The sequence below is a fragment of the Phyllostomus discolor genome, chromosome 7, assembly GCF_004126475.2.
Source record: "Phyllostomus discolor isolate MPI-MPIP mPhyDis1 chromosome 7, mPhyDis1.pri.v3, whole genome shotgun sequence".
In the NCBI taxonomy this organism is placed as follows: Eukaryota; Metazoa; Chordata; class Mammalia; order Chiroptera; family Phyllostomidae; genus Phyllostomus; species Phyllostomus discolor.
The window spans coordinates 76,400,237-76,472,325 of record NC_040909.2 but is presented as its reverse complement, the minus strand read 5'-3'; the positions used below and the strand labels follow the sequence as shown (position 1 = coordinate 76,472,325).

Here is a 72,089-nt window from a genome sequence, read left to right as displayed (position 1 = left end):
ATTCCAAGACAAAGAGAATCTTAAAGGCAGCAAGGCAGAAGCAGGAAGTAGCATACAAGGCAACCCCAATAAGGTTAGCAGCTGACTTCTCAGTGGAAACACTCCAAGCCAGAAGAGAATGGAAAGAAATATTACAAGTAATGAGAACCAGAGGCCTGAAACCAAGGCTACTTTACCCAGCAAGGCTCTCAATCAAGATAGAAGGCCAAATAAGGAGCTTCCCAGACAAAAGAAGTCTAAAAGAATACCCCTCCACCAAACCAGCTCTGCAAGAGATGCTAAAGGGGCTGCTTTAAGGAAAGGAAGGAAAAGAGAGACAGAGAGAGAGAGAGAGAGAGAGAGAGAGAGAGAGAGAGAGAGAGAAACACAGGTATGAAAATGGCAATGAATAAGTACCTATCAATAATAACCTTAAATGTAAATGGATTAAATGCCCCAATCAAAACACGTGGAATACCTGAACGGATATGAAAGCATGACCACACATATGCTGCCTACAAGAGACCCACCTCAGAACAAAAGACCTACACAGACTGAAAGTGAAGGGCTGGAAACAAATTTTCCAAGCAAATCAACAGGGAAAAAAAGCTGGGGTACTAATACTCACATCAGACAAAATAGGCTTCAGAAAAGGACCGAGAAGGTCACTTCATAACACTCAAGGGAAGAATCCACCAAGAAGACATAAACATTGTAAATATATATGCAACCAACATGGGAGCACCCAAATACATAAAGAAAATCTTAGAGGACTTCAAGAAATATATCAACAGCAACACAATTATAGTAGGGGATTTTAACACCCCACTGTCAAAAATGGACAGATCTTCCAAACAAAATATCAACAAACATTGTGGCATTGAACAATGCACTAGATGAAATGGACTAAATGATATATACAGAGCCCTTCCTCCCAAAGAAGCTAAATATACATTCTCTCCAATGCACATGGAACATATTCAAAGATAGACCACATGATAGGACACAAAACAAGTCTCAACAAATTCAAGAAAACTGAAATCATAAAAAGCATTTTCTCTGACCACAAGGGACTGAAACTAGAGACCAACCCAAAGGGGAAAACCCCAAAACACTCAAAATCATGGAGATTGAATAGTGTGCTAATATGTGTCAAGAATGAAATTATGGGTAAACAACGAATGAAATTAGGAAAGAAATCAAAAATCTTTTGGGGAAAAATGAGAATGAGCTCACAACAACCTAAAAGTTATGGGACACAATGAAAGCAGTCCTGAGAGGGAAGTTCATAGCAATACAGGCCTACCTGAAAAAGAGAGAAACATTTCAAAAAAACAACCTAACCTTACACATACAAGAACTTGAGGAATGCCCTGGCTGGCGTAGCTCAGTGGATTGAGCTCGGGCTGTGAACCAAAGCATTGCAGGTTTGATTCCCAGTCAGGGCAGATACCTGGGTTGCAGGCCATGGCCCCCAGCAACACAACATTGATGTTTCTCTCTCTCTTTCTCCCTCCCTTCCCCCTCTAAAAATAAATAAATAAAATCTTTTAAAAAAAAAACCTCGAGGAAGAACAACAAAGCCTAGAGCAAGCAGAAGGAAGGAAATAATCAAGATCAGAGCAGAATTCAATGACATAGAGGCTAAAAACACAATTCTAAGGATCAATGAACCCAGGAGCTGGTTCTTTGAAAAGATAAACAAAATCACAAAGCCTTTAAGCAGGCTGATCAGAGAGAGAGAGAGAGAGAGAGAGAGGATCCAAATAAACATAATCAGAAATGAAAGAGGAGAGATTACAACTGATGCCACAGAAATACAAAGGATTGTAAGAAATTACTATGAAGAACTGTATGCCAAGAAATTTGAAAACCTGAGTGAAATGGACAAATTTCTACAAAAAGATAATCTTCCAAAACTCAGTGAAGAAGAAGCAGAAAGCCTGAACAGATGAATAACAGCAGATGAAACTGAAGCAGTAATCAAAAAATTGCTGACACACAAAAGCCCTGGACCTGATGGTTTCACAGGAGAATTCTGCAAAGCATTTAAGGAAGAGCTAACCCCTATTCTTTACAAACTATTTCAAAACATCCCAAATGATGGAAGACTCCCAAAGTCTTTTTATGAAGCCAGTATCATCCTAATCCCAAAACCAGATAAAGGCACTACAAAGAAAGAAAACTTCAGGCCAGTATCACTGATAAACATAGACGCTAAAATCCTCAACAAAATATTGTCAAACCACATCCAACAATACATTAAAAAGATCATATACCATCACAAAGTGGGATTCATCTCAGGGATGCAAGGATGGTTCAATATTCACAAATCAGTAAATGTAATATACCACATAAACAACAGCAAAGACAAAAATCACATGATCACATCAATAGATGCAGAAAAAGCATTTGATAATGTACAGCACCTGTTTGTGTTAAAAACACTCAGCAAAGTGGAAACAGAGTTTGCATTCCTCAACATAATAAAGGCCATATATGAAAGACCTACAGTCAACATCATACTCAATGGGAAAAAACTAAAATCTTTTCCACTAAGATCATTCTAATCCCAAACAAGAGAAGGTTGTCCACTTTCACCACTTATATTCAACATAGTATTGGAAGTTTTAGCCACAGCAATCAGACAAGAAAAGGAAATAAAAGACATCCAAATTGGAAAGGAGGAAACAAAACTGTCATTGTTTGCAGATGACACGATAGTGTACATAGAAAATACTATAGACTTGGCCAAAAAACTGTTCAACCTATTAAATGAATCTGCAAAACAGCACAATACAAAGTCAATATCCAGAAATCAAAGGCATATTTATATACCAACAATGAAACAGCAGAAGCAGAAATCAAGAAAAAAATCCCATTTCATATAGCAAAAAGAAAAATAAAATACCCAGGAATAAACCCAACCAAGGAGGTAAAAGACCTGTATTCAGAAAAGTACAAAACACTGAAGAAAGAAATCAAGGAAGACACAAACAAATGGAAACATACACGGTGTTCATGGATTGGAAGAATTAATATCATCAAAGTGTCCATATTACCCAAAGCAATTTACACATTCAATGCAATACCTATTAAAGTACCAATGGCATATTTCACAGATATAGGACAAACACTTAAAAATTTTATATGGAACCATAAATGACCCCGAATAGCTGCTGCAATTTTGAGAAAGAAGAACAAAGAAGGAGGGATCTTAATACCTGATACTAAACTATATTACAAGACCACTGTAATCAAAACAGCCTGGTACTAGCATAAAAACAGGCACATAGACCGATGGAACAGAACAGAGAGCTCAGAAATAAACCCAGTTCTCTACAGTCAATTGATATTTGACAAAGGGGATAGCAACATAAAATGGAGTAACAATAGCCTCTTTAACAAATGGTGTTGGGAGAACCAGACAGCTACATGCAAAAAAATGAAATTCGAGCACCAACTTACACCATACACAAAAATAAATTCAAGGTGGATAAAAGATTTAAATATAAGTTGTGACACCATTAAAGTCCTAGAGGTGATCATAGGCAGGAAATCTCAGATATTTCACATAGCAACGTTTTTACTGATATGTCCCCTGGAGCAAGGGACATAAAGGAAAGAATAAATGGGATCAAAATAAAAAGCTTCTGCATGGCTAAAGAAAACAGTATTAAAATAAAAAGAGAATTAACTGTATGGAAAAACATATTTGCCAATGATACCTCAGACAGGAGTTTAGTCTCCAAAATATATAAAGAACTTATATGACTCCACTCTGAGAAGACAAGCAACCCAATTCAAAAATAGGCAAAAGTCCTGAACAGGCACTTCTCCAAGGAGGACATGCAGAAGATCCAGAGACTCATGAAAACATGCTCCGTGTCGCTAGCTCTCGGAGAGGTGCAAATTAAAACTACAATGAGATATCACTTCACACCAGTCAGAATGGCCATCATAAACAAAGCAACAAATAACAAGCATTGGAGAGATTGTGAAGAAAAGTGGACTCTGGTGCACTGTTGGGGGGACTGCAGACTGGTACAACCACTATGGAAAACAGTATGGAATTTCCTCAGAAACTAAAAGTGGATCTGCCTTTTGACCCAGCAATTCCACTGCTGGGATTATATACTAAGAACCCTGAAATACCAATCCAAAAGAACCCATGCACCCCAATGTTCATAACAGCACAATTTACAATAGCCAAGTGTTGGAAGCAACCTAGGTGCCCATCAGTAAATGAATGGATCAAAAAACTATGTTACATTTACACAATGGAATTCTATGCAGCAGAAGAAAGAAGGAGCTCCTACCCTTTGTGACAGTATGGCTGGAACTGGAAAGCATTATGCTAAGTGAAATAAGCCAGGCAGTGAAATACAAATACCATATGATCTCACCTTTAACAGTAACCTAAAACAAAACAAACAAACAAGCAAACAATAACCAAAGACACTGAAATTGAGAACAGACTGACAGTGACCACAGGGGAGAGGGGAGTAAATTCCAAGGGAATTTCAGGGGGAATGGGAAGGGTTTACAGGAACAAATATAAAGGACAGATGGACAAAAACTAGCGGGGGTGGAAATGGGAGAGAGGTGGGGAGGGATGGCAGTAAAGGACAGAAAAACTGTACTTGAACAATTATTAAAATAATATTAATAAAAAATCCATGGTACATTTACACAATGGAATTCTATGCAGCAGAAAAAAGGAGCTCCTACCCTTTGCAACAGCATGGATGGAAGTGGAAAGCATTATGCTAAGTGAAATAAGCCAGGCAGTGAAATACAAATACCATATGATCTCACCTTTAACAGAACCTAAACAACAAAACAAACAAACAAGCAAAATATAACCAAAGACACTGAAATAGAGAACAGGCTCACAATCGCCAGAGGGGAGAGGGGAGGAAATTTCAGGGGATTACAGGAACAAGTATAAAGGACACGTGGACAAAAATTAGGGAGGGGGTGGAAATGGGAGGGAGTGGGGAGGGCTGGGGGTGGGCTGGGATGGGAGTTAAAGACAGAAAACTGTACTTGAACAACAATTAAAATAAAATTTTTTGAAAAGGAGGAATAAAGGAATAAAAGACAGATGGGCAAATGAAAACCATATACCAAGTGCAGGGGCCTCAAAGAGTTTCGGAGATCAAGGAAAAATATACACAAGATGGTAGGAACATACTTAGCTTCATTGGACATTGCTTGGGCAGGCTTGCATGAGGGATGCCCCTCACAACCGAGACCAGTGAGAAGCTATGATGTGGGAAAGAAAGACAAGGAAATATAATCAAGACGGCAGGATATTTTGCAGGGGACTTACACTTTCCAGATGATGTCTCTTAGCAGCTTGGTGGGGAGCTTATCTGCCTGGTTATTGGAAGCTCCTCTGCATAGGTGACTTCCTCTGGGCATTTGCTGCTGACAAAAATATCTGCACACTTTACACCAATTGTGAAAAATATATTCCCATAGAGAGATTAGACTCCCTATATACCAAATGAAATAATGCTGGCTGTGGGAAGGGAAATTATAAAAGCACAGAAACTGAAGGGATAATTTAAGAATTCAAATCTTGGCTCCTGTATTTATTTTCTGGGTGATTCTGAGGAAGTTACTGAACTCCTCTGATCATCTATAAAATGAACATAATAGTAAAAGTACTCTCCTCACTGAATTATAGTGTGGATTGTGTGAGTTTGTGTATAAACTGCTTAGACAGTGCCTGGTACAAAATAAGCATGATCTGATAATGACTATTATTAGTGCTTTAGAAAGCATTCAATTGGCTTCTGAGTATTTCACACAGAAATGCCAGTTGTCTAGTACCTTTTAAATGTTTTAGAGTATATATGTCATAAAGATGTTTTTTACTTTTTAAAAAATTTTTCAATTCAACAAATATGCTTCTAAATTCACATATTACTTTAAACTACTTAATTGGGTTTACTTCTATTATCATGGTGCTTACACATAGTGTTAGTAATATAATCATTGGCTTTTGATACTTTCTAAATTTGTGAGGATGTTGTCAAAGTATTTAGGCAACAGAACTCTAACATTTGGTTTGTGCTTTTATTCTGGCTTTATCTCAGAAAAACACAGAAAATATTATTGGAAATCTGAAGAACTTATTTAAAATTAGTTACAGCTTTTTGTGACTTTGGCCAAGTTAGTGATATTCCATTTTTTCCATCTGCAAACGGACAGAATGAATGGTAGTTAGAGGAACACTAAGATGTTTATCTAACACACCATCAATCTTTGAAAAAATGTAAATTTATACACATACATAAACTCACACACCAAATAGGCAAAGGTTGTCCAACCATAGTTCTCTAAGGAGCATTAGATTTTGATTTGGTTTGTCAATTAAAACCATATCAAAGTTATGGGACATTCCCAGCACATCTGTTCTAGATAATATTATAATTATTTCCTTCCATTGAACATCTTAGGAGTGCCAGGTGAATAAGCCAAGTAGGAGCACATACTTTATTAAGCAGTAACAACAGTCTCCAATTCTTCCTCTAATGTATAATTGAAGTCAATTAAAGACTTCTGAGGGAATTCTTTAAGTTAAAACAAAGGTAATTTGAACTTAACAACTGAAAATGAACACTCACCTCTCAGCTACGTGCAAACACAGGGTTTGGCTCATTTTTTTAACTGCAGGGTCTAGCATGCCACCCAGCAGCGACTGGTCACTGGAGGGATAGTCTGGGCCACAGGCTAGGACTTCAGGACCACACTCCACATTGGTACCAACGACCAGTGTGACCCATAAAAAGGTGCCTATACCCCTGAAGCCAGATCTCAAAAGACCCCCTTTGTCCTGCTATCCAGGACAGTATCAGAAAGTCAGATAATTAGAGAGACACTTCCTAGAGCTGAACCCCACAGACAACCTGGGCATCTTCCCTGCACAGGCCATAAAGGAAATGGCTCAAATGGCTCCACTCTTCTTTAGAAGTGCAGTGGGAGAATGGCTTAGCCCCAGGAGATGGCTCATAGGGCTGGGTCAGAACCTGTTCGCACAAGTCCCCGCACTCCTGGCACTCCTAGATGCCAGAGCGCAGTTGCATCTGGGCTGGAGCAACTGCTAAATTGCAAATGTGTATTCTTCCTGGCTTCCTGGCTTCCTGGCAGCCTGATATCCAGGCTTTCTGGGTTTGCCCCTGGGTCTGAGACAAGCCACAGGCCAGGAGGTCTCCAGGACATCCTAGAATGCTGCATAGTCCTCCTGTTGTGGAACAGAGTTGCTTCTGCTGAAGTCAGATCTCTCAGGATCTCTGAGCCAGATCTCAGGAGAACTGGAAAGCCATCCCAGATCTGACCAGACCTATGTGGGATGGGAGACACTAGTGAATCAATTGTCAGACAGGCCCAGATTTCCATTAGGTCGACAGCACCAGATGGAGTATGACAGTAATCACCCTTGACTCTGAATCAATGAAGAATGGGAGGGCCAGCTGGCTCCAAGATTTCCTGGTGGGAGACAGTTTGATGCCTTGAGTGTAAGTGGCAGAGCTACTATACTCCAGCTTTCAGAAAAACTCAGCCCCCAGGCTCCCTGCAGTCTGTCCTGGGTCTGGGCCTTGTAGGGATAAATGGGCCCTCAGACAGGAACTTCTGGGGAATATACCAAGATGCCAAGGTCTAGCCCTATAAGAGAGATGCCCATTCCCCTGAAGTAGACCTTAAGGGATCATTGTCCTGTCATCCAGAACATGTAGGGAGGTTGGCTGACTAGAAACCCCTTGAAGAGCTGACTCCTACAGAGCCCAGGGTATCTTCCCTGCATAGGCCACAGGGCGTCTGCCCAAAGGACCTTCCCTACGCCACACTAGGAGGGCTAATGGGGAACCACTGGCCCCACGAAAAATACTTGCAAAGATTGTCAAGGTTAAGTAATTTTCACAGGGTCACTTTCAGTGTTTGCTTAATACTAACCCATCCACATAAGGTAAATTTCCAAGGCACTAAAAAGGAGAAGTCTGAGAATAAATTGAACCATTTCCAGAGCTCAGGAAATAATCAATCTCTAATCAACTGGAGTGGAGATTCCTATATCACTGGGAACACATAATAGAGAATCCAGATAGACCACAGGCCTTAGTAAGAGGCTAAATTATGTCTACATAGTGATAAAGAGAAAATCTTAAAAGCTGCCAAAGAATAAACTATGTAGACATGAATACAAGTTGAATGATTGCAAAAGTCTCTTCAGAAAATAACATAAATCAGAAGTCATCAAAATGATATCTTTAAAATGCAAAAAGCAAACAAGTGTCAACATAGAGAATTCTATATCTAATTTAAAAGACTCTTGAAAATGAAAGCACAATAAAGACTTTTTAGAACACCTGTAATAATAAATTTTGAGTGAACAAAATTGTAATTAAGTGACTGAAAAATCTATAATTCAAGTACTATCAAGTACTGGAGGCTCTTATCAAAGGAAGACAAATATGATATTTTCTCACTTATATGTGGAATCTAATGAACAAAATAAACTGGTGAACAAAATAGGAACAGAGGCATGGATACATGAAACAGACTGGCAGCTATCAGAGGGGAGGCAGGTGCAAGGATACTGGATTAAAGAAGGGATTAACAAAGAACATATATGCATAACCTATAGACACAGACAACAGTGTGGTGATGGCCTGAGGAAGGGGGAGGAGTGAGAGCTAGATAGGGGTGGACAAAGCATGGGGGGAGGGATGGGAAAATATGTAATAATGTCAACAATAAAAAATAAATAAAATAAAAATTAAAATGCTAAAAAGTCACCTACTAGACCATAATATGCTATCTAAACTTTTAAATGACTTAATAAGATAGACAATAATTTTACCAAGTATAAAATTGGTACATGGATGCACTTTTAAGTTTCCTCTGTGAGTTATAATTATCTAGTGAGGTAAGTGGCATAACATCAGTGTGGCCTGTCTAGTGCATAGAAATGAAAATATATGGCAAAAGAAACTACAATAGCAAGACCTAGGACTATTCTATATTCTTTAAAGGCTATTAACTATGGACTTTGAGAGATGCCTTAAATAATATTGAATGGATTATTACTTCAACTGTTATAGTATTGTTTGGTAATTCAAGAAAAGGAACACCAATATCCAAACTACCTTTAATATAAACTATTTTTCTCAGCCAAGCACCCTTTGCAAAAAAATGTTCTTATTGATGCACCATTGTAAGAGTTTGTTTATCTACCTTGTCCCAAAAATCTATGTGCTCTCTTATTCTGACTTGGCACATCTTAATAAACTTCCCCAGCTTTTAATTAAAAATTTGAGCAGAAAAGGCTAAACCACCTAGTGGTAAAAGGATGAATTTTTTCATAACTGCTTTGCCACATGGGGAAAATAATGTTGGATATACAATTCATGCCAGAATATATAAAGGCATATTATATTTCGATTAAAAACCTAAAGGTAAAAAGTAAAACTATAGAGCTAATAGACAAAATTATAGAAAAGTACTTTTGCAACTTTGTCAATTGGAGGAACTTCTTAAACAAATATCAGAAGGTAGAATATTGATGGTTTTGATTGCATAAATAACAAGTACTTCTATTCAGATATGATATCATAAGCAAAAATAACAGATTGAAAAATTATTTAAATACAAGATGGTAGAGGAGTAAGTGGAAGTAGCACAAACCTCCTCCCAGAACCAAATTGTAATTACAACTAAATTATAAAGAAATCATCCTGAATAATCAACTGAACACTAGCTAGAGAGAGAAGCCTTATAACCAAGGACAGACAGAAAAACCACTTCACCACAACATGACTGGTAGAAAGTGCAGAGGAGGCATGAGAGAGCTGGCTGAGTTCCCACAGGTGGCAGCTGAAGTGCCAGAGGGATATTTCAGTACCAGAGGGCTTACTGGTGAGAAGTAGGGTCTAAACCCCAAGTTGGGATTCCTAATCTACCAGAGCTAGGAAAGAAACTCAGATAACATCCAGCTGTGAAAAGCAGAGGATTCTGTCCTCCAGGGAGAGATGGCTGGTGATGCAGAGAGTCTCTTAAAGGGCCAATGCACAAAATTGTGTTTGCAGCCAGTTATCTGGATTCTGGTAGGGGAAGAGGTGGGGCAGATGGACTAAGATGCAAAAGGAGATTCTAGGACTGATGGCTCTGGGGAGAGAACTGAAGAAACAACCAGGAGGATTCCTGTGCCAAGTCACCCCCATACCATAGGAGCCATCTTTCACAGGCAGAGCAATATCCTGCAAGTGGCATCAGCCTGAGAGGAAGCCATAGCGCCAACCATAGGAATTACTCTGCCCCACCTTGTGGGGCTAAATCAGGCTACTGAGGAGTACAGCTGGAGATTATCTTGGTGATTAAGTTTAACAACTGAAGCAGATCTCTGGGAGCTCTGAGGCTTTAGCTGACTTTCCCCCAGGACCAGTGCTGGTAAAAGCTTTCATTGTCTGGTCTTCCACACACACCAAGGTCCAGCACAAACAGCCACATTCTATGGATTGCAGATAGCTCCAAATAGGTTGCCCAGGGCCAGGCACAGTCAACATCTGACATAGGTCTGCACCAGAGTCTTTATGAATTTACTTAATACATGGAAACAAACACAAAAAGGCAGCAAAAATGGGAAAACAAAGAAACAGGCCCCAAATGAAAAAAAAAAAAGAAAAACAAAACAAAACAAAGGAATCCTCCAGAAGAGGAACTAAATAAAAAGGAAACAAGCAATTTATAAATATAGAGTTTAGAGTAATCATTCTAAGGATACTCAAAGCATGATTAAAGACATAGATATAATAAAAAAAAGTACTAGTCAGAAATAAAGAATTTGGTATCTGAAATAAAGGATACACTGGAAGGAATAAACAATAATGTAGATGAAGCAGAAGATTCAGTCAGTTGTTTGGAAGACAAGGTAAAAATAAATATCCAAGAAAAGTAGCAAAAAAGAAAAAAAGAATTAAAAGAATGAGAAGAACTTAACAAACCTTTGGAAGAATATGAAGCATAATAACATCTGCATGATGGGAATACCAGAAGAAGAGAGTGAACATAGGATCAAAAACCTATTTGAAGAAATAATGACTGAAACCTTCCCTAGTCTAGTGAAAGAAAAAGAGCACAAGTCCAGGAAGCACAAAGAGTCACAAACAAGATGGACCCAAAGAGGCCTACACCAAGACACATAATTAACATAGCAGAGTTTAAAGATAAGAAGAGAATCCTAAAAGTTGCAAGGAAAACAGAAAATTAACTTCAAGAGAGTTCCAATTAGACTGTCATCTGATTTCTCAACAAAAAATATCTAAGGCCAGAAGGAAGTGGTGTGAAATATTTGAGGAAATGAAAAGCAAGTACCTCTAACCCAGGCTACTTTATCCAACAACGTTATCATTTAAAATCGAAGGAGAAATAAGGAGCTTCCCAGACAAGAAAAAGCTAAAAGAGTTTGTTAATACCAAACCAGTACTGCAAAAAAAATGTTAAAGGTCTTGCTTTAAGAAGAAGAAGAAAAAGGAAAACAGTTTAAAAATAAAATTACAATAAATATGTGTCTATCAATAATCACATTAAATGTAAATAGCTTAAATACTCCAACCAAAAGACACAGGGCAGCTGAATTGATAATAAAACAAGACCCATATATATGCTGTCTCCAAGAGACCTATCTCATATCAAAAGATACAAACAGACTAAAAGTAAAGGGATGGAAAATTGTATTTCATACCCATGGAAAGAAAATAACATCTGGGGTACCAATGCTTATTTCTGACAAAATAGACTTCAAACCCAAGGCTATAGTAAGGCACACAGCATAACACTACATAATGGAAAAGGGAACACTGCAACAAGAGGAAATAACCCTAGTAAACATTTATGCACCTAACTGAGGAGCACCTAAATATGTAAAGCAAATCTTGATGAGCGTGAAGGGAGAGATAGACAGAAATATAGTCATAGTTAGGGATTTTAACAGCCCATTGATTTCAATGGATAGATCATCCAGACATATAATCAATAAGGAGGCAGCAATCTTAAATGACACACTAGATCAAATGGACTTAATATGTTCAGAGCATTTTACCTCCAAACAGTGGAATATGCATACTTTTCAACAGTACATGGAATGTTTTCTATGATAGACCACATATTAGGACACAAAAAACAAGTCTCAATAAAATTTAGAAGATTGAAATCATATCAAGCATTTTTTCTAACCACAATGCTGTGAAACTAGAAATCAATTACTAGAACTCTGAAAAATACACAAAGACATGGAAGCTAAATACAATGTTATTCAAATATGAACGGTCAACAATGAGATCAAGGGAGAAATCAAAAGATACCTTGAAACAAAAGAAAATGAGAACACAAAACTCTGAAATCTGTGGGACACAAGGAAAGTGATCCTAAGAGGGAAATTCATAGCATTATAGGCTTATCTCAAAAAAAAAAAAAAAAAAAAAAAAACAAGAAAAAGCTCAAATAAGTGAACTAACTTTATACTTTAAGGCACCTGAAAAGGAATAACAAACAAACAAAGCCCAGTGTGAGTAGAAGGAGATAATTAAGAGCAGAAATAAATGAAATCGTGTCTTAGAAAATGAAACAAAAGACCAATGAATCCAGAAGCTGGTTCTTTGAAAAGATAACCAAGGTTGACAAAGCTTTAACCAGACTCATCAAAAAACAAATAGAAAGGACCCAAACAAATAAAATCCAAAATAAAGGAAGAGAAATAACAACCTCACACCAAAGAAATACCAGAGAATTGAAAGAAAATATTATGAACAACTATATACCAAAAATTGCACAACCTGGATGAAGTAAATAAATTCCTAGAAACGCACAACATTCCAAAACTAAATCAGGAAAAATTAGGGAACCTATATAGACAGATTACACCTAGTAAAGTTGAAGTGGTAATAAAAAAAAGTCTCCCAACCAGCAAAAGCCCTGGACCAGATGGCTCACAGATGAATTTTACCAAATATTCCAGGAAGAGCTAACACCTTTCCTTCTCAAACTATTTCAAAAAATTCAAGAGGAGGAAAAACTCCCAAGCTCATTTTATGAGGCCAGCATTATAGCAGCTCCAAAACCAGATAAAGACACTATAACGAAAGAAAATTATAGGCCAATATCCCTAATGAAAATATATACTAAAATCCTTATCAAAATATAGCAAACCAAATACAGCAATACATCAGAAAATCATACAATGTAATCAACTGCAATTTATTCTAGGAATGCAGGTTGGTACAATACTTGCAAATCAATAAAATTGATTCACCACATAAACAAAGTGAAGGATAAAAACCACATGATCATATCAATAACTACAGAAAACAAATTTAATAAAATCTAGCACCTATTTTTAAACATTTTATTTTTTGTATTTTTTAAAGATTTTATTTATTTATTTTTAGAGAGGGATGGGAGGGAGATAGAGAGAGAGAGAGAAACATCACTGTGAGGTTGCTAGGGGTCATGGCCTGCAACCCAGGCATGTACCCTGACTGGGAATCGAACCTGCGACACTTTGGTTCGCAGCCCGTGCTCAATCCACTGAGCTATGCCAGCCAGGGCTCTAGCACCTATTTTTAATAAAATCTGTCAGCAAAGTGCGAATGGGGAAACATACCTAAACATAATAAAGGCCAAATATGATAAACCACTGTCAGCATCATACTCAGTGGACAAAAACTACTAAACATTGTTCCTCTTAAGATAGGGAACAAGACACAGATGTTTGCTCTCACCTCTCTTATTGTACATAGTACTAGAAGTCCTAGCCACAACAATCACACAAGAAGAAGAAATAAAAGGCATCCAAACTGGAAAAGAATAAGTGAAATTGTCTTCATTTGCAGATAACATAATACTGTACATAGAGGATCCCAAAGATTCCACCAAGAAACTACTAGGACTAATAAGTGAATTCAGTAAAGTAGCACACAAAATTAATATCCAGCAATAAGTTGCATTTTTATATGCCAGTAATGAACTAACAGAAAAGAAAACAATACCAGTCACAATTGCTTCAAAAAGAATAAAATGTCTAGGAATAAATCTAACCAACCATGTAAAAACCTGTATTGGCAAATTATAAACCACTAAAGAAAAAAATTGAAGAAGATACAAATAAGTGGAAACATATATCATGTTCATGGACAGAATGAATTAATATCACTTAAAATGTCCATACTGCACAAAGAAATCTATAGATTCAGCACAATTCCCATCAAGATTTTTTCAAAAATTTATATGGAACCACAAAAGGCCCCACACAGCAACAGTGATCTTGATAAAGAATTACAAGGTTGGAAGAATCATGTACCTAATGTTAAACTATACTGTAAGGCTATAGTAACCAAAACAACAAGGCACTGGCATATAAACAGACACATAGATCAATGGAATGGAATACAGAGCCCAGAAATAAACCCACAGCATTACAGTCAATGTTTGACAGAGGAAGCAAGCACATACAGTGGGCTAATGATAGTTTATTCAATACATGGTGTTGGGAAAATTGGACAGATAACATGCAGAAAAATGAAGCTAGACCATCTTCTTACACCATTCACAAGAATAAATTCAAAATGGATTCAATAGTTAAATATTAGACCCCAAATCATAAAAATCCTAGATGAAAACATAGGTGGTAGCACTGGTTGCTATAGATCAGTGGATTGAGCATGGGCCAAGGAAGCAAAGGGTCATAGGTTTGATTCCCAGTCAGGGTACGTGCTTGGGTTGAGGGCCAGGTTCCCAGTAGGGGGTGCACAAGAGGCAACCACACATTGATGTTTCTCGTCTGCTCTCCTTCTCTTCTCCTCTCTCTAAAAGTAAAATAAATAAAATCTTAAAAAAACCCATAGGCAGTAAAATCTCAGACGTTGCTCAAAGCAATATTTTATCTGATATACCACCCCATGGAAGGGAAACAAAGGGAAAAATAAAACAAATGGGACTACATCAAACTAAAACATTTTTGCACAGCAAAGGAGATGCTCCACAAAATAAAAAGCCAATCCACGTAATGGAAGAACATATTCACCAATATTTCTGATAAGGGGTTAATATACAAAATTTTATAGAATTTACAAAATTCAACACCAAAAAAACCGAGGCAGTGTAATTAAAAACTAGGGAAAGGTACTATCTAGCAGTGAGGACTCTAATTTCATTATCTAATTATTCACTGTACTGCCCAATAATAATATGGCAAAAATTCTATTAAATTAAGTCTCTCTCTCTCTCTCTCTCTCTCTCTCTCTCTCTATATATATATATATATATATATATATATACACACACACACACACACACACACACACACACACACGGGAAGGTACCTGAGTATACATTTCTCCAAATGAGACACGCAGATGACCAATAGACCAATAGACCAATAGACCTATGGAAAGATGCTCAATGTCACTAATCATCAGATAAATGTAAATTAAAACCTTAATTAGATATAACCTCACACCTGTCAGAATGTCAGAATGTCTATTATCAATAAAGCAACAAACAACAAGTGCTGGCAAGGATGTGGAGAAAAGGGAACCCTAGTGCACTGTTGGTGGGAATGTAGGCTGGTGCAGCAACAATGGAAAGCAGTATGGAGATACCTCAAAATTTAAAAATGGATTTGCCTTTTGACCCAGTGACCCCACTTCTGGAGAACCCCAAAACACTAATTTGAAGCACTCCTATGTTCATTGCAGCATTATTTACAATCACCAAGATATGGAAGCAGCCCAAGTGTCCATCAACAGATGAATGGGTGAAACAACTATGGGACATTTACACAATAGAATACTACTCCATAAAAAAAAGAAGAAAATGGTACCATTTGAGACAGCATGGAAGGACCTGGAGAATATTATGTTAAGTGAAATAAGTTAAGCAGAGAAAGACAAATACCACATGATTTTACTTATTTGTGGAATCTAATGAACAAACTGAACTAAAAAGCAAAATAAAGGCAGACTCATAGAGAGCATAATGACAGCTACTGGATGTGTGTGTGAGGGCTGTTGGTTATAGGGTGGAAGGATGGAGAAAAATGGAAAAAGCTCCCATGGACATGGACAGCAGTGTGGTGATTGCAGGTGCAAGAAGGTATAAGAGGGTTAAGTGGTAATGAAAAAATACAAGAAAAAAATTTTAAAAACATTTACATGTGAAAAACTAATTATGATTCCAGATAACTCATTAGGGGAAAAATAGTCTTTTCAACATATAGTGCTGAGACACTGAATATCCCCAGGCAAAACAGTAAAATTGGACTTCTTATTTATACCATATACAAATATTAACTTAAAATGGATTATAGACCTAAATGTGAAAGCTAACACTATAAAACCCTTGGAAAAGATAATAGAGTGGATCTTTATGACTTTAGTTTAGGAAACAACTTTTTAGATATAAAACCAAAATTTCCAGGAAGAAAAGAAAAATTGATAAAATTCAAAACTTTTATTCTTGAAAGAACACCATCAAGAAATTGAAAACTCAATCCATAGAATGCGAGAAAATATTTGCAAATCATGTATCTATCTGATAAGGAACTTACATTCAGAATATATCAGGAACCCTTAAAAATTAATAATAAAAAGACAAATAATCCAATTTAAAAATGAGTAAATGATTTTAATAGACATTTCTCCAAAGGAAGAAAATAGCCAGTCAAAACCACAATGAGATATGATTTCATACCCACTAAGATGCTATTGTTAGAAATGTAGATAATGACGAGTGTTGTCAAGAATGTGGAGAAATTGGAGCCCTTACACCTTACTGATAGGAATGTAAATTATGCAGCTGGTTTAAAAAAACAATTATATAATTATCTGGAATATGTGGTTCCAGAGATATAATGTATAGCATGATGATTAGAGTTAAAATTCCTGTATTGTATACCTTAAATTTGCTTACAGGATAGATCTCAAGTGTTCTCACATGCACACACAAAAGAAAATGGTAACTATGAGATAATAGACATGTTAACTATTTTGATTTAGTAATCATTTAGAAATATATGTACATATCAAAACATCAAGTTGTACTCCTTCAATATATAATTTATATTGTCAATATAATATCCTAATAATGCTAAAAAAGAGAACAAATAAATACATTGGATATTAACTTTATCATTTATATAATTTATATATATATATATATATATATATATATGAATTATATGAATTGGGTTGGCCAAAGTTCATTTATTCAGGTGTGCATTTAATAAAAACTTATCTAAACTGGTCAATTTTTGTGTAGCTATTTAATATGGAAGATGGAAGAAAGTATGCTTTATTATTTCAAGAAAGGTAAAAACATAAGTGAAATGCAAAGAAGGTTTGTGCAGTGTACGGAGAAGGTGCTGTTATCTGATCAAACGTGTCAAAAGTGATTTATGAAGGTTTGTGCTGGAGATTTCTCACTGGACAAGGCTTCACAGTCAGGTAGACCAGTTGAAGTGGATAGTAATCAAATATAGACATTAACTGAGAACAATCAACATTATTCTACACAGGAGAGAGCCAACATACTCAAAATATCCAAGTTGATAAATTTATTAGTGAAAATAAAAATTTGTCTTTTATTTTATGGAAAAAACTAAATGTACTTTTTGGCCAACCCAATATATTTAATAATTATATAAATTCTCAACTATTTATATACATTAATATATTTAAAACAATAGATTATATCTATCATAATTATATAAATATATAAGTACATTACCTATAAATTAAATTTTTATTTGACATTACTGGAATAAAGTGTCCAGAAATACACACACACACACACACACACACACACACACATATATATATATATATATATATATATATATATATATATCAATTGATTTGTAACAGAAATATCATGGTAATTCAATGGGAAAGGATGTTTTTTTTCCATAACGGTGCTTGGAAAATTGGATATCCATGTGGAAAAAAATAAACTTCCACTCTTACATCATATATGCACAAAAATTAACTCAAATGGATCATACAATTAATCTTGAAATATATATATATATATGGACAAAAGTCTATATAAAATATATTTAAAAATCTTTTACTATTATAAATCAATAATAAAAAAGCAATGAATCTAATTTTAAAATGGGCAGAAATTTTGAATAGATACTTCACAGAGTAGATATATAATGACATGTGAAAAGATGCTGAATAGTATTAAGCATCAGGTAAATGCAAATTGAAACCACAGGGAAATAGCACTACACACATGTTGAATAGTTAAAATTACCTCTAACAAATTTTCTATTTTGTTTTCCATTTCTGCACATCTCTTAAAATTACTACTTTTATAGCACACAACAACTTTTAAGCATGTTTTCTTTCTTACTTCCTGGAGTTCAATAACTAACTCTTAGGTATTATAATCTCTCCTAAGACCTGGCACTTTTCTTGTTCTGTTTCTTTTCTATGCTAGCCTGTTCGGGTCTGTCCTGCCTCATCTCAGGAAGCTGTAACCCTCCAAGACTTAGGCTGAGTAAGAGGCCTCTGAACCAGGAGACACTAAGGAGACAAAATATTTCTCTGGCATGAATACTGCCTGTTCTGTGCCTGGCTCCCAATGCTTGACCAGTTAGCCAATGATGGGTAAGATTTCCCAAGGGGGGAATCACCTCAGACAGGCATGATCACATAGAGGCCTCGGGGAAGGACTTGGGGGGCTGTGGAAATGAAGAGGTAATCGATATCGACCCCTGCTCCCTTGGCTTTGTCAAAGCCTGAGTCCTTGTTCTTAGTTGTGAGAAATCCAAGTCTCCTGGCTGCCTTTGTCTCCTCTGCCCGACTCAGGCCTGAGGAAATAACGGGCGGTGCAGTCCAGACCAGACTCAGCGGACCCCTGGCATAATCAGGCCTGGGGCATAGAATATGCAAGATCCTGAGATCTGCCTGCTGGAGGATGCTCTTGAATTAGAATATGAAGGCACAGGCAGGAAACAAAACTAGCCTTTTAGGTCCTGTAGTCTTTTTAAGTGATAAAACCCCAAACTCTGTCCAGAATCCCAGCAGAAGATCTTCCAGTGCCTTTGAAAGCTACCTATTCCTTTTGATCTTCCCTGCCAGACTGTTATCCACAAACTGTATCTGTATTTTTAATAAAAGCCTGCTTGGGCAGGAGAATGAGGTGCTCTCCACTAGAGAGAGTGGCCATTTCGTACCTATTTCTCCACAGAACTTGGTTGTCTGTGTGTCTGTTTCTCTCGTGTTTCGATGAGCATCTGCAGCAGCAATAGATACCACTGGGCTGGTATCCGTCTCACTAGCCTGTTCTTGTTTTATGAGTATATCTTCTAAACTCCTCTTAAGGATATTAATGATAATATTTTTAGAGATACACTTCTCTGAACTGTCTGTTTCATCTGGTGTCAATTGATGTGATATTTGTGTATCTGTGTATATCAGACATATGTCTGATTATCCTGTGGTCTGTTTGTATATAAATTTGAAGAACTTGTTGGATTAACATAAGTATGTCTTCTTATCAACCTGTTTGCTAAATGAGAAGGGTCTTACTTAACATTGTTTGTGTATGGTGAAATGTTGATAAGTTGGAATCATTTAAGGAAGGATATGTGGGCAGGTCAAGGTTGGAGAGTAAAGAATAAATTCGGGGAAGCCAATTTAATGGAACCAAGAAAGCTTACTTGCATTACTTCTGTTTATGGCTTTACCATTAGGAAAGGCCCTGATGTCAGCTACAGCCTTCTCTTAGGCAGGCTCTGAACTGCAGATGCATGTGCTCTGACTTAGTCATCACTAGGATTCCAACTGTCATCCATTTTCAGGATATTCATGCTTTTATGAATATATTATATTTCTTCCTCTTTATTTTTGAATGAATTGGAGGAGGGGAAATATTTAATCAACTGTTGTGAAAAAGTAGTCCACTGGTTCAAAATCTATAGATTATAAATATCTAGCAGGGATGATCTAGCAGGAAAAGCATGGGCTTTGGAATTAGGTGAATGGAGACCATAGAGAAACTCAAGACCCTAAACACTGTTAATTAGAATATGTGTTCTAATACATAAGTTTAGAAAAATAATCTTGTCTCACCATTTCCATCACCATTTACCCCCCTACACCCTCTTCCACCTCCATTCACCCCCGACTCCCTGCAATCACCACACTGTTGTCCTTGCTCATGAGTTCTCTTTTTTATCTTTCTTGTTTGATCCCTCCACCCACCCAGTCCCCCTCTACAGTTGTCATCCTGCTCTCTATCTATGAGTCAAATGAACAAGATGAACAAGCAAAATAAAGACAGGCACATAGATAGAGGGCATTTTTGCTATAAGCATATCTACAGTGAACAGCTAGTCCATAAGCAAATTGTAGGAACTCAGCATTTTGGGGATGAATAAAAGCAGAAAGTTTCAGGAGGGACTCTATGTTTGTTTATTTGTTTTTCATTATAGTATTTCTAATCAAGTTTTTCTCACATGGATTTAAAAAATCTTTCTTTTAGGGTGAGTAAAGAGTTCAATTAGGTTGTGATTTTTATATTTCTAATGTTATTTTAATCATTTCTAACACTTTTTAGTATTTATCCTTGACTTATACTTCATTTTTTAATACATGTTGCTTTTTAAAACTGAGCTTGTCAAATATAGCCTTGTATAGGGTCTCTGCTTCTCACCTTCATCAGCATAGTTATAAATGTAATTGAAAATTGTTTTTAATTAGAAAAAAATTTAGTAATTATTGGAAATTTTGTTTTCATAACAGTGGTCTAATGCAAAGATGTTTGCTTATTGGCATTGTTTTACACTCTGATTATGTTGGAACATGACATAGGAATTGGATAAGAGGAAAAGAGTATCTAATTGCTAAGCATAATAATAGAGCTCTAAAAAGTTGGCCTGCCTTTTAAAAATCTCAGACAGATATGATTTAGCCTTTAATTCTAACAAATTAGTGAAAGAGGATCAGATTATTTGGCTAGACTATTCCTTCAGCTACTGAATATTATGGTGCCAGGGCTGAAATGTCACCTCAGATAAGTATTTTAAATTAACCTAAACAATGTAATTCTTTGTTCAATAAATTAGCTTGAATTCCAAATGTGCAGTTTGTTATGTTTCCAAAGGATAGCTCTGTTTCTTTGCTTAGCCCACTCTTCAAAAGAGCTCACATAAAAAAAATATTAGAAATGCTAGAAACATTCAAGTTTTCAAAATACAATACTGAATAAAAAGCATACACTATAGTATACCAATTATCTAACAGATTAGGAGAGAAAAATTTTGGGACAATTCTGTTTTGGTTGTAATTCACAGATTACTTTTTATTAGATATAAAACGTTAAAGAAATAATTACAATGTAGTCTGGTAAACTTTGAAAAAATAAATTAAAGATGTTAATATGATCTTATAAGTATTGACTCCTTCTTAAAATACCCATTTAGAATGTTTATCAATCAACTCTCATTAGCTATAATAATGTATCTTTTGCTCTTATAACATGCAAAAATATTCACTTATTTCATTAAGAATAAAATTAGTGGTTATTGAATACACACTTGGTAATATTGACTGAACACATAGATGGTAAAAAAATTCACTGTGTCTCTGCAGTACAGAGTTTGATAAAGAAAATTACTATTCTCATGGAGCTTATCCTTAAGTTTAAGGAACTAAACATCATACAAGACAACATTTAAAAAATTAATATGGTCAAATTAAAAGGGCTTATTAAAGAGCACTATTTAATTATTGCCAAGATAATTGCAGGAAAATTCCTGGAGGATTTCACATTTAGTGAAGAATAAGTAGACAAGTGTAATAGATGCATAATTTCCCCAAATTAAATAACAACAATTATAATATCAATAAAAACTAACATATATATTGACCACATATTATGTGTTTGATGTTCTTTTAAATACATTATATGTAATATCTCAATTAATTCCTACAGCAATCCTATCAGGTATTATTTATTCAATTACCCCGCCCTGTTTTTCAGGTGGGGTAATTGAAGCGTTGAAACTTGACTAACTCACCCAAGACCAAACCTGTGTAGAAGAGCATAGAAAAGCAATACAAAAGAAGACCACAGTGGCCCTTAAATGCTTTTATAAGATGGTTTGGTTTTCTTTCTTTTTTTTTAATGAAGTAGGAGGGGTTTAATTGTGCAGCTTGATAACATCAAAACATTCTTATTAAGGCATTAAACTTTACGTTAACTTTTACAGATACTTTCTGGCCATACTTAATCGTGAGGAATAAAATAAAGCAAATTCCTCCAGAATTCTCAGAGGTCTGGTGGCAAAACAGGGCTCCAGATGGGAGGAATGTCTGTGACCACTGAGTTGTCAGTTTGGTTTTCTTGAATACTATAATGGCAACTTATAGAAGAGAGTGATTCCAGTGAAACAAATTAAGGATGCATTGAAAAGGAATGCAGGTGAATAAAAATAGGGAGCTCTAGATGGAGAGGTTGAAAAAGTATGGAAACTTGATGATGAATATCTAAACTAGGAATAATACTAGAGTCCTGAGTAAATTGATGAGGCTTCCCTATTGAGGGAAGAGGTAAGAAACAGAAGATGAATCTGGCTAAAGTTTAAATTTCTATCACACTATTTAAGCAGGTGTAATGCATCTTTTGGGAAAAAAATGTTCCCACAAATTTGCTTTAAGTTTTAAATTTTTTAATGTATTAAGTGCTAAAGTTTTGATTATGTACATTTAAACCATTTAATCCCCGGCCAATACTTGATAACTTATCATGATGTTCATTTTTCAGTTTGCTCTCCAGCAGTTTTCATGAGCGCTTTTTCTCTTCTCTTTTCTTTTCTTTTTTTGTTTGTTTTTTTTCTTTGTATTATCTACCTGTCTTGCTTTCCCTCATCTCTATTCTCCTCCTAAAGACCCAATAATTTACTTTCTAAAAATCTTTAAGTATTTATTGTCTTGCTGATTCTTTTATAATTACTTTATAATTTTTAGATTACTTCCTTCTAGTTTAGAAATTAATTTCTCTCATTGTATTCAACTTTTCCCTTAATATAATGCTTCTAAAGTTGTGATTGCTTTCCCTTTCACATACAAATACCTAAATAGTCAGGTCAACTGTGCATACTTTTGGTACTAAGGATGTTATTTATGTTCATGTCAATAACCCAAATTAGAAGACGATAATTTTGTAGATTTAAAATGAATTCTAAATCAAAATAAGAATTCAAAGGAGACTGAAAATAATACTTTGAAACATGATTATTTTAATATGTTTATGGGAAGAGTAAATTCAGCAGGAAAAAAAAACAAAACCAAAATTAACATTTTTCAGGTATTAGTCTCAAAGCACAACACAATATTTTTCACAGAAACAAGTACTGGTATATCACCATTATAGGTACCATAATATGGCAACATTTATACACACAGCCATTTACCATTAGGAAAATCAGTGGCAATGGTGATGCAATACGTTATAGTTCATCTTTGTTAAAAGGTTTGCTATAATACTTCCTGGCCTGCAGGAGTATTTGCCAGGATACAAAAGAGGACTTGATGTCAGTGTGAACAATATGCAGGAAGCTTTGGCTGCCCATGCATACCTCACTGTTTACTGAATAATCACTAGGAATGTCACCCTGCCACCACTCTGACTTCATTGCATTTACTATTAAAGCCATTCCTAGAGAATCAAACATTATAATAGATTCATTTGGATATTAAGGAATTACTTTATACAAAATAAGAAGTATAGCATCAGGACTTAATATCCTATATGTTTAAATTTAACAGAAGAGAAAAACTATACACGTAAAAAATGAAAAACAATTTGAGATTATTTGGTGTCGGTAATGGCATACTATTAAACTGGGGAAAATGTAATAACATGGTTTCTTTCATTTTTACAGTTATTATTTTTATCATTATTGTTTTTAAATATGCCAAATGATTGTCTGAGGGCCATTCATATTCAATGTTTAGATTCATTGTATTAGTGGCATATACAAAGCACCATGTGATATAACATATAAAAGGTAGAACAGTCATGACTATGTAATTAACTGTAGAAATAACTGCTAAGAAAATATAGCAATATTCAACACAGGATTTCTAAAACCATTACATATTCATTAATTTTTCCAAAGCTAATAATGTCCCATGTTTTATTTTACAGACTTTGTCTATCAAGATTTATATGTAGTTGGCACTTTAGGTGCAGGGGGGACTTAAAATAGTTGCTATGTTCTGTACAGTAATTTTACAGTTTTATACAAACTTCAGAAATATGGCATTTAGAATAGTTTTTATGATCCTCTTCCAAGTATTCTATTTCACACAACAGCAAATACTCTGAATGCCTTTCCTCCTGGAGGATTCTGTAAACTGCAAAAATACAAAAAGCATATTGATGTCATCTCCATGTATAATACCTCAATAAATCATTCTTATGACATTCAGGAAAGCAGCTCTATGAATCCAGCTGGCCAACTTTTTAAGGCTACTGTAATGTATAGTTATTGGAAAGCTTGAGTGAGGATAACATAATTAATTCTTTAAATCTTGGTTTTGTGCTGAGCTGCAAGTTCACTAAAGAAACTAAGGCACACAGTGCCTTATAAAATCATATTTTATATAAAACTTCACTGATCCCAGATAATGTTTCATATATTACCACCTTTGATTCTAATAGAGCATACTTAGCAGCTGTGATTCAGTTTCACTTGGTGAATATGGAGATGTTGCTATTCAGTACTGAGATCTAGGTTTACTGCCTAACTAACATGGTTAAAAATTAACTTTAAAGAGATGGTAATATTTAAGAAATATTTTAGACCACTAACATTATCATTTCCTAAGCCTGGCAAAATTTACATTTTTTGCTATCATACTTATTAATGTTTTTAATATCTATAGCTTCACAAAAAGTCTTAGAAAATTTAATGATCAAATCTGAAAGATCTCAATAATTTTTCCATTAAAATGAAAACACACATATAGCACTCAATCTCATTTTGGAGGTATTTTAAAACAAATTAAAAACAATACAGAATTGTACATTTTACTCCTTAAATTATTTTTATTTTATTTGGCAATATCAGTCAAGGTATGTTTTGTTTAAATGCCTAAAATTTAAAACATTAATAATACCATTAGTCATTATTTATTCTATAAAAATTATACTTTTGAAGTCTTTATACATTTTGCATGAAGTTTTATTTTCTTAATAAAAAAGGTGTTAGAGACTAACACAATGAATTCTAAGAGAAGACAGAATACAATTCCTTTTCTATATTGATTCATGTACAAGAAAAGGGCAGAATTTTAAAGTTAAAAATGTATATACAAATATACACACACAGCAAACATAAATGCCAGGTTTTCTATACAAATAGCCACTCAAAAGCCATTTTATTTGCAGAACACAGATTGACTAAATTCTAGAAATGTGTTTTATTTATAGGACACATACTAAGTTCTAGAAATGTGTTTTCTTTGTACACAGTGATAATTCTGGGAAAATGAAGATTTCTGAATCTGAGCTCTGAGACTGACCAGTTAAATGGCCTGGGGCACATCACTTAACCTCTTTGGGTCTCAGTTAACATGTCTATAGGTTAGGGCTTATATAATTGACTTTGTAGGATTGTTTGTGGATCTGAGCTAATATACTTAAAGTGCCCAGAGCATCTGGAAAATTCAGAGCAGGTTCTCAAAATAATTATTCTAGGTTTTCTTAGGCTATCACCTATCTTATTGTTTTTAAAATAAATTTAGCCCTGGCTGGTGTAGCTATGTGGATTGAGTGTGGGCCTGCAAATTAAAAAGTCACTGGTTCGAGTCCCAGTCAGGACACATGCCTGGGTTGAAGGCTAGGTTCCCAGTAGAGCGCATGCGGGAGGCAACCACACATTGATGTTTCTCTCCCTCTTTCATTTCCTCCCCCTCTCTCTAAAAATAAATAAATAAAATCTTTAAAAAATGAATTTAAGAACTAGAACAAGTAAGTAAAAGTACATCACTCAGTTTAGCTTAGAAAACTGTATATCAAAATCTTATAACTCAAGAGTCTACTTTATATAGCATATCTGCTTAAGGAGATAAGCCAGGTTATAGAGAAGTCACCTTAATGTAGTCTCCTCTGAAAAGAGATGCTAAATATAAATCTTTATTTTTTATGAAGACAGCACCCAGATAGTTTCATGGAAGGCAAGCTAGATACCCTGCAGGGTATACCCTTTGGTGTCCTTTAAAGAAGTCTTAATATAATGTAAAACTTCCATTACATTACTTCCAGTACTTCCAGTACTTCCATTACATAAGGACTCACTAAATATCTAAAAGCTAGGGAGTTCTCCGCATCTAAACAAAATATATGGGACGTAATATGATTTCCATGAGTACCAGTGAGTTGAAAAGTCACTATGGGTTCTTTTTTCTTAACTTTTATTAACACTTCATAAAGTAAACCGCATGTATTTTCTCAAAATATACACCAAAATATATAATACTCATGAGACAGATACTATGAGATGACCTGAAAGAGTTCATTTATGTCACATTAGCTGCCCAACATTCAATCAAAAAGAAAATTTGGTTCTGGGGAAAATCACTCATTGTTTTTGTCAAATACTTTGTCAGATAACTGGATTAGAAAATTAGTGCCTTGCTCACCTAGAGAGAATTACATGTAAAAACTTAATCTGGAAATTCAAAAGAGGATAAAACATATTTCCTTATTATAAGATCAATTAACAAAAGAGTGGTTCTGACTTGTAATCCGATTTTCATTTTGATTTTTATAAGCCTGCAGGAGACAGGTACCTCTGGTACTACAGCCTCTACCATCCCTGGAAAACCTACTATTACAATCAGCAAGGGAAATACTGGCTCAGCCACAGAACCTCAAACCCACATGGAAGTGAGTTTGTTGTAAAGCAAGCATAAAAAGATAAAATATAGATATGATTTTAAATTTACCTTTCTGAGGAGACTCCATTCTGAAAAGAAGCGGTGTACGCCTTTCTTTTGTCCACAGGCATAACGTCAACATAACCACCATGATTTCGAATCACCCCGGCGTGCACTGCTGCTCTGCAGATACTGGACAGCTGAGGGGACAAGGGAAAACCTGCCCTTAGGAAATTCCCGCTGAACTCATCCAGCTTACTCTCCTGCTGCACTGAAGTCACTGACAGGTCTCTAAGTGGATTCTCAGTGAGCAGCTACAGGATGATGTTTTGTGAATAAAGGAATGTTTCAAAAATCGAAAAGTTAAAGCCACTTCTGAGCAAGTATGAAAGCAGAGCTTAAGAGTCACCGCAGTGCTAAAATTCCCCTTACCATCTAATGTAGCAAACACATGTCAAGCCAAATAGCAGGCTTTTTCTGTTGTGAAAGCAACAAAATGCAAATTGGCTCTTTTTATTATTTAGTTTCAGCCTTTGTTAGTCCCTACTGGAGTCATTCTGACCTCATGTTCAGTTCTGACTCCTAGACAGCTCAGACATAGTTCTGTATATCTCTGTGGTCCCTTTTCCAGAATACAGGTACATGTTAAATTGGGAGTTTTCTCCCTATTAAATAAATATAATCTCCTCAGAGAAAATTTGCCCAAAAGAATAATTCCATCCCCCTGAAAATATGAAGAACAATCATGGCTTCAGCCTGGATTTGCAATGTCTATCATCACCCTGGCTTGAATGGTCTCACATGAGGTACTGGCAAATTTCCATAATTATTACATTGTGCCAGTTATATAATCTGAATTGAATGGGATTTCTATTGAGGAGAAAATTATTGTTTCAGGTCCAACACTTTCAAATTTTTAAAAGCACTGACTTTTAGAAGTCAACTCTTTCTTCTTGGCCCATAAAAGTCTTCTCTGGATTTTAACATTTGATTTCATCTAAATGCTCTGCCAAAATTTGTCAATAGCTGAATACAGCCCCAGGAAATTCCATAAAGTGAAACATGAACTGTTTCAGTACCAAGTGACCCACCCACTCATTTCCCCACGGGTCTTTTCTGACTCCACTGGTATGCTCTTTTCTTATCTCCATGCACATGTGAGTGGCTTAATGTGCTTTTGAAAAATCATATAAGCATATACATCTTACATGACCTTGCTTTATTACTGTGCTCTGAACCTTGTGACATCAGTCAGTATTTATTAGATCAGAGAGCCCGAATGCCAAGCTGGTTTACCCTTTTCATGTTTTGCCCTATTACAAAATGCCATATATCGAAAACCTCATATCCTTACTGTTAGGAGGCATTTTATTCACCCATTAAAGGCTCTTTCTGAATTAATGTTTGCATCCATTATGGTTCATAACAAATGCAAATAAAAATAATCTTATATACATTTCAGTATTTATCTTGCTCCATTATAAAGGCATTATCAGCCTCTTCCCCACAGAAATGACAGTGCTTAGATATAGTTTTCACTAAATTTAAGCACTTAATATGTTTTGAAACTATTGTTTTGCCCATAACTATGCTATCAGCAGGCACTCCTATTCAAGTTCAAAGGTCAGAAGAGATTTTCTGTTCATGCCTACACTTTGTAAGTATTAATATATCATGAAATAAAAGAATTTATCTGTGAAACCAATAGAGCATTTTTAAAGAATGCAAAAATTAACTTCATCTGTCACAAATGGGAAATAAAAGTTAAAGCAATAAAATGTATAAGTTGTAACTCTACAAGTAAAAAGAGAGAGAGGGGAAAAGAGTAAGGTTGGGGAGAGGGGAGGGAGAGAGAAGGGAGGAAGTTAATGGATTGGTTCTCTCTCATCTGTCCACATCTTCTATGTAAAAAGGTAATGAGATTGGCAGGTAATAGATGAATCTCTTTCTCTGCATTTGTCAGTTATAGTTAACTCTATATTTCCAACTTATCTTGAAAAGGTCTACATAATAATACATAATTATCTACCCTACCATTTCAACTGAAGTAGGAAGACAAAATGATTTCAGTATCAAGCTCTAACAAATCGTTCACTCTGACAAAGAGATGGCTTATTAGTACAGAAGTATATAGGATATGGTGAAAGATTTTTATCAAACATAACTAAAATTAAGTTTTGCTGCTTAAAGGGACAATCTGGAAAAAATGATTTCTTTGGAATTTTATGGTCATCTAGATATGCTCATATACACTTATTAATTTGTTTTTTCTACAAATATTTACGTGTAAAGTATTTGCCTAGTTTCTGATGTTACTCGTGCTCTAAGTTATGTTAAGTCAGGAAGCCAGCCTGTCTTGTTCCCAGCCTGCTACCCATCAAATTGTTGATGAAAAAGTGACACATGAATTGCCCAGCTGCTGCCCTCATCAGACTTAAAAATTAATGAAAGAGATGGGGAAACAATCACAATACTTAACCGAATTAGCCAAGTGCTAACAGGAGAAAACAAAGTAACAAGGTTGAATGAAAGGTGACATCATCCTTGGATTAAGAGATCTAGCAATATACTTCACAGAGAAAGTGATGTGAAGAGTGATCATGTTTTTGACAGATAGAAAAGTAGAAAAAAGGCATTTTTAAACAGAAACATCAAAATATGAACAAATATGAGAAACAGCAATTTAAGATACCAGCAAGATTAAGCTGTAGATAAGAAGATTGCAAAGCTGGACCTTGGGAGAGACTTAGATTTGGAGAATAATTTCAATGGCAAGACTGAACTGAAAGAAACACCTGGACCTAAATGAATTTAGCAAGAGAAAAAAGGTGGTGGCATATGTATTTCAGGACACTCTCCACAATTGTTATTTCCACAATATCCGACTGAATATATGCACCAAGAGTATTATTATCTAAGTTTGATTTTCTAACTCACTGGTTTAGAAATCTGTTATGGTTTCCAAAGGTCTGCCACATAAAATATAAATTCATCAGCATGCACTCAGAGTTTCCATTTAGATGTTTCAAGAGCTGAATCTTTCTCCCAGTCCACTAAGCTGGCTGCAGCCATTTTCAGTTTGCATTCTCACCAGCTCAGAGACAAGCAAACCTACAGGCAATGCTCCCTTGCAGCTCAGGTGATCTCCCCTGCAGTCTCCATAGATGCCATTCACCAGCCCCCTCAGCCTTGCCCCTCCCCCACTAGAATGTGTCCCTTAATCCTCTTTAGAAGCCCAGGGTTGACACCTGGCTCAAGAAGCACTTATCCATACTGAAGCTATCACAGGTAATGTCCTTGTCCAGTCCCAGGAATGTCATCCGTTACAACATCCTCTCAACTAATTTCCTTTTGTATGTATTCTAGTGTATTGTTTGTTTGTGATTTTGTGATTCTATTGTTTCCTTTTTTGTTAAATTTATTGGGGTGATATTGGTTAACAAAAGTATACAGGTTTCAGCTGCACAATTCCAGAACACATCATCTGTGCATTGCATTGTGTATTCACCACCCCAAGTCAAGTCTCCTATCAGCATTTATTCCCCCTTTACTCTCCTCCGCATCTGCTCCCTGTGGCAGTCAGGGTCCATGAGTCCTTTCTCTCCCTTTTTTCTTTTTTTGTTTGTGATTCTATGATACTTTAAAAATGCCCCTTTAGCAGTGAAGATACTGTTCATACATTTGACAAATTCTTACTATCCAGTTTATACTTTAATGTTAAAGAACCAAAAGGAAGAGTAAAGAAAAGCAAAATGCATTTTAGTCCCCAAAATGCTTCCAGACTATTAAGTATCTGATATAAATATAAAATATATGGGTAGGATGTAAAGAAAAATGTAATCCTAACTAAATTATTGTGCACCCATATTTACATATGGATATTCTTTTTTGTTATTATTAATGGTTAACTCTTCAGAGAATTCCTGTATTAGCACAGAATCTGTTTCTTTATTCTGTACAATAGTCCCCCCATATCCACATGGGCTACTGTTCCAAGACCCTCAGTAGATTCCTGAAAGAGCAGACAATACCAAACCTTGTATAATCTATATATTTCCTATACATGCACTATGATAAAGTTAACTTTATAAATGAGGCACAGTAAGAGATTCATAGCAATAATACAATAGAACAATTATAACAATATACTATAACAAAAGTTATGTAAATTTGGTCTCTCTCTCTCTCTCTTCTCCCCACCCCTTCAGAGTATCTTACTGTACTATACTCATCTTTCAGCTAAAGGAAGCTGTTTATGTCTTCTCTTTGGGATGTCTGAACTGCCAACCTCACTACTCTTCCCTAGTCGGGGGATCATGAAGTAAAGATGAGGGCAATTTGAACAGAAGCACCACCATACCATGACAGTTGATATGATAACAGTGACTAATAATGTGAGGGCAGCATCTATAGCATGGAGACACTGGACAAGGGATGAGTTGTGTTCAGGATGGGACTAGAGCCACACATTACAAGATTTCATCATGCTACTCAGAATCACATTCAATTTGAAACTTATGAATTTTTTATTTCTGGAATTTTTCATTTAATATTTTCAGATCATGGTTGGCTACAGGTAACTAAAACCATGGAAAGTAAAACCCTGGATTAGTGGGGGTGAGGGGGGCTACTTCATGTAAATATACATATACATTTAAATGTATGTGTGGAACCTATGGAATATATACATACACATATGCATGTTCATGCACAAATGCTGAGAACTGCATAAATTAGAATACTTACATCAGAATAAATTCGAGTTCCAATTACACGAGCATAATGTGGATTTGCCTGCATACAGTTTCGAGGGCAGTATACTCTGAAAAATAAACATATATTTACAAATACTGAGTGGCTGGTTATTTCAATCTTTCTTCTTAGTAAGACTACAGACATGTGAACACAAAAGTAAAAACTCAGCATTCTAAACCTTACTAACTTTTTTTTCTCAACTAGGTCAGTTACAAAAGCCACACACTAGACACAATTTCTTCTGCTTATACTATCCACTTCTAGCACAAATGTGTTTCCTTTTAACAAGAAAGCTTTCTAATGTAGAGATTCAAAACAGAAAAAGGCAGCAGAAAGTACTCTGAGTATCTGGGTGTTTGGTACCCAATGTGTGTGAAGAATTTACTGAATAGGTCATTTGGAAAACTTGAATCCCTGTTTGACTCATACATCTCATAGTTTCTTTTCTCTGTGTTCACACCTTGGATCTCATCCAATTTCATAGTTTCCATTATCATCTATATACTGTTGATTTCCAAATTTATACCTATAGTTGAGACCATAATTATTAAATGTTATTATTTAATAATAAAATTTGTATTTCCTACTGTTTATTCCATATCTTCACTTAGATCTAATAAACTTCTTAAATGTAGCATGTTTGAACCCAAATTCCTAATCTCTGCCTCCCATCCCCCAAATATGTTCTTTCTGTAGACTTCCTGAAATAAATGGCAACTCCATCATTCCAGATGCTCAGGCCACAATCTTTTATTCTATCTGAAATCCTTCCTCTTATACCCACCCTTACACCTTACATTCAACCCACCAGCAATTTCTGCTAACTATAAATTAAAATATATCCTAAATCAGATCATTGCTAGGTACCTCCTCACTGTAACTCTGGACCCCATCATCTGATAGCTCACTTACTGCAAAAGGCTCTCCTATGACCTGCCTGTTTCCTACTTGCCTCCTCCAACTTACTTTTTCCACAGACTTATATTGAAGCACAAAAGTCTAATCATACCATCCCTCTGTGCCTAATACTCCAGGGGCTTTCCATCTAATTCAGAATAATAAAATTCATGCAGTGGTCAATAAGTCCAGCATATTTTCTCCTCCTATTTCCTCTCTGACCTTATATCCTACTTCTCCACCTTCTCACCCAGGTACAGTCACATTGGTCTAATGGTTATGCCTCTGTCTGTCTGTCTCTCATACAAAAAACTGGAAAAACCATGATTCACTTTGCATATCAACAAAATGACTAAAACCATTCTTTGATGAAGGCATTGATGAGTTTCTGAAAAGTATTCTAAAAACTCCAATGGCAGCTACCTTTTCCAACTGAAGCATTTAAAAAATAATTACATTTCTTATTTAAAATTCTTATTTCTAAAATGTGTATAACACTGTACAATCCAGAGTGCATACATATACTTCCTACAAACTTAAACCAGAACCATTTACATATAAGTAATAAATGAACCTGAGTTTTTATAACTTTGAACTAAAGGTTTGATTTTTGTAAGAACGTTGTTGGGTGTCCCTGTAGGAGGAAGGGCATCCTCATTGACTAAAATTTCCTCTTTGTATTTGAGAACTGTTGAGTATTCAGAGACCACCCTATGGTAGTAAAACTATCTGCTCTTCCCTTAGGATCATGCTGTGTGGGCTCTACCTTGACCTTATTCAGTTCTTGGTTTATAGAAGGCCAAGGTCAGTAGCTCCAAACTGGATTAGTTTTTACTTTTGTGATTTCTAGTCAAAGAAAGAGGGGAGAAAGTTTTTGCTTGTTTGGGTTCTAATCTCTGTAGTGTTAACACCTTGTTGCTACTTAGAATGTAGATAGTGATCTAGTAAAAATGTTCTTTTATCTACAAATTACTTGTAAGTTTTGAAATGAACATGTTGATGGATTTTAATAACTGCTTTTACACTGTGAACATGCAACAGGTTTTAAAAATGTAATTGTTTATATATATAATTGTATATATACACATAATATATATAATATATATTATATACAATTGTGTATATATAATATATAACTATATAATTATATATACTATATAATAATATATAATATACACTATATTGTATATAATATATAACTATATATTATATATAATTGTTTCTATACACACACACACACACACATATGTAAAAAGGATAAGATTGCCAATGGCGCACACACAAGCACACACATTTTCTCCAAGGTCATGGTAATAAATATGAGAGAGTTTATTTTGGGATGCTCTGCCAGCTATAGAACCTCTCAAGGACACATTGTGTAAATAAATCTTGTTTCTTTGTGCTCAATTTTAGTTAATACCCTTTAATTTATCTTTTCTTGGCATTTCCCCCCTGAATAGATTTATTACTCAATTCATTAAGTGATATAAAATTCTAAAACAAATGCACCATCAATATGGTTCCTTAAAAGTCATAAAATGTCATATAAATAATACCATTATGAACTAATTTGTGAAACTATTAAAAATTTATATGGGGGGAAGAAAACTTTTGTTTCACTGGGAGCGGGGAGCTTTCCAATCATTTCTGCTGATTTGTTAAACTGGTGACAGTGAAAGTTAAATTTTTAAAAATTATATCATTTCCCTTATGAGGAGTAGGTCCTCTTATTTCCCTTCCTGAAATAAGCAAAGAAATAGAAAACTTATTTATTAATATTTTACTTGAATGATCTGGTCCTTTTGAAACACAATTTCTATTATTGCACAGATAAGTTCCAGGGTAATACTTACTATTTAGTCCTCATAAACCTTGTTACATGGTTGAGATAAGGTCTAGTATAATACTGGTATGTAGTATTATATAGTACATATTTAATGAACATATAAGTGAAAAATTCTAAAATTTTTGCTTTTTCTCATTGTATCGCAATGCTGAAATTTCCCAGGTTCACCTATCAATGTTTTTTTTCTCTATAAAAATAGAGTCTGTAAATATAGGGATTTGAGATACCTGAAAAATCTTCCACAGAATTTTCTAAGATTATAAAACACACCACGATTTTAATTAAATCTGTAAATCTAGTAAGAGCATAGTGAGTGAAGCTCTGGGAAGAGATTATACTTTTATAACAAATATATTTGGTCTATGCTTATAGCAGCCTGAGCAGATGAAGACAGAACTCTCACAGCCCATATAACATAGATTATAGGCATGAGCCCAGCTACCTCAGAGCAGTAGAAGGTACTTGGCATGTGGAGCAAGAACACTAAGAATGCCTGGACTATATGGAACTTGTGATGGCCCATGGATCCCTGCTACTTAACAGTTTGAGATAACACCCCTTTGAACTCTAGAGACACCAGAATTTCAGTTAGAACCAATTACCAGAAGATAAGAGCACCGTACATGTTCACTGGTAAAAGACAATGCAAACACTCAGAAAACAATACCTTGGGCAGTGTGAAGCAGGCTTATGGAATGGGCAGAGTTGCTCCACCGTTGTCTCACAAGTGACAGCCTGAACTACAGAATGCAAGCACAATACAAGGGGCAAATCATTTGGAAACAGTAACATGCAACACAGTAGTAAGAAAGTAAGATGAAAAAAAGTGCTAACCTGTTACTTTAGAGACCGTGAAGGAATTAGCAGAATGATATTTGCTGAAGATGAAAATAAAAATGTCAATCACTTTTTTATAAGTATCATCATCTATATAACTTCTCCATAACACCACAGAACCAGGTGATTTACTCTTTCACAGTAGTAAATACAAGGTAATACTGTAAAAATACTAAATAATAAGTACCTCATAGCAGTGTGCATTATTTAATTTCCCTAGTAGGCAGTAAAATGTCTACAATAAATAAGTGAACTCTTCATTATATGCATTAGTATAAAACAGGAAAGTAAGAATAGGTATACCATTAAATATCAAAAATTTCATTGGTTTATCTATATCCAGATTTTCAGAAGTCATCTATTGCACAAGGTAAGGCTTATTTGTGGTGGTACTTTAATATTACACACCCTTCTAATTCCAAGAGAATTCCCATAATGAACATAATCAAAAAGTAAATGACTTCTATTTATATGACTTCAAATTAGACAAACTTTTCTGAGCAAAATATCTACACTTAAGTGAAAAAAATAGGATAAATGGTTTTTAATCTAAAATCCAGTATTTGGCTTACTGAAACTGATAATTAATATTTATTATTTATTCAAGGAAGTTAATAAATATTTGCTGAATAAATGTTTCTATGAAGCTTTTGAGAGTGATGGCTAATAACTGAAAACTATACATCCAGCCTTTCATCAAAATTGTATGTAAGGGAGATCATTCCACATTTGCAAGAGTTTTTAATTATCAGTTACAGCTTTACTATGAATTTTCATGTAATTGTATATTTACTAAAGAAAGAAACTATGTTCTAAGAAGAGGCATTCCCTATGAGGTTCATTAATGTTTACTTTTCACAGAAGAGACACTACAAAATATTTCCAAAACCCTCATTTTTCTACTTTTTATAGAGTATATATAAAAACATATACTCTATAAAATACTTAGTATTTTTAACACAAGAAACATTTTAAAGGCAATCAATGCTTTTATGTTGGATTAAATTATATATAAATGAACCAAAAAAATGTGATGTATTACATACTTACCAACTTTTCAAAATGCTCTTTGCACTCTAAGTTTATTAACAAAGTTACTATTGCATGAAATAACCTATCCTCCCTTAATAGGGCAGAAATATGCAAATCAGTCTTCTCTGCAGTATTTTCTGTTGCAGTAGAAAAGTTTATTGGCTCACATTGGAAATTACTGTAAATTTGTACATTCTTGAGGAAACTAGAAAAATTGGAGTTTCGGCAAGCTCTTTAAAAGCAAAAGGGTTCAGCTTTCATTTAGATGCTTTTTCTTCTTTTTGTCTATGGAAATCTTGTAGTCAAAATGAACCTCAAAAATTACCACCTTCTTTCTTCATAAATTCTATGCTTTGCTCCAAAAGCATTACCTCATTGTTACAATTTGAAATCACCTGGTCCCAAAGAGCATTTGGGTACTTACCCAATTGTTTGAACACCATTTCTATTAGATTTGATGAAATAATGTTTTCTTCCTTGTCTGGTGATATCTACCCAACCACCATCATTGTCCACTATACCATAATGAATTGCAGCTCTACAAATACTGGATTGCTTAGCAAAAAAGAGGGGGGGGGATATTACATTATTAGAGTTCTGCATAAAATACAGCTACTTTCTATTTATATGACTTCAAATTAGACAAACTTTTCTGAGCAAAATATCTACACTTAAATTATTTTTCAAATTAAAAAATCAAGTATTATATGAAATAATTCTACCCCTATGTAATTATATTTATAATACTTACCATTTCATAATATACACTGCCAATAACTTTAGCTTTACTATCCAAACAGCCAGCAGGGCATTCATATCTAGGGGAAAGAAAATGGGGACATTCTCTGAATGTCAGTCAGTATACACTGAAAATATTTCTTACATTTATCAGTTAATTTTGAGAATAATAATAGATATTACCGATTGCAAGTTGTTCCTTTGCACTGATCTCTTAATCTTACTTCACAAGAAACAATTTGGGCTAAAAGAAAACAAATTAACTTAAAAAATGTAAAAGCTGCTATAATCCTTCACATTCAGTCTAATGCCAAGCTTTTACCTATCTAAAACTATTAAAGCTAATAAAATATCGACAGATATGCCACCTATGTAAGCCTTAACATTTTTGTAAATAATGCAGGAGTCTTACACATTTGTTGTGTGCTTATGACTTCATTTGTATTAATATCATCTGTTCTTGTCCGAACATGGGTGTCATGGACTTGTGACTGTTCTCGTTCAATTTCATTGGTTTCTTCTTCTCGAGGAGTATAGTACCTGTCTGATCCTTCTGTTAGAGAGAATGGAGTTAAGAAACATAAATCCTATTAAAATGTGCACAAATTATCAAATAATGCTAAATCTTTACATGCCTGTTTAGCACTTAAAAATAGAAAAATCAAAATTGTTTTTGGCACCAGTTTTAACTTAAGGGGGTGCTCTTAATGCACTACACTGGAGTAAGTGAAACACACATAAGCCTTGAGTCCTTGATTTATTAATGCTACCCTTTGGCCAATGTTAAATGGAGCCATTTCTAAACTTTGCTTATATTTTAACACATAATCAGTGATTGGTTTTCATAATGACAACATGATGTCTACACAGTGATCTAATCAAGTCAGGACTTAAGCGAATTTGAATTTGTTTTCCCAAATTAAATTGTATCCTTAATATTTTGGGGGGAATCATATTTTAAATTCTCCTGTAAGGAAATTCAGCCTAAAGAAGGTTGATATGCCCTTGTTATTTATTACAATATCAGTTTTTCTGAAAATGTTCTTCCCTTTCAGAAGGAGATTCAATGCTCAGAAATTTAAACTTGACAATGAAAAATAATGTCAAACTTTGAATTTAATATTTTTTTCAAGTTGGATTATATCAAGGACTTGACACTGGCATATTTTGGAGGGTTGTGTTATTTTCATGTGTGTCTAAGGATGCAGAACCTAGAAAAAGGAAATCAAATACAGTCAGGTTTAAGTAAAACATAGGGGCCAGTAGTGAAGGGGCAAGTAGGTTGGAGATTTGGGGGTAAAGAGGACAGAAACAGATAGACTGACACACAATGAAAAATGCTTCCAAGAATTATAAGTGGCTCATGTAAGAGAGTGAAATATATGGTCACTTCTTGACTTAATGAGCATTGAGTCCCTAGGGGAGATACAAAGACCCATTCCCTTATGAGTCCTGAAAAAGGAATGCATTTATTCATAGATTTTCTAACACATTAGTCTCCATTAATCTTCATTTAGACATCATTAACAAAAAAGTACAAGAAAGTAAAAAATGTTCATATGGATGGATACCCAATAAAGCTTAATGACTTTCACAAAGCTCTGTCACATACATTTTATCTTTGTGTGCTATAAATAGGACACCATATTTGTATTTACCTTTAAGACATCAAATGTGTTTGAGAGCACTATTTTTACAATAGTTTTACAACACTATTGTACTTTTTATTATTTTAGCATGAAATATTGTATACCCTACAGTGAGAAGCAGATAATCAGTACAATCCATTCAGCATGATTCAAGTAAGAATTATGGTATTTTGGGAAAAACTTCTAAAGTGCTAAAAATAAATTGTGTTAAATTATTAACCCCTTAAAAAAGTTTAAGGAGCTTATTAGTTTTAGAAATAACTCCAGTCAACAATATGTGAATATGGCTTTTAGGAAAGTAAATATAACTGACACTCTGTGATACATTCTGACTACAGTTAAAAGTTATCTGGGATAATAATGAAATTTTCCTTTAAATACATATTGGTCTAAAAAGCATTAATATTATAAATATATTTTGAAATATTCTAAATGGTTTCTTCAGAATATTTGAAATAGAGCTCTAAAAACTTTTCAGGTAATTAAATACACATTTATTTTTAAAAACAGAACTTAATGTGTGAATTAGATTAAAATATCAATCAAACTAAATAGCCTGGCACAAGAGCACATACCTTTGTAGCACAGATTTTCTCTACAGCCTCCTCCAAAGCTAGGTGGACAAGCAGAACAGGGTCTTCCGTGTTTGTAGGGAGCGTGGCCCCACCAGTTCCCCCTTAAGGAAAAACCAGCACTCTTTTAAGAGGTAATCTAATAGCATCATTTATAAGACATTGCAAAATATTTTTGTATAAGAATCTCTTAAGTGATGATTTTGAGGTGATTTAAGACATTTATATCTTTTATCTTTTGTTTACTAGGTTTAAGTATAAAATGTTGCCTCCTTCTTTTGAAATAGACTAAATAATTTATTATGCATATTGCTAAAAATTACCAGACCAAACTTTTGCAGAACACCAAACTCTGCTTTGGGATATTCATCCACATTTCATTTGTTTTAATACGAATGGATTTTAGACTTAGCTTTGACCCTACATATGATTGCGTAATATTTTCAATGTAACATTTGAATGGACTTTACATAGGTAAATGCATTTCTCAGTTAATCTGTAGTTATGTGTATCTAGTAAATCAAAATTATTGGATATTTACATAATATAATAGTTCATTCAGCAAAACTGAATGCATAAATATTATCCCTGTCTTTACATAGATTATATTTTCAATTTTTGATTCCTTTTAAGTACTGATTTTATGCATCAGGCAATCATAATTATTGTTGTATTAAGAAAGATAGGTTAAAAACAATATACTTCATTCAAAAATGCAGACTGAAAATTAGAAAAAAATAAAAATGTAATTTTTATATTATTAAGAAAAATTTACATATGAAAGTAGTGTTTTGTCCACTTACTTTGGGGAATAATTACACACCAAGTAGACAGCCTTGGGCCATATCTGCCCCCAGATGTTCATGTTATGACACAAATTAATGGCACAGCCTATTCTGCTACTTGTTGCCCACACAACCTATATTAGAGAAAAGAAAGGCTCAGAAAACAGAAGTTGAGATGAAGCAAGACACAACATATCAAAGAGAAAAATGTATCAAGCAACTTGAGAAATAAACATTAGTCATTCAAAATGAAATGAAGCAATGTCAAAGAAGATACTTTTCCTGAGACTTTGAGAAGTGCCTAATTCAATTAAAATAATAGACCTACAGCTCAATAACTCAATCTGGCTATAAATGTATGCATCTTCAAAATATAAATTTATTCAATAATTCAAAGTTATCTCCTCACAAACCTAAATTCTGTGTTAATAGTTCCATGAAGAATGTGCCTAACGAAAGAATAGAATTTCTCATTTTAATCAGAAAGTACTGGAGCAAAAATGTAGGTGTTCAAATTTTTTACACAACATGATATTTTCATTGTGCCACTGGTCATTAAGGAGTTCTACAGTGATCTTAATCTTGTCACACACAAAAGCATATAGAAGAATCTTTCTGCTTTGTATTCCTTAATAATTGGCCACAGATGTTCTGGAAACTCAGCTCTGTGGTGAGCTGTATCTAATTCAATTTGCCTTCAGCTGTGTGATTTCAAAGTTAAAACATAGTTAGTACCAAATGTAAACATTAAATTTAAAAATAATCATCACCTAGCCTTTATTATATGAAATGTTAAAGGGACTTATCTAAGAAAAAGAAGACCAAAAGTATGAATAGTAAAATGACAACTCACAGTTATTAACAACTGAACCTAAGAAGAAAACAAACAAAAGCAAACTAAGCAAACAACTAGAATGGGAACAGAATCACAGGAATGGAGATCCCATGGTGTGTTATCAGTGGGGGAGGGGGAAGAGACAGAATAGTAGCATAAAGGTAGGTAGAAAATAGATGGGGTGGGTGTTAATAATAGTATAGGAAATGCAGAAGCCAAAGAACTTATATGTATGACTGATGGACATGAACTAAAGTGGGGGAATGTGAGTGGGAGGGGATGTGCAGGGCAGGGTGGGAAATAAAGAGGGGGGAATGGGACAACTGTAATAGCATAATCAATAAAATATATTTAAAAATAATGAGAAGTGCTTTTTTGCACATATGTAAATACCAAATATCATGGGTAAATAAAACTATATTTTTAGTTTTTGAAAATAAAAAATAGTGATACCTAATTTTGAAGATAGTGCATTTCTCCCTATATGCATATATTGGGGCCATATTAAGGTGTTTCATAGGTAAAATCATTGCAATAATGTATTTTTAAGTATATGTTTGGACATTGTTTCTGATCACTACTTTGCTTATAGAAATTTCTACATTTATTCTACATAGATCAATAATTAAATATTTAGTAACCATAGCAAAAGACATAAAAAAGACACAAGTTCAGTAGCCCAAGTTGTCCCTTAGTTATACAAACTCAACTTAGGGAAATAAAATATAATAAAACCAAAACATACCTGTGTATAATGAGTGCATACAGGACCAGAACATCTGAATGGGCAATATGGGTTGCATTCGTGTTCATATGGGTAGCTAAAGTCTCTCACTTCATCATACCATGCTTGTACATGAAATGTTGGGGGCCTATACCTATTTGAAATAAAATAACCACAAAGAGCAAGTAAAGTTGGAGAAATTTTTAAACCAAGTATTGCAAATGGATTGATAGAGAAGGCTAGAGATATTTTTGTCTAAGTTATTAATCTTAAATAGTTATGCACATTACATTACTATTATATCAATAATGTAAAACAAAAATAAGTCTCTAATGCTGCTTATCATTCTTGTATATTTATTTTTTATTATTCACGTTGGGTGATTGCTTGTTTTCCTTTCAGGTACTTAGCCTTTGAAAATGAGCAACATAAATAAATGAGCATTTCATTTCAAACATGTTTTCAGAAACAAAATGTTACATTTTAAGCTACCTTCCCCAGTGTGCTCCCAAATTCTGTCCAATTGATGGAAGCAAGCTTGCAGGCCCATGTTCCCACAAACAAGTTTCAGCCCAGGACTCTGCCGATCTTTCCAGCTCAACATCCCATGTCTATAGTTTAAAACAAAAACAAGATATAGATACAAACATTTAATGTATGTGTATAGGTTGGACATTTCTTCAAAATATGGTGCTTCTCAGTTCTTATGTTTTTCTCCCTTCTTACCTATTTATAAAGTGAACATTTTAGTCTGGGTTCTTGCCATCTCTTACTAGGATTTTTAGACTTAGCCTCCTACTTAATCTCCTTGCTTCATCTCTCATCCCTTCCAATCTGCTCCAACACATGTTTGGAATTGTCTGAGTGAACACAAACACACTTAAGTGACTCCTCTGTCTGAATACATGCAACAAATCCCTGTACATGTGAATTCCAAGATCCGTGAACCCACTGTTCCCTATCACAAGCCCTGTTATTCCTTGTTCTCACTGGCATTGTTTCCTTTGCCTAAAACATCCTTCTCCCCATTATTTGTCAGACAGAATTCTGCTCTTCCTTCATAATCCAGCTTTATGTAACACATTCTTGACACCTTTCCAATTCTCTCAAATGCTAACTATTCTCTTTCTGGGGCTCCTGAAGCTTTGTAACACTCCTTTTTGTTTAGTAGTTATTACACTGAAATGTTAGTATTTTTGCATATGTTTATCTCTTTCTTGAGACTGTGAGTTGCTTCAGGAAGTTACTTAAGTCATGCTGGTGTCTTTGGCCTATTTTCTGTGTCATATGGACAAGTTGGTTAATAAATGTTTGTTGAATACATGAATGATTAATGAGTCTGAATTTTATAAAAATATATATGCATTTTCAGCCCTGGCTGGCATAGCTCAGTGGATTGAGCACGGGCTGGGAACCAAAGTGTCCCAGGTTCGATTCCCAGCTAGGGTACATTCCTGGGTTGCAGGCCATAACCCCCAGCAACCGCACATTGATGTTTCTCTCTCTCTCTCCCTCTCTCTCTCTCTCTCTCTCTCTCTCTCCCCTCCCTTCCCTCCCTAAAAAAATAAATAAATAAAATCTTAAAAAGATATATATATATATGCATTTTCTACACAAAACTCAATGAGGGTGATTAAGCCACACTTTAAAAATAATTTGTAAAGAAATATTTAAAATTATAAATTATTACTGAAATGGTTTTGCCTGCCTTGGGTTTAATATTTAATTTATTAATTTGATAAAGAGACAGTGCACTGAATGTGGTGGCAAAAACACAGGTAGAACAGGGTTCTGTCTCTGCACAATACCAGATGTTGGGCATGTAAAGAGGGAAGGAAAAGAGTCCTAGAACAAGCATGTGAGAACACAACCTAAGGTGACAGCAAGGAGATGGAAGGGCAGACAGACTAAACTGATGTTTAGGAATTTAGAGTCCTAGAACTTGATGAATAACAGAACTTGGTAAATGGTGAGTGGGAATGAAGTGTAGACTTATGAGGTTACCAAATGGAGAAAAAGAAAATACATTAAGAGAAATAGGTTGTGTTAGTGGAAATGTTTGTGTATTTCTATACACATTTCAAGGGTGAGGGGTGACATGTCTGTGCTATAGGCACTATACATGTCAAATAGAGAGTAGAAACATTTGATTGGGTTCTGAGAGATAAAATATGCTCAGAACATATGAATTTTGAAGTTAGTCATTCAGAGATAAGTTTCTTCAGTAGGATGATAGAGAATGAGAAAAAAATAAAATTCTGGACTATCAAAATTGAAGGGGAGTAAAAACAATGAGTTAGTAAAATGAAGTAGGAAAAATGGGATCAGAAAAGTTTAGGGAAAACTGAAAAAGGATTAAATTATAGAAGTGAAGAAACAAGAGATTCCAGGAAGAGTGAGCTGCAAGGTCAATGCCAAAAAGGGGTCAAGAAAGATGAGGTCCGAAAAGTACTATCCATGATTAAGAGCAATTCCCCCTTTTTTGCTAAATAGGGAAACAGGAACACAGAGGGCTAAGGTGTCAAGAAAGAGAAAGTGGGTACAGCAAGTGTGGTGTCTTTGTTAATAATATTTTAGAGACAAAGAAAGGAGAGGGGACAGAAGCTTGAATAGATAAGATGCCAGGGTTTAGGGAGAATGTGTTTCCTGACTTTCACTTTTAGAAGATGGCAGAAGCCTAATGATGACTAAGCTGAAAGGAAAAGACCTTTGGGAGAAAAACAAAGAATGTGTGTGGAAGGGAAGTTTCTTCATTCCTTCATATACATTTTTGTAAATGAACATTCCTACTCATTCAATTGTGAATCTGAAATATATAACTTCATGTTTTTAAAGCCAAAAATTAGAATAAGTATATTCTTATTATGGTACATCCTTATTATCTAGCAAAATACAAAAATATATATTTACATGTAATTAAGAAATTAAGAACAGCAAAATGTGGATAGTCATAAAAGCTTTAATTTTACTTTGAATTAATATCAAATATTCAAGATGAAGGTTTTGTGATATAAACAGTCCTTTATTTTCCAAACATGGGCATATTATTTCTTAAATTCATTATATATAATTAAATACTTTATGTAGTAATACAAAGATATAATTCAAGTTGCTGTCATTATTACCCAAAGAAATTAAGTAAGAAAAACAAGAATTTGGCTATAAAATCCCAGAAAATGAGCAAGATGGTGATTTCCTTTTGTATCCACTAAGCTGGAGAGAGAGTCACCCCTCAAAAAAGCAAGCAGGTTTCCAGGTAAATTTTTCTGAAAAGTAGTCTGTCATTAAGAGACAAACAAATTCTTGTATTCAATCTTGGAAATCAGGTTCTTGCATAGTACTACGGTTATAGGTACAGTGAAACTATACTTATCCATAGGTTTCTAATCTAGCAACTCCATATTCAAAGAGTAGCCAAAAACAAGAAGAAAAACAGTTCTTAGATGGCTTAAAAAAATGCCTTGAGTCCTGGCTGATGTGGCTCAGTGGATTGAGTGCAGGCTTGTGAACCAAAGGTTTGCTGGTTCGATTCCTAGTCAGGGCACATGCCTGGGTGATGGGCCAGGTCCACAGCAGGGGGCATGATAAAGACCACCACACATTGATGTTTTTCTCCCTCCCTTCCTTTCTCTAGAAATAAATAAATAAAATCTTGTTGAAAATGCCTTGAAAGCACTGTGATGATCTTAAAGCACAAAAGGAGTTAAATCACCTCCCCTTCCTTTCAACTTGAGCTGGACAGTGACTCCCTTGTAATGAATAGAGTGACACTGAGAGGCTTCTCAGGCTGGATTAGGAAATACAGCCTCCATTTATCTGGTTCTTCCTCTTTTAAGACACACATCTTGGCAAAACTAAGCCAAAAAATTAGGAGCCTGGCTGCCCTGTGGAAGTTTCTGGAAAGATCATGTGGAGAAACACAGAGAGATGCAGGAGGAGTTCCTTGTGTGTTTTCCCAGCCCAGGCATGAGACCTGTAGTGTGCAGGTCCAGCTCACTGCAAATACATGAAAGAACCAGTAAGAACCACCCAGCTGAGCCCTGGGAAGAGAACTTAAGACCCAAACTCAAAGTCACTTTACTCTTTTCTGCACATGATTCTACAAATTTAGATGTCAGTTTTTCCTATGAAGTTGAAGATGGATCCATTTTGGAGAGGATATACATTCAGCCAGTCCCAAATTCACAAAACATGTTATATTTCAAAAATGCATTTACATATCTGCTGTATAGAAATTAAAATAAAATCTAAAACATTATTGAAATCCTTTAGGCTAAGTTTTCTTACTTATAAAATGTATCAATTGCAATAGCAGATAACTCAGGCCTCTTTGAGGACTGAAATTCAGTAATTATATACTGTGCATAAGTTGTTTTTATGGCATGACGAGTTTTGTATCTAATCCACTAGAAATAAGGAAGGAAATACATCAAATGAACTATAATAAGGCTAAAACAGGGACATACATTAATGGAAGCACTGAGGCAGAGAAGACTACAACTAGAATTTACTATCAATATTTAATAAATATACATTAGTGACAATTTTAAAAGTAACTATCTACTTAAAGTCTAAGTATTGGTGTGTAGGTCAATTTTAAGACTAGAAATCAAGAAGTTTCTTTCAAAAAATGTACTAAAAGTATAACTGTCCTAGAAAAAATATCACCATAATGTAACTGCATGGAATGTATATTTTATGCTACAACATTATATTTCAGGTTTTAAGACCACTAGTAATTCATACCAATCCCATTTAAATGTAGGTTAGTCTCTATACATTTCTATTTAAATTCAGGTTCGTAAATTAAATCAAGATGCCCTGAAGGGCTTCTGTTTATCCACTCTGAACTATTCACCCTGCAGTAATTTAAAGCCAAACCACAGTTAAAATTACTATTTCTTCTTAAGAAGGATACTTAAAGTGTATAGAAAGAAAAAATACTCTATTTTCCACCTATGTCCTAAGATGTTCCTTCTTAGAGCACAGTAAAGCATTCAATGAAGTTTTATTACTGAAATAAACAGTTAGAAAGAGATTGACATTCTGTCTCCAATGATATTTTTAAGCCAGTTCCACATGGAGGCTCTATCATTTGTGTGTGCGCGTGTGTGTGTGTGTGTGTGTGAGTGTGTATAAGAACACTTAAATGTTACCAAAGAACTTTCAAAAGTAAACCTAGAACTATATAGTAATTTTAGTACTAAAATATGACACTTATTGAAATTGTAAATTGTGTAGTTATCTAGAAATGTACAGACAATTCCACTGACTGCTATACTTTGGAAAGTATCAATGAGTATATACAATTCTGATTCCTACCAGAATACCTGCTATATTATTTTAATTAACAACAGACAATCAGTGAAGGCTGGAAATCACTCAACAATGTTGTTTGAAAGAGAGTTAATATGAAGAGGGACTGAAGTAAAAATAGAATTTACTTAATAAAAAGTGTGTATTAACTCATATTCTTACACTTTTAAACTTCCTCTCCATCTGATGCAATACACCTATCCAGATGTTTTTTCCACTGCTCAAAACAGTTTTTAAACTCATAGATTTTGATGCCTTTAGTGCTCCTGCCATTTTTTGTTTTACCTCTTCCACACTGGCAAACTTTTCCCTTTAAGGATTTTTTTTTCATTCAGGGGAACAAAAATAAGTCTCTCTGAGGGTGATATTAGGTGATATCAGTATGGGGCATTGGGGATATGCCATGTTTGGTCAAAAACTGTTGAACACTAAGTGTAGTGTGGGCAGATGCACTCATGAATCATCCATCATGAAATGGACAAATGCATTAAAAGAATCTTCCAAAAAAATTCACTGAAGCTGAATGCAGCCTCTCACAAAGCACCAGCTGGTACACTGATACAGATGGATTCCTAGAACACTCACCTATTAGGGGAAGCCTATACTACAAGGGGCCCACCCTCCAAAAAACAGTCTCATTGTTTTGCCCCTCCCCCATATTGCTGGTTTATCAATACATTAGGCAAAACCAGTACTGTGCTTGGGGCAATGCATGCACGATGCAGTGTGGAAGTGATGTTTTATTGAGTTGTATACTTGAAATCTGTACCCCAATAAACTCAATAAAAAACAGTACTGTGCACTAGGCAAAAACAGTCATTAGTAATATTAACCTTTCTTTCTCTTTGACATGGCAATAGTTTTCTCTCTTAAAAATGATTAAGTATTTTCAAATACATCTCCTTGACTACGGTAAATTTACAGCTGTTTCCAAATTTACATCATTTGAAAATTCATGTCTTGAGAACTGTTTAATCTTTATAGCTTCAAAATTATTATAGTGCATTAAATAAGAGTTGAAAGCCAATGTTAATTAGTCACTAAGGATTTATCTAAAGATGAACGTTTTCTTATAATTTATGCTTCAAAAATATTAATGAAAACTAAAGTAAAAGGTGGACCATTTTCAAATAAAAATCAACATTAATTCACACAACAGCTAATGGTAAAAGTGCTTTTTAATCATTATCATTTTAGACTGTATTAAACTACATGGAGTACAGTTTTGTGAGATTATGTGTTTGATGCACATTCATGTAATTAAGACTTCATACATAAACCATCCCAATGGGATGGTATGGGAAAAGATAACAAGCATCAATTATTCCAAAAAGTTACTGGGAAGCACTTTATAGTGAAGATACCATGTAAGTAGTCTAACAAAAAGACTATGACAGTGAGGTTGTTAAATAGCTTATTTTATAGTTAGATTCACCAATGAAAAAAAATATATAAATGAATAAAGAAATTTTAATAGAAAATTGCCTGGCATGCTCTGACATGTTTAAATGCTCACAGAAATAATGTACTGAATGGAAACTCTCATATAATTCCATAATTTAAATGTCATTATAAGTAAGGAAATATAGAATTGCAAGACTTTTACGATTCTAGGAAACCCACCTAAGTGGATGAAACTACTATAGGTCTTTTCAAAGACATGCTGAGAAAAATGTCTTTAAATAATTAAGATATACTTTTTTAAAAAAATGGAAAATAGCAATTAATATAATTATCTAACAATTTGAAAGAATATCTAAATAATATAGAAATAAAGTTTTAATTTGTTATACCTTTTTGCAAAATTGATATAATTTTAATGGATTTCTAAGATAAATTTGAAAAAATAATTGCTCTTTGACCGTCATATCATTAGGAAGCCTAATTAGTGGCAACACTAGCCCATGATATAATTTGCTATTTAATGTGGACTTTTAAAATATGCCCTGCTCTCTGGCAAAGTAATAACATGAAATAACAGTGGTGTTAAAAAGGCAATTTCTCTGAAAGTCCAAATCTAGACTGAAAGCTTTGGTTTTACCTTCCTACCACTGAAAACTGCAAGTAGCATCATAGAAACTACTCTAAAAACTATCTATTTGAACTAAATTTTAGAAGATGAATTCCACAAACATCCTTCTTTTGCAATGTATATATATATATATATATATCTGCACACTTTACTCAGAATACCCCCTACATCTCCAAGCCTACTTCAGTTCTGAGCTGTTGGAAGTAACAGCAGCTCAGAACTGTTTCCATGGTGTTGAAGGTCCCCTGCCTGGGGCTATATGTTCTCTTGACATTTGTAGGTGAGGTCATTAGTGATAAACTTTTCTCTCCTTTTCTTATATAGACAGAAATAAAAGTATACTTGCAGTTGTTCAAATTATGAATATATACATGGTATACCCTGGAAGACCTTTTCCATTACTATCACAATTGTATATTTTCAAATTTATCTCATTGATTATGTCAAGTTTGGTTCGTTTCCTAATCTGTAACATTACGAAGCAGGAAAAAAATCTCTTCAACTTCTTTTAGTTTTAAAATTCTATTATTTGTACTTAGACTCTCTTATTAAATGCCCCACATTGCTTATAAAACAATACAAACTGCAAAATAGTCTTTTTTTGATAACTAGGGCACTTATTAACTAAGAAGCAAAAACTGTTCTGTGGTTTTCAGGACTATAAAACCAAGAACATTTCACATCTTCCAGTTACATGTTTAGAGCAGAGCTCAACTATTTCTGAACCACCTGTATCTGAGAATGTTTTAGTGTTATCCCAAACTGATAAATATAGTGGAATGTGACTGAATAAGACAAGAAAATATTCTCAGTAAAAAAAATAACACCAAGCCTCTCTTCAGTTTAGTTCTAAAGACCCAGTGGAAAAATCTTTGAAATAAAGCAGTTTTCTACATGTGGGGGATTTTCCCCCACAGCTAAATAGAACGGTGGACATTTTCAGCCAAGTCATGAAGTAGTTGGACAAAATCAGACATATAAAGTTATCTCTTTCTAAATACGATCTTTAAAAGATCATTCTTGCTGGGCCACCACTTCTGGAAAAATAGGTTTGCAAACTATCCACTCTATATCAAAATGAAAACTCTCCCAAACCACTGTTGTGATTTAAATCACTATTTAAATTAGAAAGTTCAATTCAAAAATCAAACTAAGTGTCAATGTGATCCTCTCAACAGCAATAACTTGACCTTCATGAATCAATTTGTTATTTTATGGCAGCAACATATTTGACAGTTCATGAGATTTCAGATTTAAATTTTAAATACAACACCTCATTAAAAAATCTTTAAAGCCAACTTCTTTTCTCTCTGTTGTGGTATTATAAAACTGTAAAGAAACTGACATCAATGAAATAAGTCCACCATGCTGACAGGGTGCATGATGATTTTGTGCACCAAGTCATCTGATATGAAAAGCACTATGGAAAACAGCAGCAATACATTCCTGACAACTCAGAAATGACCTAAGGTGTTTAACTACTCTGCCTCACCTGTTTTTAACAGCCTTTGTTGTTACAGGGAAAATACACAAGGCTCAGATTTCACAGGGGACACCTGTGTTACTGGGCAGACAGGACTTGCCAGGTACTGAGAAAGTAGTATTACCTAGGGCTATGCACTTATTAGCGTCTCCTGGAAGTTAGAGATGTGAGGCAGATGTGGCAGTATCGCACTTAAAATCCACTTTAAAACAAGGCCTAAAAATCGTAAAAATGTAGCAACCTAAAAGTTTAAGAAATGCCTCTTCATTGTATTAAAATTAAAATAATTCTTTAAATGGAAATTTAATATGTACACTCACAAGATGATTTCAGTTAAGCCCACTGTTTCAATGTTATACAGACAGACTGAACGCAGGGTATAGTATAGGTTGTCCTAGTGAGGCAGCAGAGTCACAATCTTTACTGGACACAATTCTTACATTTCTATGAATGTCTGCTAATTTATCCCATCTCACCTCATCACCAAGGCCCTGCAGAGTCTGGCCATAACTTACCTAAGACCCTTATATCCCACCCTTCTTCAACACACCCTCCTCCCCCAAGCTGCCTCTCTAGACCTTTAAAGAGTTGACAAATCACCAGGAGATCTTTTTAAAATGCAGATTCTGATTTGGTAGGTCAGCAAAATTCAAGCTATGACAATTCTAAGACCAGGTGCTGGAACTGTACACTGCATGCCCATGCACTGAGAAATGAGGTTCTAGCACCTGTCCATTCATATTTCTTGGCCACTAAATCCATCAGAGATATTCCCCTAGGGCCTAAAGGAACTTTCTTTCTCTCCTCAGCTCATTAGTTACTTAAACTATATCCTTTCACCAGAGTCCTATTGACATTTTCTCTCCTCTTGGAAGTCATTCCAATGATGACACCCCATTTATCTAACCCCTCCCTTAGCCTTCTTAATCACAAAACTTACCAATTACAAGACAGATCTGTATCTAATGCACTGGGTCTTAATTCCCAAAGTACAGACCCCCCTGAAAAGCTGAACTTGGATTATTTTTGTAAATGCCATATTTTGTGTTGACTTTGTCATAAATTCAGGGCCATGATGTCCTCATTATTTTTCTTGTCATTTAAGATAGGAGTATTCAATAGTCTTCAAGACTATGTTCTGAATGCTTGAGAAGACCACAGTATTTAAGGAAGTTTTTTGGAAATTGAGTAAGTACCATCTATTGGTTCTTTACTCATTGGCTTAAAAATTTATTAGAATGAACACCTGTATTTTAGTTTATTGATAGCCCATTAGTTGTAGATAGATTCAAGATTGAGATGATAGTCAAGCACAGAAAAACATATGAAAGGAAAGATAAACTCTTAAAATAAATAACCCTACAGTATCTAATTATGTATTAGTTTATATTTTACATTTGAATATCAAAATAATAACAACTTGGGTGTTGAGAGTAGATGAAGCATTAATTGTGTTTATTTATTATGCTTAGGAATGCTTGTCTAATTTTCCAAAAGAAAAAGGGATGGATTAGCAAATATATAACCTCTTGGACAAATTAGTACAAGAAAAATCTAAGGGCACACAGAAACTGAAACCTACAATTTAACACAGTAACCTTAATTTAAATCAAGGACTAATATACAAAAAGCATTAAAATGCATATGTTCATATACTTTTAATAAAACTGCTATATTGACCTTCTCATTTGTTCCTATATTGAGAAATCTGTGTTGTTTTCACTAATAATTCCTATTTCAAGAATGACAAATTGTTATGCTTCCAAACAGTCATGAACACTGTAAGCCATATGGTTTCCTGTTTTCCCCTGCTGCTAGGAAGCTCAAAGCTGGTTTAATAATCATGGCATTCTCAATTAGCTTTTTAGGCATCCCTTAGCTTTGTGTTCTTCAACAATTAAACAATGACTAAGGTGATAGTTTTAAAAATATAATTTTCAAAAGTCCTTATTTGAAAATCTGAGAAAGAATATTGTGTTAAATATTCTTTGTTCGCACATAGCATTTCTCAGCCCCTATTCTCTCTGTCCCAAAAGGCTTCACTCTATGTACCGAGCTCTGAGCCCTGGATTCCAGTTGCATTTGGCCATGGAAGACACTGACAGGAAGTCAGGGAGTGGGAGGGGGTTTAAGTGTGTACTCCCCTGTTTTCAATCCTACTCATCTCCTTTGAGTACAGATGCTCCTTGATTTAGGATGAGGTTACTTACATCCCAATAAACCCACTGTAAGTTGAAAATGCTGTTATCAAAAAATGTATTTAATACAACTAACCTACTGAGCATCATAGCTGAGCCTTGCCTACCTTGAGTGGAATTTGGGAATTACTGAACAGGAATTCAGCCACTGCCCTGTTCTGTTTCTCAGGCTAACGTTCTCATCTTCTGTTGCTTATGAGGTAGTAAAGGCAGACCAGCTTTTAGGAGGGAAAGGGAGGGAAGGTCACAGGAGTAAACAGCAGGCATCCTTATCCTGAGAAGTGGGGAGGCAGAGGTTGGTTTCAACTCCTCTGATCCCTTGAAACTGGGTTGGCAAAAGGGTTATCAAGTGGGTGATTTCTGGAAGCTATCTAACTATTCTGGAATCTACATTGAAAGATCTAGAATCTCCCCCATTGATATTTAAACCAGAGTGGAAACTTCTGCCAGTTTTCAAAAAATGCAGTGGGGGTTCAGGTGGATTTAGACTTGTACCAGACCAGGAACTCCCAGGCTGTGGGCTGCTGGCTGACTGAGTCAATTTCATGAGTACTGAAACAAGGCCTCCTTGAATTTTCCAAGGTTGATGTTGCGATTATAAAGAGGGGTAGGTGTGTATTCACCCTCTTGCCACTTCTCATCACTCCTACAGCCACTGCCCCAATCCTAGCCACCATCAGGTGTTAAATGAATTATTGAAATAGTCTGTCCCCCTATTCACATCTTTGCCCCATCTTCCATCACTTAAAGTCTGTTCTAAACAAATCCAGAGTGATTTTGAATAAGATCATGCTATTCGTCTGTTTAAATAGCTTAAGCGTCATTTTACCACTCAGTGAACCTTTACAGAGATCTACGTCTGTCCTCCTCACTTAAATCCCTGCCAGTGTTTCTTACATTACTTCAAACTCTCACCCCTTGTCAGCCACATGGCCCCCTTGTTGAGTTTGGGGATTCAAAGTCTTTCACACTATTCCAGGCAACAAATAGTATTTCGTTGTATACTACTAGGCCCTAGTTGGCGTCTGGAGTATGGTAAACTCCTAATGCCTGGAAGGAATAAGTAATAGTAACAATTTCAAAATTCTGTAGCATTTTTCTGGCTCTGAGTGTTCCATTCTCCTGTTAAAACTACTTTTTTTTCTTGCCTTTCTAAGACCCTAGGTTTGCTGTTTACATTTGGGAGCAATTTTTAATCTCCCACAACTCCAGGGTAATTACTAAATTCCATAGAACTGGACTATAATGTCACTTTTTTTATAGGTAGTCATCTGCAGTGCAACATTCAAAGGGAAAAATACATTCATTTGAAGTGTTAGTGTCTTGTAAAAATAACTATCTCTTCCAATTAAGGTATTGTAAACTTTTAAATCTGTAGACCAAGATACTTAAAACATAACTTTATTTTATTTAAACAATATTATTAGAATGAAATTACATTAGGAAAATGAGATAAGCTATTTTAAATAGAGAATTTAAAAAGCCTTAATAATTTTAAATAATGATAATATTCTTTAGACTCAGGAAGATATTTCACATATCTTTCAGTGCAGGTAAATTATATTAGATAGCAATGTATACATGTGGATATTTTCGACATTTTTTAATTTTTAAAAAATTACCAGGCATGTGACAGTATACAGAGAGAAAACTATCATTTTAGAAATCAAATTGCAATAAAACCTTAGTTGCAGTGAATTCCTGTCACTTTTAGCAAGATAAGAAATGTGTAAACACTGAACTTTAAATGAGTTATGAGACCATCATTTCATTATCTGCATTTATTCTGAACATATGTTATTAATGACAAATATCATCAGAAGGTATGGATTTACGAGAGTAAATAGAGAAATTTGTATGATAAGGAACACTTTTTTAGGCTTGGATTCAGGCTAGAGTGAGTTGGAAATAAGACAAAACCCAGATTAGCATTACCCTGTTCAGCAAACAAGGTTGTCCCATGTTCAGTTTCTGGAATTATCTGCTGTGCTGAAGCCCAGAAGAAGAAACTTGATTTCCAGTGTTAAGCATGGCCTTAGAAGGAATATGACAAACTGGAACCAAGCCATCAACAAGCACCATGGGCCAAGAGGACCACTGGTTGATTGGCTCAGGGCCTCTGGTTGGCTCAGAGCCTCCGGTTGCCAAGCAAAAGGAGAAGTACCCAGCTATATTTCGTTCTGCATTTGGAAATGTAGAACAAATGTACACCAAGGTTTCCCCTAGTCACACCCATATGTGAGGGGAGAGCAAGCAAGCACAGGCATCCACCCTCCCTCACAGTCTATCAACAGTTCTCTGAAATTCATAGAAATAGTTATAACAGTGGAAAATGGCTCATATAATTGGCCCATGTATCATTTTTAAGTTAGGTGTCCTGGTTGCTAAAGCACTTTCTAGACGTAGGTACATTGTATACCACAGTGAACTATTTTAGATTCTAGTCATCTATGTTAAAAATCTGTAGCAAGAGGTAAATACCCATTAATTCATTTTATTATTTAAATTCCAGGACATTTGAATATTTTTACTATTATCTCAGTGGCTCTACAGTACTATAGTATTCATAGTATACCATGAATATTTTAAAAAGTAAGAAAAAACTCTGAATTATATGTAGCATTCATTCCTTCATCACTAGTGTTTCCAAATTCCTTGTAAGTATCTCTAGTGTTGGTAATATCCTACCTTTTAGACCTTTTATTATATTCTTCTTTCTTACCTGTCCCCCATATTTATCTCTTATATAACCTCACCTATTGTTCCATCCACCACTTCATTCAACACATTTATTGAGCATTTGACAACATGTAATCAGCAAATATTTAATGAGTACTTCTTCTATGTTGAGGGCTGCCCTGCCTGGTCTGAGGAAGCTGTAACCCTCCATGACTTAGGCTGAATGAAAGACCTCTGGACCAGGAGCCACTGAAGGACACAAAATTTATTTCCTTGGCATGAACTCTGCCTGTTCATATGCCTCATTCCTTTTCATGCTTGAACAGCAGTCAATGATGGGTAACAATTGTCTTGGATAGAGAATGAATCTAAGACAGACACGTTCACAAAGGAATGACAGGGACAAGACTCACAGGGCTGTGCAAATGAAGGGGTGGTTGATATCAACCCCTACCCCTTTGGCTTTGTCAAAGCCTGAGTCTTTGCTCTTGGATGTGAGAAACCCAAGTCTCCTGGCTGCCTTTGTCTTCTCTGTTAACTCAGGCTTGCAGGGGCAAAACAGCCCAGACCAGAAATGGCGGACCCTCGGGGTAATCAGGCCTGGGACATAGAATATGCAAGATCCTGTGAGATCTGTTTGCTGGAGGATGTTATTAACTTGGATTTAAAAGCACAGGCAGGAAACTTTTGAAACCTGTATCTCTTTCATATGTAAAAGACCACAAACTTTGCCCAGAATCTCAGCAGGAGTCCTGTCCCCACCTTTGTAAGTTGTTTACATCTTTTAATCTTTTCTGCCAGACTGTGAATCCACAAACTAAGTCTGTTTTCTCAATAAAAATCTGCTTGGGTATGGACACAGGGCGCTCCCCATGTGAGGAGTGGCCATAGAGCCCTCCAGGAGAGAGGGTAGCCAAGGGACTCCCCATGTGCGGAGTGGCCCTGCTGTTCCAATACCCCCACAGGACCTGGTTGTCTCTGTGTATGTTTTTAGCATGTTTCGACGAACATCAGCAGCCGAGATGGATACTGCTGGCCACACTTCTATGCATCAGGCATATATTTATAAGAATAAATAAGGCACAATCCTTACCTTTCTAGGAATTCAGAGACGAGACTTGGAAAGGAAAGCAGACATGTAAATATTTAAGTGCAACAAAATTTTAATACTAAATAGGCTTGAATAAATACGTTAGGAGCACAGAAGGAGTGGGGCAAGGGAATGGGTGCATCAGGGAAAGTCTTACATAAAGACGTTTGTTCTTAGTGTTGAGGAAGTGTTTGGAAGGAGACACAAAGCACAGGTACTCTGGGCACAGAGGACACTGAGCAAGGAGGCACAGAGCATAAAGAACACCACCACCTCTAAGAACAGTGAGTAGTTCAGGGTGAACACAGTTTCACATATGTGCAAGGGCACTGATATAAGGGCATAGTGGACTGGCCATGCTTCTTTTTCTAAGCCAATCAGCATAGGTTTTCCTTCTGAGCAGCAAGGAGCTAACACAAGTTTTGTGCATCTGTGTAACCATCACAGATTTGTTTGAGGGAAAACAAAGATTTAGTAACAGTGAGGAAAGTGGACTAAAGTAAATACAAAGTAGGAATAGATGGGTATGGTCTGCTAGATGGGAGCCATGGCACAAATCTCAGGGTGGGCAAAAGTTAGGATGAAATAGAATAAATGGATTCAAAAGATATTTGTGAGACAGAATCTAATTTGTTGGGAACCACTGTGCCTGGTCTCAGAAGCTTCCCCCCATGGCTAAGGTTGAGAGAGTGACCTTGGGACCATAAGCCACTAAGGAGACAAAGCTTATCTCCCTGGCAGGGGCACTGTCTCTACCCCCTTTACTTCACCCTGCCTGGCCCCCAGTGCATGACTGGTTAGCCAATGACAGGTAAGATTCTTCAAGGGAGGGGTGACCTAACTGGCACAGTTACTGGGAGCCCTCAGGGAAGGACTTGGGGAACTATAGAAAAAGGAGGTAATGGACCCTCACCCCTCGGCTTTGACATTGCTTGAATCCTCATTCTGTCTGCAAGTAGAAGTCCCCTAATCTCTTGGCTGCCTTACTTCCCCTGCCTGACTTAAGCCTGAAACAATGGCAGAGGGCAGTGCAGCCCTGTGCTGGAAAAGGTGAGTTCTTTGGGGCAATCAGGCCTAAGAAAGGATACATAAAATCCTGTGAAACCTGCTTTGCTAAGAATGCTCTCAATTTTCTGATAATGGTCCGAGCAGGAAATGAGTTTGTTCCCCAAAGTTTTATAGCCCTTTCGCTAACTGACCCTGACTCAGAATAAGCACTTGTAGTTCTTTGTATGTCATCTATTGTTTGATCCTTACTGCCTGACAATGATTGACAAGCTTTACCTGTATGCCTGTACAAACTGAACCCAATAAAAGCCCATTGAGGAAAAGGCTCTTGGCCCTTCTCCTTTCAGAGATCAGCCACCTTTCCTCCCCAAGCAGATCATGTCTTAGTAGACTTATTCTTATTTGTGGCAGCTGGCAGGGGGGGCCTGCAGGGGAAGCTTCCCCACAAGAATTGGCAAGTAATTGTGTGTTTATGCTTGTCTGTGTATGTTATGTGAAAGTGGGTTGAGAGAAGGCATGAGTTGAGGATGTGCCTGATTTTCCGGGTTGCTGTAGTTGTTGTCATTGTTGTTGTTGTTTGCTTAGAGGGGACTGACTGAGTAGGTGTGGATAAGAGATAATCCGTGAAGGGAAGTATTATGACAAGCAGGGGCAGAGGAAAAGGGCAGGACAGTAATTCATTTTCCTCTTAGACATCTTAAGCTTACAGTAACTATTGGGTAGTATTACAGAGAGATGACCCTTCAGTAGAACTCATGAAAATGAATCTCATAGAGGATTGTTAAATGGAGATACAGACTCTATAGTCATTAATATATGAATGGTATTTATAGTCAAAGGAGTAGATAAGGTCCTGAAGGAAGGTAGAAGCCAAGAGAGAAGACCTAGAGAACAAAGTTTTAAGAAATAAGCAAGAAACAAGGATATGCTGACAAATTAACCAGAAAACTAAAAGAACCAAGTGATGGGGTCTTAAATCCCATGGAAAGGAAAGGTTTGGAGAAAGACAATATGCTCAGCAGTTAGCATGTGGGGCTTATATCTTCACACCAATTTTACCTATGAGTAAAGCAGAGCCCAGAATGGTCGCTGACTGTCAGAGTTCACATGCCATTAAGGGGCACAGAAGAAAGGTGAACTGACTGCTATCCTAAGATAGTATTTTTTTCCTCTAAATCCATTGATTCTTCAGCAATACTCCATTTGATGACCTAAAAACTTCAATTTCTAATGTACCCTAAATGAAATGCAAGTAATCCCTCCCCTTAGGATCACTGCTTTCCATAATCAATAACTCATTTGTCCCTTTCTGATTCTGCCACAATCTAACTGCTTCTAATTCTTGACAACCAGCCTACCACCCCAAATCTGTCTGTTCCTCATCATCTACCTGAGATATGCCCTCCACCCTCTGCCACAGTTTGAGTTCCTGACCATCTTCCAGGAACTACATATACATATACATATACATACTCACGCACATATACCATATGCATGTGTGTGTGTGTGTGTGTATAATTTCCCCACTGATTAACTCTGACCATTAGGAATATTCCATTGTTCTGTGCTCTCTTGCCATTATTCATACAGATACAAATTGGTTTTCTTTGCTTACTTGAAAATTTTCAAATGTGTCTATTCTTTCTTCACAATCAACCTATAAGCTCTTCAAAGGAGGATGTGGCTTTCCAGAGTATATAAGAGTAGAGGTACGTGTGATGTTAAAAACTGTGATTGTGGCTTGGTTCACAGTAGGTTTCAGGCCTTGGCCTACACAGTAGGTTCAGGACAAAGAATAGACCAAAATAAGCACCAAATGTAAATAAGGTTACTGGCTACTGAAACTTTTAATGTAATATGACATATAGAGTAAAAGTGGCCAACATATTTTACAGGAAATAGCTCTTCAGCCAGTTTTTTATTTTTCTCAGAATAAATTCACTTTAAATAACTATTTGAATAAATTATGTTTTTACAAGGTTGATAAACATCTGCATTTATGTTACCATGTAATACACATATCAACAGTATTTTAAATAAAATATTTTTGTTCTTTTAACTTTCCCTTAAATATGCATTCTAGAAAACGTGTGCCAGTGTTACAGCTGGGCACTGAACTGCTCTGCAGCCCAGTTCATTGCCAAATCACAGTTCCCTGGCGCTTTCTGAACCTACATTTCAAGGATAGAAGGAAACTAGTGAAACTAAAGAGAAAGTCAGATAAACAGTCCAGACCAGACATCAGACAATAGACAGTTATTTTCTTTGGAAGTCAGACATGAAAACGAGTCACAGAACTGTTCTTCCATTATTTCCATATTACTACAACACACATAAATATTCTCAGATTCTTTCTTGTGGGTTTGAACTCCTAAGTTCTTCCTTACTTTAAGTAAATAGCAACTGAATACCTATCCACGTGGAATGAGTGTATGGTGACTGACTTGGAAAGCATCCATAATTAGCTCTTTCTGTTTGAAAGCTCACAGATGAAGTTACAGAATATTTTTCTTACCTTAGGTAAACACTTTAAAATAGACCAAAAGCAGAAATATGAGACATTACCAATGTCATTTCCTGCACAGAATTTTGAAAAGAGCTAACAATTTCCTCAGATACTCTATTTAAACTGTATGTGGAGACATAAAATTAGTTATATGTCTTATTAACATTCCATGAGACTCTACAATATGCCTGATAATGAGGTAAACTTTACACAAGTTATCTCATTCAACCCTCACAACCCTAGAGATGAGTACACATGTTATTTTAGATTGACATGAGGAAACAAAAGGAGAGAAAAATTAGTAAACTGTCCACAGTCACATAGTTAATGGGTATCAGTGCCAGAATTTAAATCCAGCCAGCCTGATTGCTACCTGCTTTCTTTAGGGTAAAATATTTTTCCAGTGAAAATTAATATAATATAATGCCATATTTTGTAGTGGGTAATGCGAACTTTAAACTCCCATGTTCAATGAAAGTCACCTAAGCAGAGAACCCATCTGAAAGAATGTAAATGCAGAAAAAAAGAAACACTAGGATGCACTGAAATTAACTGCACCTTGCAATGTATCCAAGAAGAAATGTTATTCCCAATATTCACTAAATAAGTTTGCCATCACCAGTTTATCAATCTTTGGTAATACTTTCCTAATTCATACAAGTAGTGTTAACAGATTTTTAAAAAATTATCTAAATATTTAGGGTATGAAGTAGTATATTAATGAGTCATATGCTAGTAACCTTAAAAAATAATTTATTTCCCAAACTTGCTATTCTACTATAAAAGTAAACAGGTTATTAAGAACATGTCACATTTTTATTTAACCCTTTGCTTAGGTTGATTTTCACATTTTGAAGTTCACAAATAAATCCAGAAGAAAAAAAAGCCATTGCCAAGCACTCAACATAAATCCACCAGAAAAATGCACCCTTTACAATATGTCATTTACAAATTTGTAAGAAACAAAGGTCCATTTGAAAAAATTACATGTATATGCCCACACACACATACATGCATACATACATATAGGGTGGAGCAGAAGTACATTTACAGTTGTGAGTATGCAAAATGCAGTTTATTCTTGTATTATTATTTATTAATTATTGTGTTATTTTCCATACGAACAACCATAAACCTACTTTTTCCCCACTTTCCACTTTATATAACCAGCCATTCTGAAATCTTCAAATTACTGGTCCCTGAATTTTCAGATCCATTATTCATAAGAAGGTTCCATTAGTTAAGCATCAGAAAGCAATTGTTCTACTAAGTCATTTAAAAGCAAATACACCAGCTGTTCACATTTTCAAAATTGGAATGTTCTTGGTAATAGTAGAATTTAGAGCACTTAGTATGAGCATTGACATCTAAAGGTATTTAATTCTACTCCGAAGTTCAAAAAGTGCTTGGAATAAAGTGAACACTAATAAAAGAATATGAATAGGAAGATACTATCAAAGAAAATCTTTTTTTTAAAATTTGACACAGGACAAATGGTAAAACATTAAATAATAGCATGAGGGAATTTAACTAAGTAGGCTGAAAGCATTAAAAAATATTTCTTTCTACTTATCATTAGAAAAATTTCCTTACCATGTACTCCATATTTGATGCTGTTGGGTACACCTGACTTCGTAATTTATTATGAAGGTCCAAGATACTCTGCATGTCATTGTCTGTGATGGCCCTTTTCCCTCTTTGCTTGGCGGTCCACCACTCGCCATCCTCGTCCATGTACTTTTCCAAAAGTTTTTCCAATAAAGTGGCATTAGGAACTACCATGGCTGGAACGGCTGTAGCCATGAATAGCAGCACTGTGGTCACTCTGAGCCACTCCCGTGTGGTATGCTTCATAATGAATGACCTCAGGATCTCCCTGGGAAAATCTCCAAGACAGGTTCTTCCACTCCTTTTGGCTATAATGACATGCAATGTAATTAACGTGAAAAATCTAGGCAGATATTAATTTTCTGGTAATAAAAGTAAAACAGGTACAAAGGGAATATGCTAGTTTGATTTGTCTATATATAATGCCAGCGAATAAACATGTATTTTTGAAACAGTTAATCCCCTTTTCCTCCAGAGGACTGAACACAATGTGCTGTTCCCACAAAACAGACAATACAGTTTCTAAGATAATATGCATGAGACCAAAAAGAAATGGCAAAAGTAGCCCCAAAGTGTCAACGCTTGAAAATAATTCCTCAATTACAAGACTTTTTAAATGGCTATAATTGCATACAGCCTGCAAAGGGCATTACCTAGAACGTTTTATATCAATCAGAGGTTCATGTTACTCTGTGTTCTAAAGCATTATATTTATCCCAGCGCCCTATCTCTAGGTCACAGACATTCAGAATGCTCGCACCATTCTGAAATTCAGGTGACTATTTTAAAGAAGTACAAAATGTTATTGGTAAGTACACCCATTGGTAAGACCAGAGGGCGCAGTGAACGAATGCGAATGAATGGTTCAGTCACTGGAGGAAGTCTCCTCTTTCCCAGACACAAGCCAAAAAGAACTCAATTTTTCCTGTGAAGTGTGCCTAATTTGTGGCCCGCGCCTGACAGAATGGACAGTTCACCCGCAACTCATAGTTTTTTTCGGCCACACGCCACAATCGCACACACTGCTTCCTTTGCCCAGAAAGAAGCGCGTGTCAAAAGAAGGGCGTGAAACTCAGTCACTTACAAGAACCAGCTCCCCGTAGTCTCCATCACCGCTGCTTTCCAAGCAGCTCACCCACCTTCGCGCCTGACCCTGCTCTGCAAATTGGTTTTATTTAAAAGCAGGGGTTAAGAAAAAGAAGGTAGCTAGGAAAAGGAGGATGCGTGACGACTCGGCGATGAGATTTAGAAATGTCTACCTCTCCAGTGTGAAGTTCCCCTTCGAGAGCGGAGCCCAACGAGCTAAGCCGACCGGCCTCCTGCCCCGGCTCCACAAGCCACCGCACACAGGCAGCCCCTTTCTGGATGGATCCGGCACAACGCGTGCAGGGCGACCAGGGCTCCGACTGCGGTGAGATTCGAGCCTGGGCCTCTGCGCTTCCCTAGGACCTGCACCGGGTGGCAGGCAAAGCGCTTCAAAGTTGGAGCCTGAAGATGGAGAGCAGAGGAGGCCGCCTACTTAGCTGGACAGTGAGCGCTGAAGCCTCTCTGAGCACTTTCTGCTGGAGCTGGGGACGGAGACAGCATCAGACCAGGCGGCGAAGGCAGGCGGCGACCGGGAGCTCCCGCGCTGTTCGGCCTCTGTGTGCAGAGCCAGGCGCCCAGAGCTTCCGCGGCTGCTCCTGCCCTGGGTCTTTATTAAGGTCCCTTCGCGCTCACGTGACTGGGACGCCCTCCTGACCCACCCCCACCTCTCCCTTTCCTGGACTTGCACGCTCTGTGGGAGCGAGGAGCAGCCACCTGCCTCTCCAGGGCCCCTCGAAGCCAGGATGTGTGGCCTCTGTGGGGACCCTGTGGGAGGTGTGTGCAAGAAGAGCTCTAACTTCTCCCGCCCCTCGCGACTCACCCCCTTCCAGTTACTTCCAGATGAGATGCTAAAGTGGTTTTAACAACTGTTACAGAAAGGAGCTGCTCCCGCGGAGGGAGAGGGATGGTTCTAGCACTTTCACATTTGCAGTGGCAGAAAGGGAGCTTGGGGGTGAGAGAGGCGAATGGTGAAAGGAAGAGGGGAGTTAGGGAGAGAATCACTTTTCCTTTTATTTTCCCCAAGGGATCGCTTTTGTTTCCAAGAGCTATTATGTAGAATTCAGAAGTTGTTGTTTTTGGCTCCTTTAGACCTTGGTGGTGACCAGATGGGGAAGGGTTTTCATAGAATGAGGGGTTATCTGTGACCCAGGATTGTCTGGCAGTTGAAGGCCCCACTTCATCCATAAAATACATGGCATTCGGTTCCCAAGGTGACCACTGCACTTTTTCTTTTTCCGATGGTACAGGCATTCATGGAGTCGAAATAAAGTGTATCCTCAATTTATTTTTCAGAGCTATGTGGACAGGAATTAAAAACCCAAACCCAGAATTGATGGCGAAATGAGCGAGTGAGTTCCTCCTTTTTCATGCTATAATCTAAAGTAGCATAATTACTAATTTTAAATTCACAAATACTCACCCTACTGAGTATGGTATGGCTTCTACAGGCACATTTTTTAAAATTAAGAAACATTTAATTAATTTGCTTTTGCTTCTCTCCTGTAGTGAGCCATGATCTGAATTTTCTTTATCTCTAAATGCTAGAGTGTGATCAAATATACACCGTGAGAGTAACTCCCAAACCATTCCAAACTGCTGCTTGTCTCCACCATCCAACTATACTTTTATCAAACCTAAAAATTCAGATCTAAGCATCTGCTGACTATGAGAACTTGCTTCTCAAAATCAAGGGTAATGTCACCTAACAGAAGGGCACAGATGTAACAGGTTTTGGTGACATAGTACTTTAATAGGAAGTGTAATTTTGAAATTTCATAGCAGCTTAAGCACAAGAAGACTGTTTTGTTTGTACTTCAAAAATAATTATTAATAGCCCTTCTGCACAGGGTTCAGGAAGCTGGCTTTCCCTCTTGAAAAGTGATGGAAGACCCTAAAGTTAATGATACAAGAATTATCATTTATCATAGAAGATGAAGAATATGCTTCTATACTGCAGTTTTAATGAGGTTATTTTAAAGTATACTGAATATCAAAACCATTAAAAGTAGTAACACTACTTGAAACATTTTCAAAGAGGATATAATTTAGGAAGAAAGCAACTAATAAATGAAATTAAGTGCATTGACTCTCGAATGTTTCCATTATCAACTTAGTATATATTTTATACACATTATACATCAGACACCTACAGGTGTATGTTAACAAAAATAAATATTGAACCTTTTACTAAACCTTTTCCTAGGCAAGAATAAAAAAAAGAGTTTATATTCCTTGTCTTAGTGTTCCTGTTTGCTTCCAATATGGTACTGCAGATCATACTTTTAAGTAAAAAAATGATTTGAACATTCACCATATTAATCATTGGTATGTCTGATTTAATATGTATTTAGGAAATGTCATTTTAAAGAGTAATCAGACAATATTCTCAAATACTCAAAGATGACAGTTCAGATTTTTATGTGTTGTTGAGAAATATGTATGTAGATGGAAGAAAACACATCCACACAGAAATGTGAAATGGCACTTTGGTTTGTGGCTGAGGCTGCTAGTTGTAAAGTCACGGTTGTTTTTAGCATTACTACTTTCTTGTGGCACATACTGGTTGGTTATCTAACCAAAACCAGCCTTCCACAGTTTTCTTCTAAGCCCATAGTCCCCAATTTGCTGGGGGTGTGCATCCTTGCACAGGCCTTCAATCTGGCATCCGTAGAAGGTGAGTGTTGGTTAGTCAAAGCCAGTCATCACAGCCCTCTGCCAGTGATTGACTTAGCATGGGCAAGCCATGCAACCCCAGCTACTGAAAGGAAGAAATGAACTTGAGGGTGAGGAAGAAAGTTGGCAAGCATTTTCTTTTGTGATAAAAAGAGATTCAGAATGAGAAAATGTCCCTTCAGGTGCTGTCGTATAAGTCTGTGAAATTTAAAAATGTAGATTTTACTGTGGAAAAAACCCTATCATCTTGGCTGAGCAGGAAGAGAGATAGTGTCTGAGTCTTCCTGCCATTGACAAATCATTGAACAGCAGCCTCCATTTTTCTGGTCTTCAGAGATAGTAAATTTATTGTTTAAGCCACAATGACTTGGGTATTCAGTTACCTCCAACTCAAAAATGCCTGGTATATTTTTACAAAGAATATTTTTTATATTTCTCCACTTTTCTCTGGAGATATCATATTTTTTCCATGCTACTACTGCTATTATTTTCTGTTCATGTGCACACTTAACAGTTATCTTTAAATATATTCACATGTTTTCTATCTGTACTTGCAAAAGTGAGTATGTATTCATGTTTAGGCATTTCATCCACTGTATATTCACATGACCCCAAATCTCAGCCTCAAGCCTGTTCTATGACTGTTCTATGACCACTTTGCTAGTGAGTAGGTCCTCCATTGGAGAATACAAAAATTGAATTTGTGTTGTTTTGGGAGGGAGAATCAGTGTAGTGAAATGTTTTAAAGCATGTAATTTTAAGTTAAGATGCCTAAATTCATTTCATGATATATCACTAGTTATGGGACCTTGATTGTGCTATTTGGCCTCTATGAGTCCTAGACCCTTTCTCTTTTAAGTGAAATGATAATGGTTTCTATATGACTTTGTCACTTTGACTTTGTGAGTTAAGGTGAGTTAATACATAAAAATACTTAAACAGAGGTACTCGAGTTAAATATAATTATTATAAACACTCAAGTAGAGGCTTTATAATTGCTATTTTATAACTTTAGTGGGCTTTAATCAAAGTACTATTCAGTTTAAAAATTTAGTGTTTGAACAGAAGATAACAGTAACTGGCTACAGACATGATAGAAAATGATCTATAATATTCTGACAATGTAGAGTATATTTTCCCTTCACAACTGATACATTTTCCAATTCTTCTTACCATAGGACAGTTTCCATTTTTATTTAAGGCAGCCATTTGTCTCTGCCTCAAGACCTGAAAATACAGTTAAGCCTTGAGCAATGTGGGGTTGGGAATGCCTACCTCCACATAGTCAAAAATACACATGTAACTTTTGACTCTCAGAACTTAGCTACAGACTGCCCTGTGCACCTGCCAATTCAGCCAACCGAGGTTTGAAATCAGTATTTTTAATACGCAAGTCAGACTCCATGGTTGGTGATTTGTGGTTCAAAATGTGAAAATACTGTTTTTAACCTGCAAGTGGGAATATACAAGTGGGAACTTGTAGTTTCTCTTGAGTGTACAGCTCAATGAAATTTTACAATTAACACATCTGTGTAAAAACCACTTGCATGCAGAGAGAGGACTATCTCTGAGAAGCCTCCTTTGTGTCTCCTGCATGGTGCATGCTCTCCAAATGGAAGTAATATTTCAACTTCTTATCTAAAATTAGTTTTGCCTGTTTTTAATCTTTACAAAAATGGAATCATACAGTGGACAATTGTATTGTTTGGTGCCCTTTGTGCCTTGTTTCTTTTATTCAATATTCATCCATGTTGTATATAGCAGTGATTTATTCTATTTCTTTGATGAACATACCACAACTTATTTACCCATTCTGTTGTTCAGTGTTAGAGTTGTTCCCCATTTAGGACTGTAAAGTAATGCTGCTAAGAACATTCATGTAATGTGTATTTGTGTGCATATAGAGGGTAGGGCAAAAAGTCAATTTACAGCTGTATGTGAACCAGAGTTTATTTTTGTATTATTATTGATTAATTATTCTTTTTCACAGGAACAACTGAAAACCTACTTTTGCCATACTCTATATTTACACTTTTTTTATAAATAAAATTTTATTGAAATACAACAATGTTCATTCATTTATATAATGTTTTTGACTACTTTTTTCTTTTGAATATTTTATATTGTTGTTCAAGTACAGTTGTCTCCACTTTTCCTCCACCATTCCCCCCAGCCCCAGCCATCCCCACTTCCCTCCCCTGATCCAACTCTCCTTTGGTTTTGTTCATGTGTTCTTTATAAATGTTCCTGAAAACCCTTCCCCCTTTTCCCTCCATTATCCCCTCCCATGTCCTATCTGGTTACTGTCAGTTTGTTCTTAATTTCTTTTTTTTCTTCAAGTTCTTAATTTCAATGCTTCTGGTTATATTTTGCTTGCTTGCTTGCTTTGTTGATTTGGTTCCACTTATAGGTGAGATCAATATGGAACTTCCTCGGAAAACTAAAAACGAAACTGCCTTTTGACCTGGCAATTCCACTGCTGGGATTATACCCTAAGAATCCTGAAACACTAATTCAAAAGAACCTATGCACCCCAATGTTGATAGAAGCACAATTTACAATATCCAAGTGCTAGAAGCAACCTAAGTACCCATTAGTAAATGAATGGATCAAGAAACTATGGTACATTTACATAATGGAATACTATGCAGCAGAAACAAAAGTAGTAACTCCTACCCTTTGCGATAGCATGGATGGATCTGGAGAGCATTATGCCAAGTGAAATAAGCCAAATGGTGAAAGACAAATATATTTATACTTTTTTAAAGCTGACTTTTATCTGGGAGTAGCACTCTGGGACCCAACGTATATGGGCATATTTATTGATTTGTAGGAATGTCTTTTAAGGGTTGGCACCAAGTTTTTTTAAGATATAAAGTACATTATAAATACCTTATTTCTCTTCTTTCTTTGCCTTTTCACTTTCCTAATCATGTTTTTTGATGAGCAGACTGTCCTAATTTTAATGAAGTCCAACTTTATAGCCTTTTCCTTTATGGTTAATGGTGTGTGACCTGTGGGGGAAATATTTGCCTATCCTATAGTCATGAAGAAAAATCTTCCATGTTCTCTCCTAGCCTTACTTATTTTTTTTTACATTCTACAGTCAGGTTTTTCATTCATCTGGAAGGGATTTTTGTGTTATGTTATGACAAGGGAGTTAATGAATTTTTAAAGAAAGATTGCAGTGATTATATTCAGAGCCTGCAGTTCTTGTAGTCATCACTATAAAGCTCTATAAATGTGTTTTTGGAGAAAGTATAAATTTCAGAACTGAAAGATGGAGACATGCCTTTGTTCTTTAACCTGGAGTTATTATGGTGCTGTAGTCAGGCTACTTAAAAAATAGGAACACTGTGACTTCCAGCCAAGGTGGAGGCATAGGTAGACACACTGTGCTTCTTCACACAACCAAAATAAGGACAACAAAAATTTAGAAACAAAATAACAACCAGTACTGACAGAAAATTGAACCGTATGGAAGTCTGACAACCAAGGAGTTAAAAAACTTTCATCCAGATTGGTAGGAGGGGTGGAGCCTAGTGACCAGGTAGAGAAGGGTCCCGGCAAAAAAAAATGGTGGCTGGTGGCCCCGAGGTGGGCAAAGCTGCAGCTGGTGTACCCTGGACATGGAGATGGTGGCCGTCGAACCCTGGCAGGCGAGCAAAGTGGCAGCGGGTGGACCCAGTGAGGCGGCAAGATTGTGGAGGGGCTTGGTGCGCAGGGTGACTGGTGGATCAGGCGGTCCCACATTTGCGTGCAGATACACCAGGAAAAACTGGGGAGCAAGACACACCACACAACTCAGGGTCCCAGCACAGGGAAATAAAGACTCAAAACACCAATTGAAAACACCTATGGGTGTTGAGGTGCTAGGATAGACTCACAGTCTCACAGGAGAGTTCACTGGAGAGACCCACAGGGTCCTAGAACATACACAAACCCACCCACCTGGGAATCAGCACCAGAAGGACCCAGTTTGTTTGGGGGAAGCGGCAGAAGTGACTAAAATCTGGCAGAGAGCGGAGCAAGCTCCATTGTTCCCTCTTGGATGCCTGCCCCACATACAGTGTCACAACGCAGCACCTGAGTGGCCCCACCCTGATGAACACCTAAGGCTCCACGCCTCACTATGTAACAGGTGCATCAAGACAAAAAAAAAATGGCTCAAATGAAAGAACAGATCAAAGCTCCAGAAAAATTACAACTAAGTGATGAAGAGATAGCCAACCTATCAGATGTACAGTTCAAAGCACTGGTGATCGGGATGCTCACAAAACTGGTTGAATTTGGTTGCAAATTAGATGAAAAAAAGGAAGGCTATGCTAAGTGAAATAAAGGAAAATGTACAGGGAACTGATAGTGATTGGAAGGAAACTGGGACTCAAATCAATGGAGTGGACCAGAAGGAAGAAAGAAACAACCAAACATAAAAGAATGAAGAAACAAGAATTTAAAAAATGAGGAGAGGCTTAGGAACCTCCAGGACAACTTTAAATGTTCCAACATCTGAATTATAGGCATGCCAGAAGGGGAAGAGGAAGAGCAACAAGTGGGAAAGTTATTTGAATAAATAATACAGGAGAACTTCCCCAATTTTAGGGGCAAAGGAAATAGACTTCCAGGAAGTCCAAGAAGCTCAGAGAGTCCCAAAGAAGTTGGACCCAAGAAGAAACACACCAAGGCACATCATAATTACATTAGCCAAGATTAAAGTTAAGGAGAGAATCCCAAAAGCAGCAAAAGATAAGGAGAGAGTTACCTACAAAGCAGTGCCCATAAGACTGTCAGCTGATTTCTTAAAAGAAATCTTGCAGGCAAGAAGAGGCTAGAAAGAAGTATTTCAAGTCATGAAAGGCAAGGACCTACATCCAAGATTACTGTATCCAGAAAAGCTTTCATTTAGAATGGAAGGGCAGATAGAGTACTTCTCAGATAAGGTCAAGGTAAAGGAGTTCATTATCACCAAGTTCCTATTATATGAAAAGTTAAAGGGACTTATCTAAGAAAAAGAAGATAAAAAACATGTGCAGTAAAATGACAGCAAACTCACAATTATTAACAACCACACCTAAAACAAAAACAAACTTAGCAAACAACTATAACAGGAACAGAACCACAGAAATGGAGATCACACGGAAGGTTAGCAATAGGGACTGGGAGGAGGAGAGAGGGTAGAGGTACAGAAAGTAAGTAGCATAGATGGTAGGTAGAAAATAGGGGAGCGTAAGAATAGTATGGGAAATGCAGAAGCTAAAGAACTTACAAGTGTGACACATGGACATAAACTAAAGGGGTGGGGGAATGTAGGTGTGAGAGGATGTGCAGAATGGAGGGGAGTGAAGAGGGAAATGGGACAACTGTAATACCATAATCAATAAAATATATTGAAAAATAAAGTTAAAAATACATAAAAATATAGGATCTGTGTTGGTGCCATAACCTGCAAACTCCTTAATCTGTTCCCTGATGCACAAGGAAATGATTATTTTAAGCTTTTTTTCTTAATTTGCAGAGGACCTATTTTGTTGTAAAAGTATGGATAATCTGCAGTCAGTAAATGCAAGGATTTACCTTAAAGTTATCTTCTACTACCAATGTTGCCTTCTCTGCATTTGAAAAAAAGAATGCAACAATTTCTGTACAAGCTCTTCTCCCTTTCTTGATAATGTTTTCACTGCGTGAGGTCTCTTCCACTAATTTCTTTCTGGGTACCCACACTCTAACCCTTTTTTTCCACAAAGATTTTCACCAATCTAGCCAGCTATTATCTCTATTTCATTTTCTTCTAAGTGTCATTAGTTTTTTATTATATGCATTATAGCTATTCATGACCTGTCTTATCTCTCCAACAATGCTAAAAGCTCTTTGAGAAAAGAAATCATGTTTATGTAGCCTTTGTATTATTCACAGTGTATGTTAAATTAATACATTGAATTTAGGTTTTTGCAATATTCTATACTTCTCAGAAAAGTACATGCATGTCTCTGAATGTATAAGCCCAGGGTTAGGAGCACTACAACTCACAAATTAAAGCATGTCGTGCTATAGATGACAAACACCTGGAGAGTGTCTTTTTTTCTTGGCAGGGAGGGGCAGTATCTTATACTGAAACAAACACTTATGTCATAAGTGATCTACAAAGCACACTGGCAATTCACATTAATTTTAAATGAAAATCAGGCATGGCATAACTGTTCTCTCCACTCTCTCCACACCCACTACCAGTAATGGTTCTTCACTGGAAAAGTTTGAGTAGCACTACCCTATGCCATTTATTGCAAAAATTTATATGTGTAGATTCTTTTTAAAAAGAAGAATGCCATTTAGTCCTTAATGGTTCCTTTTCAGTATATTATTTCTAAACAGACATAGGAAAATAGTGGATTTTTATAAAGATTTTATTTATTTATTTTTAGAGAGAAGGAAAAGGATGAAGAAAGAGAGGGAAAGAAGCATCAATGTCCTAGAGAAACATTGATCTGTTGACTCTCCTACACCCCCAACCAAGTACCTGGCCCGCAACCCAGGCACGTGTCCTGACTAGGAATTGAACTAGTGACCTTTCTGTCCACAAGACAATGCCCAATCCACTGAGCCACACTAGTCAGGGAAAATGGTTCTTTCTAAAGTAAAAGCAAGAAGTCAAATATTTATCAAAAACTGTATTTCAGAATGATGCTCTATGTGAGTGATATCCTGCTATATACATTCTCCTGGTGGCTTATATTTCCAAAATTTGTTTATAGAACAGATGAATGTCTGGCAGGTGTGTGGTGTTAGCTCAGCAGATTTGTCTGT

The 72,089-nt window shown here is 35.9% G+C and overlaps 1 protein-coding gene across 4 annotated transcripts; it reads right to left on the bottom strand.

Moving 5' to 3' along the window:
* Nucleotides 1-23,273: 23,273 nt before the first annotated feature.
* CRISPLD1 (cysteine rich secretory protein LCCL domain containing 1) lies at nt 23,274-63,261 on the bottom strand. 4 transcript variants are annotated; one of them, XM_028518279.2, is made up of 15 exons: nt 62,789-63,261; nt 61,515-61,837; nt 42,102-42,220; nt 41,631-41,763; nt 40,069-40,184; nt 39,269-39,369; nt 37,457-37,597; nt 37,228-37,288; nt 37,058-37,124; nt 36,731-36,861; nt 35,272-35,315; nt 35,105-35,177; nt 31,686-31,761; nt 27,009-27,139; nt 23,274-24,413 (listed from the first exon to the last, which is right to left on the bottom strand). In XM_028518279.2, exons 2-15 carry the CDS (start codon nt 61,773-61,775, stop codon nt 24,362-24,364), a joined length of 1,506 nt encoding a protein of 501 aa, XP_028374080.1. In that variant the 5' UTR covers nt 61,776-61,837; nt 62,789-63,261; the 3' UTR covers nt 23,274-24,361. The 4 variants fall into 4 exon arrangements, with proteins under 4 accessions (XP_028374080.1, XP_035886928.1, XP_035886927.1 ...); XM_036031035.1 differs by lacking the exon at nt 62,789-63,261 and adding an exon at nt 62,614-62,754; XM_036031034.1 differs by lacking the exon at nt 62,789-63,261 and adding an exon at nt 62,183-62,594.
* Between the last annotated feature and the right edge of the window lie 8,828 nt (nt 63,262-72,089).

Excerpts from the sequence above, each read along its gene's own strand:
- CRISPLD1 (XM_028518279.2), bottom strand. The coding sequence starts at position 61,775 with ATGAAGCATACCACACGGGAGTGGCTCAGAGTGACCACAGTGCTGCTA. Across the intron at positions 35,178-35,271 it reads CACGGTCTCTAAAGTAACAG|TTCAGGCTGTCACTTGTGAG; the intron begins GTTAGCACTTTT and ends TGCATTCTGTAG. Across the intron at positions 24,414-27,008 it reads AATGGAGTCTCCTCAGAAAG|TTTACAGAATCCTCCAGGAG; the intron begins GTAAATTTAAAA and ends GTATTTTTGCAG.